Source organism: Callospermophilus lateralis, chromosome 16, assembly GCF_048772815.1.
Source record: "Callospermophilus lateralis isolate mCalLat2 chromosome 16, mCalLat2.hap1, whole genome shotgun sequence".
Classification (NCBI taxonomy): domain Eukaryota; kingdom Metazoa; phylum Chordata; class Mammalia; order Rodentia; family Sciuridae; genus Callospermophilus; species Callospermophilus lateralis.
Genome location: NC_135320.1, coordinates 75466895 through 75538983, shown reverse-complemented (window position 1 = coordinate 75538983; position 72089 = coordinate 75466895). Strand labels below are relative to the sequence as shown.

General features: G+C 43.9%; 1 protein-coding gene across 1 annotated transcript; it reads left to right on the top strand.

Annotated features, from left to right (window-relative positions):
• The first annotated feature begins 34101 nt into the window (after window positions 1-34101).
• Window positions 34102-66814, top strand: Fbxo32 (F-box protein 32). The gene is made up of 9 exons (XM_076835899.2): window positions 34102-34523; window positions 40568-40680; window positions 41477-41526; window positions 42648-42740; window positions 55430-55523; window positions 56315-56499; window positions 63119-63301; window positions 64207-64350; window positions 64739-66814. The coding sequence occupies exons 1-9, from the start codon at window positions 34408-34410 to the stop codon at window positions 64826-64828; spliced, it is 1068 nt and encodes a 355-aa protein (XP_076692014.2). The 5' UTR covers window positions 34102-34407; the 3' UTR covers window positions 64829-66814.
• The last annotated feature ends 5275 nt before the right edge of the window (window positions 66815-72089 follow it).

Genomic DNA, 72089 nt, shown 5'->3' with positions numbered 1-72089 from the left:
ACTTGGGGGAGAGAACAGAGATGCTGTAAAGGGGAAATGTTTTAAGTTTTTGTTGTGGGCATAATATTATTCTCCAGATTTCACTAAGGTCTGCATTTCTCACTAAGATGTTTGAAGTGCAATTTGGTTTAAGGAGGACTAGAGTAAAGTGCTGGACTTGGTCTCGAGGACACAGTAGAGAAGAGCCTGGCAACAAATCAGAGCCCCGGCTTGATGGATCACTGTGCCACATGACCTCTTGGAGGAGTGTATGGAATCCAGAATACAGTGTGTCTTTTTAGATAAACAGCATATGTTTCAGCATAGACCATCTGAGCTCTTTGTGGTTAAGATGTTTGATCTAGAATTCAGATATTCCCACGAGAGCTGGAAACCTCACGGCCCTTCTGGCAAGCGTTGCTTTGAAATGAAAATGAAAACCTTACACAAACAAGCATCCATCAGGGAGTTGGATGTTTTCTTTCTGGGGCTCCTGAATCGCTATAGAAATGCACCGTGTACCAGCTGCCTACCGTTCCATTCCACAGACTTATGAAGCATCCTTTGGGGGCTACAGTGCTGTCCTCCCCAGCCGGGGGGACAGGGCAGGGAGTAGAGTGAAAAAGCAAGACAATGCTCATCTCTGCACCAGGGGAGGGGGAGGAGGTACAGGAGAGGCAAAAAATAAATTAAATAAGTGCTGCTCAGGATGTCGTGCAGAAGTCACAAGAAACTGCACAGGCTGGTCAAGTAACTCGGCCTTGAAGGATCCCGGCAGGTCCAGGGTATTCCAGGGAGAGGAAAAAGCCCAAGCAAAGAGGCAGAGGTGACATGCTGCTGGCCAGGGACGGGCCTCTGGGCATGGTGGTGGGGAGCACAAGGCAGAGAAACCAGATGCTACTCTCACAGGGCTCTCAGCTGGCTTTGTATTATAACAATGAAACTAGGACAAATCTACAATGGCATTATGATGAAAATAGACATGACTAATCAGCTATTTTCACTTCAACAACATAAAGAACATCTTGAAATTGAAACAAAAAGTAACTATACTTCCATTAATGTTAATTAATAATAATTAACAATTAACCAGTTCACTGAGGCTAAACAGACTAAAATGATTCTGCACGAACCTGCGATGTGACCAGTTTGCCCTGGAAGACCTCTTTCCCTTTCCCCCCTCCCCCATCTCTGCTTTCCCACCCTCCCCCAGGCTCAGTTCTCAAGGGTCCTGTCCCCTCAGCTTCCCTGGAATCCATTCCAGGATGTCCTTACAAAGTGCTACTTTCCAGACAGGTAGCTTTTCTACCAAAAGTCATCTGTGTTCCGGGGCCTTGGAGCCGGGCATAAAGTGAATTGGAGCTCAGGGGCTAGTTAGGGTTCATTATGGTTCAATGGGGACATACTGGTTTCAAAACCAAAGTTCTGTAGGAGGAGAATTTCAGGCCAATGAGAGAGATTGGGACAGGGTCTTCTGGGTCCCCTCAAATCAATCCCAGTTAGAAATTCCTTATTCCACCCAGGGCTGGCACTCAGTGAACTGGTTAAAAGTTGTAGAAAATTCTCTAAGAAACCATAGGTCAAATTGTTCCAAGGAAAAGGTGGGAGGTGGCTGGCGTGTCCTGGATGCCCTCCTGCACCCCGAAGGCACAATCACAGATGCTTCCAAATATCATTCTAGCTAGCCTAGGCTATTGTTCCATTTCATCTGGCACATCTTCTAGGAGCCAGCATGAAGTGAGAGTAGGGAGGGGACAAAAGAAGGTGGTGACAAGATGAGCTTATGGAGGAAAGGCCTGAGACTGGGCCCAGCAGGTTCAACTTCTGAGTATCCGTCTGAAGGTCAAGGACACTGCCACCCACCCTGGGGGTGTCCCAGCCTTCCCTAACTGCCTTGGCCAGAGTCCACCACAACTGTCATCTCCAGGCTTCTACTGTTTGCAGAGCCCTACCCCGACAGGATGCCTTACTATGGCCCCAGGACAAGGACCACTGCTGTTAATATTCCCATTTTACAGACCAGTCGGCTGAGGCTGAGAAATGCAGGGATTGGCCCAAGTGAATGAGAGGGAGAATGGAGACTTCACTCCAGGTCTGCTCATTTCGATCCCCTGCCACCTGTCCTTCTTCCTTCCCACTACCACAGGCAAAGGACTACCCAGAAAGCTCTCTGATTCCATTTATTTGGTGTCCTCTTGGCATCCACTACCCTCAAACACCTGGTGTTAAGTAACATCGTGGGATGTTGCCCTCTGGTTACTCACAAGCTCAAGAAAGTCTGGCATCATGATACATAGCCCTCTGGCCTCTGTGCCTTCAAAAGCAAACCGAGCCCTCCAGAGCCCACCCCTCCAGAGCCCACCCTCCAGAGCCACCCTACAGTCATTCACTCAACGAGTGTGTATGGAGTTCTGTGCCTGTCCCAGTGCTAGCGTTTCAATGGGGACAGGACAGTTAAGGTCTTTGCTTTCACAAAACGTACATTTTAATGAAGGAAGACTAGAAAGCAGTAAAATAAATAAACAAGTATATGTTGAAACAAAGACAGATACAGAGCTTCTCTCAGGCAGAAACAGGCTCAGGTCCTGTCCATGGCAGGCTGAGCTTCACCCATCAGCCCCCAACCTTCCAGATACCAGGAGTTGGTTCTCTAGTTACCAGATCATAGAAAAACAACTCCCTTTAAAAACCTCTAGAAACACCACGTGAGAGCCCAAACAAAAGTCAGACTGGGAGAGACTGTGGCAAGACCTAAGGAAAGATGTTGCTAATAAACCGGAGCTGAATGGATGCAGAGCCTGAGAAAAGGGCAGATTCGCTCACACTGGAATGATCTGGAAGATGACATTCTCAGATGGCTTCAGGGTCGAATTGGAGACTCTTGTAAATCAAAATTAAATTATACTGTCAGTATCATAGGCAAAGATTCAGCTTCCAGGATGTCAATATGTGCTGGCTCACATGCAGCTGCTGTATTTCAAAAGAATAGTCTGAAGCCAACCCAGCCCACCCCACAGAGCTCATTCTCCCTTTGAACCTAATGCATTTGACAACCATTGTGCTTGTTTGGCAATTAGCCGTACACTGCCCGTGAACTTGAATTGTGTTTTTATCTTGTTCCTTATCTCTTCCAGTATTGAGCTTCTCATGCAATGGTGATTCATCCACCAACCAGTTTATAGGGATCCCATCTAACCTTGTACTCTTTTAACCTTGAACTATACTATACTATAGCCTTCTGTTAGTCCACAGTTTGTTCAATGCCTATTATGTTCTAGATATGTCATTAGACCCTGGGGTGGTAGACTTCCTGGAGAACACAGTTTAGAGGAAGGGAGAGACATTGGCCATCACTGAGATGAATCTGCTGTGACAGATTAAGACCAGAGCAATGATGGAAAGGATTCAATTCCATCAGAGGTTTCCATTAGGAAATTCAACTTGGACCGGAGGGAAGCAAAGGACTCCCTAAGAAAGCAGGATGGCAGCCGAGATGGAAAGTAGAGAGGAATGTGCAGAGGCCCTGGGCAAGAAAAAAAACATGGGTCAGTGTGTGTACCGGGCACAAGTTGCATTGCAAACCAGCACAGGGGCCGGAGCAGAGGAAGCAAGATGGGGAGTGAAGCAGCAGACTGAGGTGGGTCCTTACAGAACATTCCTTAAAAGCAAAGAGAAGGCACTGCGGGAATGCCACACAGAGCTACAGGATCAGATCTGCACACCGGACAGGCCTCCTGGCTGCAGTAGAGAAGCCACCTCTAAACATTTGATTACGCTCCCTTAGAAGGTCAAAGGTTTTCAGCACACACCTTCAATTTATGTCCATTTGTTTTCTATGTGTATACATACTGTATATCCCACGTGCATTATAAAACATACAAGTACAGAAATTTTTTTAAAGGGAGCCAGTAGGTCAGACACAGTGGTAACACCTGTAATCCCAGTGACTCAGGAGGCTGAGGCAGGAGGATCACAGTCCAAGGCCAGCCTTGGCAACTTGGGAGGACCTTGTCTCAAAGAAAAATAAAAAGGGCAGAGGGTGTAACTCAGTGGTAAAGTGCTGGACTAGCACATTTGAGGCCCTGGATTCAATCCTTAATACTGCAAAAATAAATAAGAGCAAATGATAAGTTTTCTTAAATCTTACCTTGACCAAATGCTGATTGTTATTGAAGTGAAGTGTTAGGCAAATGAGGTTTCATGGTTTTATTTTCTATTTTGTGCATTTTTTAAAATGTCCCTGATGGAAAGATCTTCTATAAGTCTTGAAAATGATGATGACTACATGCTATTCTCAGTGAATAACTCAAAGCACAGGAGACTTGGGGCAAAGTTGGTTATTAATAAACAATAGTAGATGCTTGTCCATACTTCATCCAGGATTTTTGATAATTTTGAACTTGGGACCCACTTCATGTCAGGCTTGGTTAGATCACCAGTCTCTACTCTCCAAGTGGCTGATGAAGAGCTCCTCTAAGAGGTGGGACAGCTCAGCAGTTGCTTCTAGTTCCACGAGCAGCCCTCTTGGAGGAGATAAAACCAGCAATACAGTGCAACACACTGAGAGCAAACAAAACCATGAAGGTACCCCAAGAACCCTGTCATGTTCTAGAGCCCCCAAGAAACCTCTTGAACTAAACGTTATAGGTATCTAGCTGATGTAAGGATCGGGCCAGTCACTATTGGAGCTTATATGCAAAGAGAGCATGTCTACTCAGATATTGAATTAAATGAGCATATCCACCTAAAATTGAAGCTTATTTGTGCTATTTAAATGCATTGTTCATACTAATTATGCTTTGGTTTTTAATCATTCTACTTTAAGAAAGTGCAAAGGGTTTTCACTCAGCTATCCCACCTGTGGGAAGCTCTTGATTTTGAAACCTGAGCCCAGGCAGAGTCAGCCCATGAGAGTCCAGCCGCATCCCACACACTTAGGCTACTTCAGCTTCCTACGCCAAGAACCCACAGGTCTGGGCAGTAAGTCCTCGGTGGGAGGGCAGATGGCTCACCAGGATGGTGCAGGGTGGTGGGGAGCAGGGGAGCCCTAGCTGTGGACCTAGCAGGTGATCACCTCTTGTAGTTGACTGGGAGGCTCCCCGAAGACCCAAGCTCCCGCTCCTCTCCGCCTGGCGTCGTCACCTGAGAGTCCAACCTCCCCTGGCAAAGACTTACTCAGCACCGAGTATCATCACTGTCTTAGTGGGCTTTCTCGCTGTTGTGACCGAAAGGACCTGACAAGAACAATCAAAGGAAGGTAAGATTATCTGAGAGCTGCCGGTTTCAGAGATCCCAGCCATAGATAGCTGGTGAGGCAGAACATCATGGCAGAAGAGTCTGGCAGAGAGAAGCAGCTCATAAGATGATCAGAAAGCAGAGAGAGAGAGACTCCACGTGATAGATACCAAATATATACCCCAAATCCACATCCCCAATGACCCCCCACCTGCCTACAGTCATCACCCAGTTAATCCCATCAGGGGGTCAATTCACCAGTTGGGTTAAGGCTCTCCAACCCAGTCAATCCACCTCTAAACCTTCTTGCGTTGTCTCACATGTGAGCTTTTGGAGGATACCTCTCAGCTAAACCATAACAATCGCCCAGGCACCCCAAGAGGAATGAAATGTCACTACTGTCACCTTTAATGTGAGTGGATTTGACAGATTACCTTTCTCAGATTCGAGAAAAGCCTAGGGTCTCACTGAACACAGGGCGGGGTAAACATGAAAACCAGCATGCAGGGTGCAAGTACGTGCTCTTCCAGCACGTCCAAGGTGCGTGGGGACACACACGGTGGTGCTCCTTCCTTCTCACAAAACCGATGAGGGAGAGCATGCTGTTCTAGACTGTCAAGGGACAATGACAGTACTGTGCAGAATTTTCAAAACTCTGATTTACTGAGGAATTGTGTGCACCTGGCAGTGGAGAAAGCTATTCCCAGGCAAAATCTCATTATTCCCTACTGTGACTCCATGAGGTAGATTAGCATTCCCTGCACCTCCTGATGAGCCACTTACAGAGGGGCCAAGATAATAAACTTTTGCTTCTAGTCACACTATGAGTGACAGAGCCGTGACTGCTTTCAGGATGGCAGTGTTGGAGGTTGAAGAAACTGCATCATGAGTCCAGAGACTTGATCTGGAAGCCTGGTTTTTACCAGCCAATGGCTGTATGACCTGGGTGACCTCAGAGCCTCACTTTCCTCCGCTGTAGGATAAGGGAAGAGATGATCTCAGGACGCCTCCCAGCTCTAACATCTTAGGAATCTATTGAGATGTAATCTTTCCATCTGACCAGATACAATCTCTCAAAGTGCAATTAGCAGTTAGCACAAAGGAGTGGATACTGTTTCCAGGGGACAACAGGACATCAGAATGTCTGTCTTTTTTTAATTCTTGAACTGGAAAAAAGGGTTACTGTCGTACTAATTAGATGGATGCCTGGGCATTCAAAAGCTTCAGTGGAAAAAGAAATATCAGCCTGCTGAGTGGCCAGGGCAGTCTGAAGTCACCGTTGTGTTATGGCACCGTGCTGCCGTTACCAAGACCCTGGAGGCTTAGCACCTGGCTATTCTGTCAGCTGGGACTATCCATGTCTCTCAGTTTTCTTCTGTGCCTTAAGCAGAACTACTTTCAACAAAGACACATGACAGGTGGCCTAGGATCTCCATTGAGTGCCCAGGACAACCATAAGACCCAGTCCTTACTCCAAACGAGTTTCAGGAAAAGGAAATGCTTTCTTTATAACTTGGAGGAGACCCCACCTGGGACCTGCTTCTTGATTCATCCAAAGTTTGCTCTCACACAACTATTATCCCAGACCAGCTCTATTAACTAGCTACTCTGATTCTGGCCATGGGGACATAATTCTCAGTCTTGCCTCTTAAGATCACCACTTTGGTTAAGTCACTGAACTCCAAGGCTCAGCCAAGATCACAGGACTTTACAGGGCCAATGACAAGATTAAATAAGAGATGATTTCTATGGGGATATGTCTACCACGGAGCTCATGTGCCTTAAGCATTCAACAAATATTTGTTAAATCTGAATTGTATGTTATAAGTCAGTCTAGAAGGAAAAGATTTTATGTCACTCAGAGGAAAGTGATTTGGGAACTCTGTAACCCCCAAACATCATTGGAAATTGAATTGCATTTATTCAGCAAGTCTTTATTGAGTGCTAACCGCGTACCAGGTGCTAGTCTAGGCCCTGAGGACAAAGGGATGAATGAGACATGCAAAAACTTGCTCTCGTGGAATTTATTCAATGTAAGGTGCTTGGAATTTTTTAAGTTTAAATATACTTGGGGACGACAGCATCAGCTAGAGCTATCAGGCCATTAAGGAAAACCTAGTGTCCAGTCTCCAAACTCAGCCCCAGCAAAGGGTAGCCACCTGCTGTGACAACACTTTTATTGGCAGACCCATCCGACAGCATGTTCCTGGACTAAGACAGTGACTCTGACCCAATGTGGCATTTCTTATGTCCTCAGGTATCCTTTCTGGCTTAAGAGAACAAGCGGTGTGGGGTGCCACAGTCTCGCTTTCCCCAAGTACGTGCCTCAAGACACATCTAGACCATGAATAGGAAAAGCTTCCTTGTCCACATACATTCAAGAAATAATGGATCCAACCAAGTTCACTGGTTCTTTCCTGCAGGCCTTCCCGGACCTCAGTAAGCTGAGGAGCTGGGACTCTCCAAGAGAGCAATATAGTGTGCCGCCTTCCCACCCTGCTCGGACCACAGAACACCGTTCCAGAACATGTGGTAGGACTGGCCTTCCACAGCACACGTGTGCAGACATGCTGGGTTCCTGGAAAGAGGTCAGAAGCCCGATTCCACTCCCAGAACTCCACTGACGCCCTGTGTGACCTCAAGTCGTCCAGTCGAGTCCCCGGGGCTGTGTCCCTGCTGTCAAGGTGGGACAGGAGCGAAGTGAAGAGGAGGGGAGGCAGAACTGTGCCCCCTCCCAGGCCTCTGTGTGAGAGGAACGTGCCCTGACCCCATGCACCAGCAAGCCCACGACTTTGGCAGGCCCATGTGACCCGCCAGCCGTGATACGCTGTCCACCCCAAGCATCACTAACACTCCTTGCCTGAGAGCCTATTAACAGCCTCTCCATCCTAAGGCCTGCTGGCTCTTCAAGAGTCGCCAGGACTGCGTCGGCAGCCAGGTGGAGCCCCTCAGATGCTGAGATAGCGAGGGGCAGCATGACACGTGAGAGTCCTCTCTAGACAACTGGGTGAAAACTGTGCAGGGTACTAATGACATCAGCAAGCTCAACCCCTGCTCACAGTGCATTCATCTAGAGAGAACAAGAGCTAGACGAGCAATTGACAGATATGTAGATCTCTGGACAGAGGGTACACACATGGTCAATTTATAGAAATGGACAGAGAGGAATCTATTTTCACTGATCAAAACATAGAGGGAGACATCTGCCTATCTCTGTACATACTTAGCTATGTTATATAGGTATAGAGACAGGTGAAATATACCTCAAAATTTATGTCTAGGTATGTGTAGTCAGATGAAAGAGAGTGAGAGAAAACCTGGAGAAAATATAAAAAATATTAGCAGCAGTTTTCTCTGGGTCATGGGACAACAAGTATTTTCTTTTTTAAACCTTTCTATATTTTCTAAGCAACCTTCAATAAGCATGTATTATGTTTGTGATATAAAAGTCAAAACTAGGGCTGGGACTATAGCTTAGTGGCAGAGCAGTTACCTAGCACGTGTGAGGCACTAGGTTCAATTCTCAGCACCACATAAAAATAAGTGAGGAAGGCATGCTGTCCATCTACAACTACAAAAAAAAAAAAAAAAGAAAGAAAGAAAAATTTAAAGTCGAAACTAACCCCTCTCTCTTTCAAAGTGTCATCTAGTGCAGGTCTAAGCAGGGAAGAAACCACCCGTAGGCTTTGTCAGATTGCCCCTGCAAGAGTCCTCTGTGTCCCTGTCTCCTGTTACCTTGGCTTATTTCCCTGATTCCTAATTTTCAACGCCAACTCCCAATCACAGTTTTTTAATAGCTCTCCCCTGAGCCCCTGACATTTCCATGTGGTCTGTGCAATCTGATTATACAGACTCCAAGATCTCCGAGTGGCCACATAGAGTTGTGTATACTGTACACTGCACAACTCCAGGGTTTACATTTAACACAGATGACAATGTATATGGTACCTCCTGAGTTGTGCAGTGCACAGTCCACCCAGCCACCCATGGCAGCCTGACCTGCTGACCTGATTGTCTGCTTTTGTTGAGATAAGTGCTACCCGGATGAGAATATCTGGGCTTGAAAGTTCGCACACCTAACGTATCTCAGCATGGGCTTTGGAGTCAGACTGCCTGGCTTATACATTGGCTCTGCCACTTAGCAGCTGAGTGACCTTAGATAACTTCTCTGCTAATACAGCTTCAGGTACCTGGAAAGGGAGATAACCCTAGCTCCTACCACCAACTGTTCTGAAAATTAAACGAAGTTAAAACATAATGCACTTAATTTTCTGCCCCAAGATATTCAATAACTATGATAATTACAAATTCCTCTGAAATCACACACAGAGACCTTAGACAGGGTCTTCCTTGCTAGTTATATTTTACATCTGTACCTTTCTCTGAGTGAGATACTGAGGGAGGTCAGCCAGGGTGGGGGTGAGATCCAGGGGACCAGAACCGGGTCAGGGCAACCCCCCAAAGCCAGGCAGAGTCCAGAAAACCAGGAGGTCAAGATGATTCAGGAGGATGAGAGTCGCTGACTAAGAACAGATAGCAGCAGCTGAGGCAAGAGAGGTTATGAGATGAGGGTTGTGAGGTGCAGACTGCCACATCCCACAGAAAGATATCGACGGGGAGCAGGGGCCTCTAGGCAGACACCCATCTGTTGGGCCTCCTTGAACATCAGTATTAAAGTCTTTTGTTTCTACAGTCTTAGGATCGGCTCCAGCTGTGAGTTTTGAACACACCCAAAATAACAGTGGCTTAGATGAGATACAAGTTTATTTCTTGCTCAAACATAGGAGTTTCAAGGCTGTCTGCGGCTCTGTGTCGTAGTCAGCTTTTTCTTCGCTGGGACCAGAAGACCTGACAAGAGCAATGTAGAGAAGGAAAAGTTTATTTGAGCCTCAGGGTCACAGAGGTCTCAGTCCATAGATGGCCTGTTTCTTTGCTCTGCGCCCAAGTGAAGGAGAACACCAGGGCAGAAGTGTGTGGAGGAGGAAACAGCTCAGGACAGGACAATCAGAAAGAGAGCTCTGCTCCTTAGGTTACAAAATGAACACCCCAAAGGCACAACCCCAGGGACCCACCTCCTGTAGTCACACCCTACCTGTCTACAGTTATCATCTCTATTCAAGTGGATTAATGCACTGATTAGGTGAAGGCTCTCAAACCCTCTCCTTTCACCTCTACTACTTTCTTGCATCGTCTCACACAGGAGCTTTTGGGGGACACCTCATATCTAAACCATAATACTCTGCAACTTCCAGTCCAGGCCTCCCCCCTCTGTAGGGTGTGGTTGATCCTGATGTCCAAGTGGCATCTGTGTGTTGACAGCAGGATGGAAGAGAGATGAAGTGAAGGTGGCAGGGGCCCTAAGATCCCAAGAGCTGCCACCCAAGTGTCACACCGATACCCAGAACCTAGGTCTCAGGTTTCACCTAGGTACCAGGAAGCCTGAACGATCTCCTTTTTATTTTAGGAAGTGTGTTATTTTCCTGTTGCTGGATAATGCATCACCCCAAACTTAGTAACTTAAGCAGCACAAGTCTATCACCTTACAGTTGCAGAGGTCAGAAGTCTAGAATGGTCTCACTGGACAAAAATCAAGGTGAGGCTCCCGGAGAATCCACTGTCTTCCCTTTTCCACCTTCTAGAGTTTGCCTGCGTTCCTCATGTCATAGCCCTTCCATCCTCAAAGCCAGCAATGGCCAGGCGTGTCTTTTCCCAGTGTGGTCTCTCTGATTTATACTGTTCTGCCTCCCACTTCCCCATTTAAAGACTCTTGCAATTACATTGAGCCTACCTGCATAATCTAGGATAATCTGTAGGCATCCTTTGTTCAATTTCTAACCCTAATTCCCCCCTCGCCATGGAATATAACACATCCACAGATTCTGGGAGTCAGGATGTGAATATCTTTGGGGCTTGAGGGGAAGGGGGGCATTATTCTACCTGCCGTAGGCAACTGTGGTACCCACTCTGCCATTCCAAAAGATGGGCAGAAGGACGTTCTCCAGAAGATGGGGTGGAAGGACGTCCCACCAAGGCTATGATCTCTGAGATGGTGCCAATCAGAATTGTCCTGGATGGAGCAGCTGCTCCAGGCAATGGGTGTGTGACCCAAACGGGGTCCATCCTGTCACTGCTGGTACTCCAGCTAGAGCTGTGATCCATGTCTTTTCTAGGAACAGCAACTCTGAGGACAGTGACAACCGGGAAGCACCATAGCTATCTCTGTCACCACTGAGAAAGCCTCCTGTATGGAAGCCAGTGCAGAGGTGAACAAGGGCACCAACAGGAAGAGACAGACCCAGGACCTCCTGCCTGCCCACAGCCCAGGTCACCCTGGGTCCAGAATTCCCTCTGCTCTTCTGTTTCTCCTGAAACTAATTTCACCTGCAGCCAAATGCCTGCATTAACATATTCAAGAAAGACCTGTCAGGGCAAGTCACAGCTTCCAAGAGCCCTGAAGTGTCTCCTAAACCCAAGATCTAAAATGCTCTGATTCTAAATCAAGGTAAGGCTCAAGGAGAATACACTATCTTCCCTTTTCCATGAGCCCCTCCAGTGTGTGTGTATGTGTGTGTGTGTGTGTGTGTGTGTGTGTGTGTGTGTGTGTTGAGACAGGTTTCACTATGTTGTCCAGGCTGACTTTGAACTTGTGATCCTCCCGAGTAGCTGGGACTATAGGTGTGTGCCACCACACCCGGCTCCCTTCCAGACTTTATATGCCCTCATAGATATCAGAACATCCTTTTGGCCCAGGCATCCACAGTTTCTCCAAGTCTGTTTATTCTGCAGGGGAAATGCCTCACGTAACCAGAGGACCCCCAGCCTCTTCCCCAGCCACTCAACTCTTCCTTTCCATATTCATCTGCTTGGGGGGCTAACAAACCCTCCTGAGATAACTGCAGACCTCCATGGTTGTTGTGGGACATCCATATGGAAATTTGTGGCAGCAGAAGGAAAGGATCCAGAAAAAAAGGAACAGCTTGCTCTCTCTGAGCCCAGCTGAAGAGAGTGAAGGTGTTTCCTCCTCAACCCTTCTGTTACACAGGTTTTCCTGGTCCAGGTCCCTCTTGGGGTGCAGGTCTTGACTGTTCCAAGGGAAAGACACGTCTTGATAAGTAGCCTGAGGCAGGAATACCACCTTCAGAGAATTTAGCAATTTAGAAAGAAATTTAAGGTCAGGCAGGTGAGGATGAGACAGGAGGATCACAAGTTCAAAGCCAGTCTCAGCAACTTAGCAAGACCCTCTCTCAAAAAAAAAAAAAGGGGGGGGGCTGGGGATGTGGCTAAGTGGTTAAGCACCTCTGGATTCGATTCCAGTATCAAAAAAGAAATTTGAGAAATAATAATTTTCTGCCAGGCACGGTGGTACCTTCCTGTAATCCCAGCAGCTTGGGAGGCTGAGGTAGGAGGATTGCAAGTCCAAAGCCAGCCTCAGCAACTCAGTGAGACCCTGTCTTTAAATAAAATACAAAATAGGGCTGGGGATGTGGCTTAGTGTTCAAGTGCTTCTGAATTCAATCCCCAGTACCAAAAAGAAAGAAAAAAAAATAAAAAGAAAGAATAATTTTCTAGCCTGCTGTCCAGGGTAATATCAGAATCAGAACCCTTCTGGAATTTCCAGAAGGGCCCTGGAACTAAAGAATTTTACCAAGTACCAGGAAGCCACTTCACTAATGGAAGTGACATTTCAAAATTCTTGCTGCTAGGGTGCCTGGCTCTGGAGAGCAGAGACACACATCTTTCCCCCGGTTTACGTGTATCTAGCACCCTTTATGCCCTCCTGGATGAAGGGGCCTTCTCTGCTGTGCAGGGCTGGAGAGCCTGTAAGACCCATGTGGATCCTGACTCACTTAGGTCATTCATCAAATGAGAAGCTAATCCCCGTGGTCTTGGCATAGCAACTAAAACTGAGTGTGAAATCATAGTCATACCTGCCATTCGCATAGTGCCTCCCATGTACTCTCTACCATGACCTCCTGTAAACCTACCAAGGAGGCTTTGTTATCCCCGTTTTGCAAAAACAAAGTTAGTTGCACACAACTTGCTTACAACAAGAAATGTGCTCAAAAACGACTCCATCCCACTGAATTAATGAATAAATAAAAAGTTACCTAGCCGTTAACTGAAAATGGATGACTCACTGTAAGCATGTGATAAAAGTGCCCATCCCAGAGTTCCACCTTTATTTATCTTCTATATGACTCTATTCTGAGAGAAGTCCATTGGCCACCCACGTTTGAAGACCCCTGGGATTTTAGAAAGATCCCCAGTCTTAGAGAGGGAGAGGATCTGGGATTAAATTCTGTCTCTACTGCTAACTAGCCATGCAACTCTGAACAAATCCAGTGCTATGGTGTGGATGTTTGTATCTCCTCCAAAAGTCATGTTGAAACTTAATCCCCAAAGGCATAGGTCAAGAGGTGGGGCCTTCTGGAGGTGATTAGGCCAAGAGAGCTCCACCCTCATGGATGGAATTAGTGTGGTGAGAGGGAGCAAGTTTGTTTCTTCACCCCCTTCCCTGATGTGAGTGCACAGCAACAAGGAGCCATCTTGGAAGCCCCTCTCTAGACACCAAAGCTGCCAGCATCTGGATCTTAGACTTCCCTGACCCCAGAACAGTGAGAAATAAATTTCCATGCTTTTAAATCTCCTAATCTATGGTATTTTTTTATAGTAGCACAAATGGACTAAGAGATCAAATAACAAAACTAAGCTTTAATCTTTCCCTATGGAAAAAAAATGAGCTACAAATGCCCATCTCTGGGCTTTTGGAAGGATTTTAGATAATTTTTATAAGTACCTAGCAATGAGCAAGTGCTCAGCACATGGCATTATTAGTAACTATAACTGGCTGACAGAGGAGTGTCGGGCTCAAGAATGCAAGAGAACCCACTGAAAGAAGGCCTGGAGAAGGTGCCCTGGGGAATTAGATGGTCAGCAAGGGCAGAGGTCACCAGACAGCAGGATTTGAGGGTGGGAAAGACCTGAGGCTGTGGAAAGATAACTGAGCCATAGAAGACAAATGGTTTCATGTCCAGCATGTCAAGGACTCCCTACCTGAAACCTAAGAGTTGGCCTAACACCTCTCTTTCAGAAGGAACTCTTGTCCAGATGATCACACCAGGACACCTGGACCACTGAGTTAACTTCCTAGGCAAAGGGGCTAAGATCCTTGAACAAGTTCACTAGCATACTTCCTCTCCTATCACCAAACAGGCCTTCAGCATCCTCCCAGGCCCTCTCCACATCACTTTCCGGGAGGCCAAGTAGAAATAGTCTCTGGATCTGCCTTCTCTTTGAAAAGCCATGGGAAGCAGGCTCTTAAAAAGCACATATTGAGCCTCATAAACATATCATAAATCCATAACCAAGTTCTCCACATTCTTTGTGTTTTTATGTGATACATTTAATATTACTGTCCCCGTGACTTTGAACCCACATCTTCTATATCCAGATTATTAAAAAGTGGCTGTTCACAAGAGATTTTATTACTATTTATTACTTTTGTGTGGATGGGAGGATGCTTCTTTGTTATTCATCTCCAGGAAAAAAAATATATTCCCTGATGCATTCAGACAAAACATGATATCAGCTCTATTTTTTCTTTTTCTACTTCTGGTCGGATTTTGTCTGACCTGGATCAGACCATTTTGCCTTAATAGTTTGAAAGTGGAGACCACTGCCTGGGAAACCACATCTGCTTCCTTCCCTCAGAATGAATGTGGCTTGAGACAAGTGCCATCTGATGTCCAGCAGGCTCCATACAAATTCTGTCCATAAACAGACACAAACAGCAAAGGGAGAGAGAGGAGCCAACTCTTGATTAACCAGCATTCAGCCCACCAGAAATGGCAGTTATCCAAAACTTTGTACTTGACTTCAAAGGAAAAGACAAAGAACTTGGAAGAAAGAAGCTGATATTGGTGGACTTGCTTTAGAAGCAAAATCTTTCCTGTGGTTGTTATCATGAGAGCCAGTCACGACTAGGAGCTTATGGGGTTCCAGTCACAGCACTAAGTAGCTTGTGTCCATTATCTAATTGAATCCTCCCATCAACCCACTTTGCAGATGACAAAATTTAGGCCCAGAATGGTTAAAGAACTTGCCCAAGGTCACACAAATCTGCCTCTGAACCGGCTTGACTTATGCTCCTCAACTCAAGTTGGGGTTACTTCATAATAAACATATCATAAGTTGAAATACTCTGAGCTGAAAATGCCTTTAAGATACTTAACCTGCTGATCATCCCAGCTTAGCCCAGCCTACCTGGAATGAGCTCAGAACACTCACATTCACCTCCAGTTGGGCAAAATCATCTCACACAAAGCCTATTTTATAGGAGTGCTGTTGCCTTGGTTAACTTATTGAATTCTGTACTGAAGCTGGAAATCAGAGTGGTTGCATAGGTAGGATTTTACCCCATCTTAAAGTCGAACCATTAGAAGCTGAGGACCAGTGTGCACGCTGTTCTAGGAAATCAATGAAAGGAGGTCTACTGCCTCCAACTTCCCCAGAGACATCCAGAACTGGCTGGAAGGGGCCTATTTACTTCCTTTCCACAGCTGCGTGAGTTCCCAAAGAGAGGAAGGGGTCGGCCTGTGGATGCCTGGCCCCAGCCCTAGAGCTAGGATTTCCAGCAAGTTCACACCGGAGGGGCAGCATCTCGGGGCTGCATGTTCAGAAAGGTGACAACATGCGGAAACACTCTCATGGACTTCTCTACTGTTCCCGGCCCATTAAAAATAGCACACTGAGGGGGCTGGGGTTGTTGCTCAGTGGTAGAGTTCTCGCCTAGCATGTGTGAGGCACTGGGTTTGATAATCAGCACCATATATAAATAAATAAAATATGGGTCCACCAACAACTAAAAAAACATTTTTTAAAAAATAGCACTGGCTCAAATTCTGCTAAATTTACCTAGTGTTTACACAATAGTATTTCCACATATATTTTCTTATTTGATGTCATCACAAGCATGTGACTCACAGGATATATTTCCTATTTTTAACACCTCCATTTCAGAAATGAAGAAGCAAAGCTTTGGTTCTCAGCTATGGAACCCCACGCATCTTACCTATGCCCCAATTTCTTCCTCGATAAAGTGGGAGGATTGGAATTGGATTCTCTTTAAGGTTTCTCCAGCTCCAATACCCACAATAATAAAGAGAGATGGCCTTGTTCTCTGGAATGTCCTTCCTATGGTCTGGAAAACTTGAAGTTTCTTGGCTTCAATACAGGTAGATTGGTATCTCCTTAGTGGTTGAGAATAATTGTGTAGTTTAATTATCTATGTGCCCAATGGCCAAGGAGTGGGTGCATTTTTTATGCAGATTTAATCAGATGTCCAGAGACTGCTTAGTTCAGGAGGGAACTGCTCCCGTGGTACCACATCTTTGTTTCCACAAGCATCAAATGGCTGGCTGGAGCAGGCTTCCCTCGGGGGGACGTGGGAGTTCCTGCCTGAGGAGTCTCAGAGCCCTAACCAGGAAAAGCCACAGGATCCCCCACCCTCCCCTTGCTGGGTGGGAGGATGGACGATGGAAAGGGCCATCAGGCCACAGCTCCCCAGGTCTGAAGCAACCGAGAAACTTAGTTCCACGGGCCTGGCACCTTCTGAGGATGGAGTCCCGGGGTTTTTGCTTTGGTTTCTTTTTTGTGCTTTAAGGCAATCAATCTTTTTTTTTAATGTTTGACAGGTCACTGTATTAGGGCAGGCTCTGCTTTAAAAACAGAAAGTGGGGGCTAGGTAAGAATTGAAAAGGCCTCTTGTGCAGATGATGGCCTGTCATAGCCTTGACACCTGGCTTGTGGAGAGTGGGCAGTACGTGGAAAGTAACAAGACTTTCTTCACCGGGGATTGAACCCAGGGGCACTTTACCACTCAACCACATCCCCAGCCCTTTTTTATATTTTATTTAGAGACAGGATTTCACTAAGTTGCTTTAGGGTCTCACTAAATTGCTGAAGCTGTCTTTGAACTTGCAATCCTCCTGCCTCAGCCTCCTGAGCCACTGGAATTACAGGCATGCACCACCATGCCTGGCTGAATATAAGGCTTTCACTTCATCAAAAGGTTCAGAGAACTGGGCATTTTATTGAAAGCTATCAAACAACTATAATGTATTTGATTTGGAGGGACCTTATTTCCCATCTATTACTAGAGTGAGAAAAAAATTTTTTCTAATCCACATTAAGTCTCTGTGTTCTAGAGAATCCCCCACAATGAGTCGTAGGGTAAGATGAGCCCAAAATTGCCAGATACTCACTTCCAGCTTCTCTGGCAACTAAGTCACAGCCAAATAGATGGACAGGCAGATGAATCTGATGCTGATGAAGCCAACAAGAAGGCAGCTCACCCCTGGAAGCCTTTCCTGTCCGTGGAGCAACTGTCTACTCCTTAAAGACTCTCCAGCTGTTGAGTATCACAAGCACAATAAATACCACTTAATGCCCAGTGTTCCAGCCCTCTTCTCACATAAAAATTACAAGCAGCTATTTTAATAGTCCTTGCTTTCATCTAGGTAAAAGTGTGCTCAGGGTTGATAAGATCAGCTGGAGCCCAGGGCTTGCATCTTAGAACACTGTGCACAGCAATCTTATTTTTCTTTTGAGTTCCCCCCGCACCCCCCCGACACACACACACACTTTCTTTCTTTCTTTTTTATGGCAAAAGGAGAGAGGGGAGTTTTCAAGGCTGGGCCAGTACAGATACATAGACTTTATGGGACTGGAAGAGAACATTTGAAAATTATTCAGCGGCTCATCTTAAAGATCAGAAAATCAAGAACTGGTTGGAAGATTTGTTGACTTGGTCACAAGCCATAGGGATGCTCCTATTCCTGAACTGTCCATTTCTGGGTTACTGGGGACCCATTTGGTTGCAAGGAACAGACACCAGGGAAAAGTTCACAGGCAGGGCTGGATCTAGGGGTGCAAATGTTGTCATCAGGACACACTCTCCCTTTCTAGTTGAGGTTATCAGGTGTCCTCATCAGCCCAGGACTGAGGAGTTCTTGGGATGTGTGGGACTTCAACTTCTAAAAGCAGGATGGTCCCAGGCAAACTGGGACCAGTCATTCACCCTGATCGACATCTTCAGCCTGCTGACCCCTGGGCTAGCCCCACTTCCTATCAGGTTCTCCCCTCACAGAGGTAAGAAGGCTACCAAAAGCTGCAAGGCTTTGTCCCACCCTCTCAGCAACTCATACTGCATGGGAATTCCTAGTTTCGCCAGCAGGGGCCTGCAGTTGGTATGAGTGGCCTGATTTGGGTCACATGCCCTGAAGACTTCACTATATTGGAGAAGATGATAGGTCAGGCTTATGCTCACCCTCTCCTATGACTTCTAGAAAAATGATTACAGAAACCCATACACTGGTTGACCATCACCCTTCATTCCATCACTGAAATATGATGCCAGTGTGTGAAGTCTGGACCCATAGTTATTTTATACACACACACACACACACACACACACACACACACACATAACCACACAGCAAGATGGCACTACTGGCCCAATAAGAAATTGTTCCTATACCTAGGTCCAGATGACGTAGCTTGACAGAGGCACTTTTTGCAGTCACATAAAATGATGCTACAGTGGTCGCAACAGAACAGCCTCACCCTGGACAGGCAGAATCCCATCCCCCCAAATCCAAATATGTCTTCTGCGAGGACATGCAGCGGCTAAAGACGCGGTCTAACAACACCCTCCAGCCTCAAGACTTCCAGTGCCCTTTGCTGAAGAGGGACTCACATGTTTGCCACAGGAAGTTGAGACATCTATAAGAGTCTGGGTCGGTTTTGCCAAACCTTGAAGGCTGCTCTCTGGGGAACTGTGAGAGTGTGACCCAAACCCACCCTGTGTCCTGCAGGTGAGGCTCATGTGCAAAGTACCAGGAAGGGGGTTCTTCACCAAGGGAAATGGGGGTGGTGCTGCCAAAACCCAGGGGGAGATGGATGTCAGGGTAGCCAAAATAGCACAGGTGCCCTCCACCACACCTGCTGCTTAACCCTGCAGACTTTTTTTTTTCATGTTTTCATCCAGGGAATTGTGCATACTTGTTAGTGCTGAAGAGCTGCTACTTCAAAATTCTTAGTAGCCAACTTACGGAACCCACTCAGATGCCTGTCGACAGATGAATGGATTAAGAAACAGTGGTACAACTATACAATGGAGTTTCACTTGGCCATAAAGAAAAATGCAATTATGGCATTTGCTGGTGAATGGATAGAAAAGGAGAACATCATGCCAAGTGAAATAAGTCAGACTCAGAAAATCAAGGATCGAATGTCTTCTCTCCCAGGTGGAAGCTAGAGCAAAATAAAGGGGGGGAAGATCCATAGAGGAAGGAGAAGATGGAGAGGGAGAGAGGAGTAATAGGCAAGGGGAGAAAATACTGAATGAATATTTTAAAAATGATGGTATGTGCTATTTATAAACATACCACAGGAAACTTCACCTTTATGTATTAGTAGAAAGAACTAATCAAAAATAAACAGATGAGGGGCTGGAGTCGTGGCTCAGTGGTAGAGCTCTTCCTGGCATGTGTGAGGCCCTGGGTTCAATCCCCAGCACCACATATTAAATATATAAATAAATAAATGCAAGAGATTCATTGACAACTAAAAAATATATATATTAAAAATAAATAAATAGAAGAGTGAAAGGAAGACCAGTAGAGGAAGGAGACTCGGGGAGGGAAGTGGGAAGGGAAAGGTGGGGAACAGGAGCTAAGACTTAATTCCATACATGCACGATTTTGTTGGGATGAACCCAACTACTATGATGCTCTAACAAAAAAATGGAAAAAATTAAGAGCTGCTACTTGAAGACCCAGAGTAGACAAGGCAAGGAACAGGAATCAGGAGAAGTCCAAGGGTTCCACTCTTTTTCCCTTTCTGGCTGGGCTGGCTACTTTGCATCTGCCTTTCCAGACCCCACACTTTGCCCTTCTCTGCCTCCATCTTTGCCCCAGGACCTGACCCATGGGGCTGCCAATGGGCTCCCTCGACTTCTGGCTTCTGGTTGGCTTTACTGCTGGAAGCACCGCAAGAGACTGAAGAGCACAAGGAGAGGGACAGCAGGATATCTGTTCCCCTCCGCTCCTTTCTCCTGAGTCACTGGGACTTGGCTGCCTCCCAAAAGGCCACAGTCCTACCTGAGGTCTGCCCTGCATCCTAGCCCCTCTCTCTGGGGCCCTGTAACTGCTTCCTCCTCTTGTCCCTTTAGCCCCAGGGGTGGAATACCCCTGCCCACTACTATCCCTGGGTGCTCCACAGTCTGTGTTGGATCCCTTATTCATGGGAGCTGTCCTGTCATGAATTGTTCTCAAGTACCCACTTCTGAGTGTGCCATCTGTTTCCTGTAGAGACCCTGATAGAACTCCAGCTACGAAACCTTGACAAATAACCAACTTCTGGGAACCTTGGTCCTCACATCTAGGAATGAGCATAACTGTATTTGTACTTCTCAAAGCCATTAGCAGGCAACATCTGTGGAGCCCAACACCTTGCCTGACACACAGCAGATACTCTGCCATGGACACAGTGGTGTCTGACCAGCCTGTGAGCTTTTTTTATTCATCTGTGATTCTACAGCACCTGCAGCTGGTGATGAGCACAGTACATTCTGTGTACTCAGGAAATGTGAATTTGTGTTCATCAATCTCTCCTTGACCTTTCTTCCTTCCCTTTGGTTCTGGAAAACAGATAAGACAAATAAAGCAGCTCTAGACATTGGTCCCCCCATGTCCACCAACCCCAGAAGCTTATAGTCAGTGGTCCATGGTTTCCTACCTTATATTTTTGACACCATGCAGGAAGAAGGACAGATTTTTGTTGTTGTTGTTGTTGTTGTTGTTGTTTGGTTTAGGCTTGTTTGTTTGTTTGTTTGGTTGGTTGGTTTTGAGACAGGGTCTCCCTAAGTTGCCCAGGTTGGCCTTCAACTTTGGCCTCTACCTCAGCCTCCTGAGCAGCTGGGATTACAGGCACCACCATGCCCACCTGAAGATACCAGTTCAACAAGGTAGTACTACAGTAGTATTTGGAGACTTTGTGCTTCAAAAAAAAAAAAAATAGCACTCTAGATCCACTGATTTCCCCTGGCTTAGAAGCTCCTATTGCAGCATCAGCCTTCAACACTGTTTAAGCCCAAGAAATGAAGCACTAACTGCAGAGATGGCCACACACAGATCTCAACATGCATCCGGGTGTTCTGGGGCAGAATACTGTGGAAGAGGCAAGCCTTGGCCTCCAGGGCTTTCTGCTCCTGCCCTCAGCAAAGACTTCCCACGGCCAAGGAGAGTCTTCACAATAGGCCTTACTTGCCTGCCGGCTCGTCCCACATCTGCTTCCATACAGCCTCTGCCCAGCCAAACTGTGTTCAGCACCTGCTCCCAGACATGAAGCTCTTTCTTCACCCTCTCTACCATTTGCACACCATGTGCTACATTTTATTGCAACGGGTCTGTCTCCCCAATAGATGATCCTAATCTCTAGCCTTGGTGGAGCATTTACTATGTGCCTGCTGCTTCACAAACATCTCAGTTAGTTCTCACAGCAACTCTGGGAAGCAGATCTCTAGATCCACAATTGCGTGGCTGCAGAAGTCGACTGGTAATTGGGGGTTTTGTTTGTTTGGCACACGGCGAGCATTCAGAATAAGTCAATGATAGCTAATATCATTTTGACATATGAGAACACTCAAAAGCAGAGACTTATTGAACTTGCACATGGTCACACAGCTAATCAGTGACAGCTGGGAGTCACATGTAGGCCTTTACACAGCACCCATTTGTGCCTGGTGGGCCAGGGCCACATCACATGCCACTCAACGACAGGGACTTTGGCCTCAGTAGAACCCTAGAGAAGGAAAAAAATGGATGCTTCATTTCTGTATAGCCCAAAGGATTATAATTTGATGACAATCATTTGCAAAAACTGGAGTAAGCTGAATTCTCCAGTATCTGTAGAGATCAATCTTCTCGTTTATGACAAAGATGTTTTTGCCACAAGTGTGCTAGGGGGAAAGCACATTTGCACAAGCCTCTTATGTAAAATAGGCTTTTAAAATAATCTCCTTATTTTATAGTACTCCTGGCATGACTTCCTCTTGGAAGTCTGTATGCAAATCAGATGTTTGTAGAGCAGATTGATTTACATATCATAGGGACTCTCACTTTAAAATAAAAAAAAAAAAAAAACACTACTATACATTCCTTGGGGAAAGGAAAACTGCTTCAATAAAATGAAATCAGTTCCCAGTTTCTCTCATACAGGGGCCCAACAGGTTATTCTGCTCGGATGGCTTAATTAAGAGGTTTTAGTGAAAGGGCCAGTTGCAGAGGTGTAAATAGGGTGAAGGGACCTAGAGAGACTGAAGCTGCAAGAAGCCGCTGTTGCCTCTGGGTCTTAAGGGACAAGAGGAGGAAGCAACCTCACAGACCCACGAGGGCTGCTGTCAAGGCAGAGGAGCTGGACTGGAGCAATGAGGAGTCGGTGCATCTGTGGTGCTTCAGCAAAGATTGAGAGAGAGAAAGGAAGACCTGACATCTCTCCTCCCACCTCTGATCTGCCAGTAACCTTTAGTGACCAAACACTGGAAGCCAGAGGGCTAGGATCCCATTGTAGGGCTCGGCTCCCTGGAGAAGGACAGAGCCTGCAAAAGGAAGAAGGATAGTGAGGGATGCAGAGAATAATCTGTGTGGTCCACCCTCTGGCAGCTACTCAACATCCACCTTGCCCCTCACCCAGAAGAAAAGACTCTCATCCCAACATCACTGAGACACCAAGTCCCATAAACTGTGCATCATTGAAAAACTAAGGAATTGCCAACCCAGTCACACTCTCATCTGGAACATGCCCATGAGGTGGAAGAAAGGCAAGAGGAAAAAGAAAGTGCCCAGTGGTCCCTGACTTACGATGGTTCAATTTAATGATTTTTGGACTTCACAACAGTGCAAAAGCAGTGTACTCTCAGCAGAAATGACTTCAAATTTTGAGTTTTGATTTTTCCCCCACATTAACCATGGACCATCCTCTCTCACTCACCATACTGGACACTGGCAGCCAGAGCAGTTTCCAGCCAGTCACTTTATCACAAGTGGAAACAACTGATACTCCACCGTGCACTAACTCAGTAAATAACGTGACATACTTAGCACTTTATTACAGAATAGTCTTTGTATTAGATGATTTGTCCACCAATAGGCTAATAAGTGTGCTAAACGTGCTTAATAAGATAGACTGGGCTAAGCTATGGTGTTCTGTGGGTTACATGTTATAAGTGCATTTTTGACTTTCTGATAATTTCAACGTGCAATAAACCCATAACCCATGAGAGCATCTTTATCATAATTAGATGAGGCAAGTATAACACACCTCCATAGCTGCTCCTGGAATCCAGATCCAGTATCATAGCTTCCTTCTTTCCCAGTCCGCCCTACCTTCTCCTCACCCTTAGCACCTCAGATGGTTAGTTTTTACCTGATAGAATGAGAGAAAATTGCCAAGAGGGATGGTGCACACTTGTAATCCCATCTACTCAGGAGGCTGAGGCAGGAGGATCATAAGTTTCAGGCCAACCAGAGAAACTTAGTGAGACCCTGCCTCAAAATAAAATAAAGAGAGCTGGGGGTCTAGCTCAGTGAGAGAGTGCTTGCCTAGCACATGCAAGGCCCTAAGTTCAATTCCTGGTGCTGCAAAAAAGAAAAAATGAAAGAGTGAGATCTTTATTTCCACAGGATCTGAGCCCTAGTGATCCCACTTTACTGGAATGTCATGGTTTTGCATTAACCGTTATGATTGTATATGAGAGGCTGAGAAGTGACCCAGTGAGTCTCCAGTCTCTGGATGGTTTTTGTTTATCGTTGGGTAGCACTAACCTAACTTTCCTATGTGATTATGATCAGTCACTCCTGTCAACACGGTACCCCTCCTGCTGATGCAGTGGTATGAGGAGCTTAAAATACTAAAGGACAGCATGAGCTTCCAATTTAAGGGAACTATCTCTGCATTCCCTGGTAGAAACCAGGACCCCCAAGTGCACCGACCCAAGGTTGGGAGGACAGGAACCCAAGATGGAGGTAGATTGTTGGGTGTAATGGTTTAGAAGTGAGACTGGGCTGCTCCTCTCTTGCCCTGGTTCTGAGATTAGGTATTCTGGATACACAGAAAATCACACTATGTTTTTAGCACATCCTGTAGGACAGTACCCCCAACTTTCAGAATATTTCCCAGTTCTTTTAGGAGCTTTATAAGGTCATTCCAGGTTCTATAAAGCTTCTGAATGATGGTTGCATGGTAAACGGTTAAGTTTGACAGCAAGAACCAAGAGTTATACTTCTCTTGGTGAGTTTCTTGGTGATTTAGAGGCAATATCATGTAGGAAAGCAAGACAAGGAGGCCCCTCCAGACTGCATAATAATGGAAGCTACTAAAACACAGTCAGTGGCTTCTCCAGGCCCAATTCTCATTTACATGGAAGGAGAGCTTGCTTTCAAGGGCCCTAAATTCTCTCTGTCTTTCCTTTGTCTTTCTCATCTGTTGCTCTCCTGCGACCTTCCAGGGGCAGAATGGCATCACTGGAAGAGCATGAGCTTTGGAGTGAAAAGTCCTGGGCTCAAATCCCAGCTCTGCAAACTGTGATTCTGAGCAAGTCATCTAATTGGCAATTTTCTAGGGGCTAAAATAAGGCTATCATGCCTATCTCATAAGGGTTTGGGAGCTTTAGAAGTTAAAGAAACCAAGGTAGAAAAAACTCAGTCACACAAAAGGCACCTGATAAATGTCATTCCCTTCCTCCTGCCTGAATGCTGTACTTCACACCTGAAGCATCGATTTTAGAAATTGTTTATGACAAAATACACGCCTTAGGTGAATTTATAAAATATCGCCAGACGAACTTTCTCTGGGCTCCACCTTGCTGCCCACAGGTTTATCAGCTCTGGGCTTTTCGACTCCTTGTCTTTGACTTTGACACAGGGACAGTTCAACATTCTTCTCTGTCTCAATATGTCTAAATCTGCCATTTTTGGTGCAAGGCAAAATCCCTCCTCTGGGCTCAGCAGATGACTTCTTTTGCTAAGTTCTAGCGCTTACAAATCATCTTCTGGTTGAATTCAACCCTTGGCCCCAGTATACACATGTGTGTGAGACCAGAGAGGCTTAGGGGAACGATGTTTGTGTGTAGCCTGCTCTGAATCTCTCTCCTACGTGGAAATTCTGTGCTGTCAGGATTATGGCTTGCAAGCGACACAAATCAACCCTGGCTTTCTTAAGCCCCAATATTTTATTATAAGACTATCAGGATCCATAGAATAAAGAAGAGGCTAAAAAAACAGGCTTAAAAAACAGGTGAAACTGACAGAGACTCAAAGAACAAGGCAATAGGGACAACAGCAAAGCTACCATGGCAGGAGCCACATTTCCCTCCCTCTGGAAAGTGCTTAATGGGTCAAATCTAAGTCACCTGCCTGGCCCTGGCTGGACCACAGTAGTAGGAACATTGGGTCCCTTTAGGTCCTGTATTTGCAAATGAGCTTAGCCTCCCACCAAATCAGGGAGCTACATAAAAGGGGTCCTAACCAGGCAATAAAAAAATAATGGAAGACATGTTTACATTGCATGTTCATTTACTTGTTGATTTTAGGCATTTTCATTCTTTACTTTTTTGGAGGGGAGGGGGTACTAGGGATTGAACCCAGGGGCATTTAACCACTGAGCCACATCCTGACCCTTTTTATTTTTTTATAGTGAGAAGTGCCTAGCTAAGTTGCTCAGGGGTTCACTAAGTAGCTGAGGCTGGCTTTGAACTTGTAATCCTCCTGCCTCAGCCTCCCCAGTGGCTGGAATTACAAGCGTGTGCTATCGCGCCCAGCTTTGCTTACTTTTTTTAAAAAAAAAAGAAAGCTCGTTATAAATTATATAACATATATATTGATGACACTTTCAAGTCATCTGAAAATGGAACATGTACTAGACAGGGTCTCAGAGGGTTGTGGATCAGATAGAGGGCAAGAAGAAAAGACCCCACCAAGTGTTATTCCTAGCAGAGTTTCTGCCTCAGGGCAGGCCCGGGCAGTTGGGAAGAAGTCCTTCCAGCAACACAGGCAATCTTCATGAAGCACAGGAAGCACCACATTTGTTCTGTTGCTGGCCCCAAACAGGGTGAGAATGAGGTCTCACTCAGAATGAGACTTTAGTCCTCAGCCCTGGATTCAACCATTCATTTCTTCTTTCACCCACCTCAGAATCTTGGCACCTCCATCTCCTCACCCCTTGCATTCATTCATCCCTGATTCCTATAGTGTTTGTCTTCTACACAGGTCTCATGGCCAATCCAGCAATCCATGGCTGCCCTGCCTCTGGTGCTCATCAGCTGCTGCCTGAAAACAGTAAAAACCTAACTTGTCTCCTGCCTCCTATCTAGAACATTCTATGCACCCCTCCAGCCTCCGAGAGCTATCTACCTACTGTGCTATACATCTACCACCCTTCACAGTTCTCTTCAGATAAAGCCCAAGCTTTTTCTGAAAGCCCACAGAGCCCTCTGCAAACTTGGCCTTGCCTGCCTCCCAGTTCCCAGCTGTCCTTGTCCCCTTCACATTCTCCCCTTCACCATGGTCCATGCTGTTCCTGTTCTGCACGCCATGTCCCTGCTGGCTCCTCCACCTGGAATGCCTACCCACCCTCTCCCCTGTACCTCTGGACACCTGATGGTTCCTCCTGAGCTTAAGGACCTAGCTCGAGAGCAACTGCAGGAAGCCTCTCATGACTATTCCCAGCTGGGTTGGGTGCTTTGTCCCCATGGGTGTCTCATAACACCCATCCCTATGTCTCACACTGTCACATGGTTTTAGCTCTCATGGCCTAACCACTCCCTGCAGGTCTGTGCTCATTTCTGTGTTAAAGGCTACTGTAGAAGATCCCCAGGAATACAGCAAGGGCGTGCCACATCCCTATTGAGACAATGTGTGAATAGTATTCTAGAATAAATTTTACTACCTGTAAAACTGCCAAAAATGGAATAAAAGATTAGCACTTCTTTTGCTTAGTTGACAGAGGAGGGGGAAATTTTAGGCTATGTACCATCTCTTCAATAAATACATAATTTTGAGACATTTAGCAAAGATTTTTATAGCAGACCATTTTTAGAAAAGCAGATGTTTAAAAGACTAAATTATTTTTTCAATTACTATCAATAGTAAAGCCTGGTTGAAAATATTATGTCCCTTAAGGGACTGAATTTCTCAGGCTGTAATCAAGATGGAAAGGAAGATGAACATTCTGTGCTTCTTTTTAAATGATTTTCTTCCTCCTGAAATGAACATACTGTTGTTTAAAAGAAATTATGGGCTAATTTTATTTTTATTTTTATTGAATCATCTGAGAGAAGCAATAAAATGGTTTGCAGTTCAGAGCCCACAATTGCTAGAGATTTTAATCCCACACACAGAGACCTCATTTGTGCCAGGTGCTGGGTACAGAGCAGGGAGCAGAACATATTTACAGCTCTGGCTTTTGTCAGATGAAATGACAAGAACAACAGGCAGAAAATTAGAAAACACCCAGGAAAAAGGACAGGAGAGAACCAAGTTCTATTTCCCAATGAAAAATTATGATTATTGTTAATGAAATGTGAAAGATACAATCAGCTCTATAACATGTGTGAGTACAAATATGAAGATAAACACCCAACAAGCTAAGTGACCTCTCCAGGATCAGACAAATGGGGAGCTGACTCACACAGGAAACACACCTCACCTGACTCACAAAGGGCGTCTAGTGATCCCCAGGGCAACCAGTCAAAACATGCAGTGGTGACAACAATTTGTCAAAAAATAACACACAGGGCTGGGGTTGTAGCTCAGTGATAGAGCACTTGTCTGGCACATGTGAGACTCTAGATTTGATCCTCAGCACCACATAAAAATAAACAAATAAAAACAAAGGTATTGTGTCCATCTACAACTAATATATATATATATATATATATATATATAAAACACAGCAGATCTGCACTTAATCTGATGGTCAGAAAGGGACTTGAGGGCACCTAAGTCTTTAAATCTGTAGTTTCTCTAAGACTCTGGTGGCCTTTGTAAAGTAACTTCTTTTTTGTTTTAAATATTAATTTTTTTAGTTCGACACATACCTTTATTCCATTCATTTATTTTTATGTGGTACTGAGGATCGAACCCAGGGCCCTGCATGTGCTAGGCGAGCACTCTACCGCTGAGCCACAATCCTAGTCCCTAAAGTAACTTCTTAAGGAGCTCAAATACTTGATATCATTTCTCCTGTACTCTTGGATCAAACTTATTTGATGTAAAGTCCAGATAAAATCCCATCACTACAAATGTGTAAATCAGAGAATTTGAATTTTACTACAAAATTTGCATTTCTCAGGGACATTGGTCTATACAACTAGGTTAATGGCACATTCTAACCCTGCTGGTTTGTCTCATGGTACCCACTTCCCAGGACTGTCTTAATATCTGTGTTCCTCAGTGGGCATCCCTTCTTGGGCCTTTTCCCTCCTTGCAGGTAAAGTCACCTTCAGGTGTGTTCTGATTTTTAAGCTGAATTGCACGGATATATATATTAGTTGTAGTTGGACACAATACCTTTATTTCACTTACTCATTTTTATGTGGTGCTGAGGATCGAACCCAGAGTCTCACACATGCCAGGCGAGCGCTCTACCGCTGAGCCACAACCCCAGCCCTGAACTGCACATTTTTGCCACACCTGAGCCTCCGTCTCTTCATCTGTAAAACGGCAATAACAATCCCTACCTTGCAAAGTTATGTGAACATTACTGATATTAAGTAAGTAAGCCAACAAACACAATACCTAGATGAATTTCAGCCCAATCTATATTTGCATATGTAAAGTCCCAGAACTAAAATTTGCTACTCAGCCTTTCAAGATACCATTTGAAGGATTATACATACTCTGGTTTGAACTAATTTCAGGCACTAGTTTTGTATTGAAAGCTATACATCCATAACACATTCAACATCTTATTTTAAAACATATGTTCTCTTTTTAAAGCCACTAGAGGTTTGGCCTTCCCTTGGTGTGAATGTCACAATAACATTCATTTCCTATGCTACACAAAAGTCAGCAGTGTGTCTCCAAACTTTTTTTTCTATTTACTAAAGAAGAAAAGAATTTCCACTCAAACTGAGCCAGTGGTCTACAAAAGAAGGAGGATTATAGTAAAATGCCCTTGACCCTCTCTCCAAAGCAGAACCAGGCCCACACTTGAGGAATGCCAAATGATTCTCATTAAAGTAATGAGCATATTTTCAGTGACATGTGTCTGACCGACTTCAGTTTAGTTGGCAGGACTTGTGGCAGCCAGAGACCCAAAAATAACTCACAGCTGGCAGTTCCTGCTCGAACACACCTCACAGACACAGTTCACACTGTTTCAAGGAAGCCCAGCCCTGAGCAGATGGGGTATAAGGTCATATGCAAATTGTTGTGTCATTATACATGCATTCCTATGACAACGGTCAAATTTAATACCCTGAGTTTCTCTATCTCCTCTTCTATTAAAATTCATTCTAACTTGAACAGATTTTGGTTTATTCTTGCCTCTGCCCCACCCAATAAGCAAAAGTTATTTTTAACTTACAACTACTGCTAAATATTTTTCACACACACACACACACACACAAAATCCCTTTCAGAAAAAAGAAACTATGAAAAAAAAATACCATTGCATTTTAGTGAGGAGTAGTCTGTCCCTCAGTCAAAACAATAAGCAAATGTCATTTTGGTTTAAAAGCAACAAAGCACTTCATATTTATCAAGTTTTTCACAGTATTTTCTAGAGACAATGCCTCTGAACACTCCCAGGAGGAAATGAACAGGCTACATCTATGCCTTTGAAAATTAGTCATCTATGTTTTGTAAAGAATAAGGACATTTACAAGCTCAATAAAATATAATTAATAATGGACTAGCTATCTTTTCACTATACTTTTCCTCTAACAAATGCTTTCTGTATTTGGAAGCTAGCTGAGTGAGCCATGCTCCATGCCCTCCAAACCTGCCATTTGATGTGAAGATGGGTGTGGACTTAACCAAATAAAAGACGGAGGTAAAGATCTTGCACAAAGATAATAGCAAAAACTACTTTCCGAGCTGGCCATGTTATAAACACATCATACATATTGTCACAATAAATCCTGACAACAGCCCTTGAGGTAGATGTTATAGTTATTCTTATTTTACAAATGAAGAAAGTATAGTATAGAGAGGTTAAATAACTTGCCAAAGATTGCACAGGTTTATAAGTAGGGAACCCTGACTTGAACCCAGTCAATCTGGCTCTGGTCAAAGTTAAAGACAGACCTGGGTGCCTGTTTGAGTTCCACTACATACTTACCAGGTGATCTCAGGCAGACTGTGACTCAACTTTTCTGAAGCTGTTTCCTCATCTGCAAAATGGGAACGGCAACTACTAGCTTCCAGATTGGTGACCGGTATTAGAAAGGATTGTGTTCACAAGGTACTCAGCAAAGTGTCGTCAGCATGGTCAGCATCTGCCACCAGGGCAAATTTCTAAGATGCTACCTCTTGACGACCTTCCCTATTTGCCTCACCAACAGGTAAGTCACTAGTGTTAGAGAATGCACAGGGTCGGGAGTTGGGAGTTGGGGGTGCTGTCTTCCTCCTCCTCACCCTGCTATGCCTATAGAAGTAATAAGATATCAATAGGTGAGGTCTTGGAATAACAGCTTCCAGGTCAGACAAAAACATTTGGTGAATAATTGGTCGCCTGCCATGTACCATATGCCATATAAGGTATTGAGGTAACTAAACTGCTAAGGCTCGTCCCTACCAGCAAGGAGCTTACGGTTCCATAGAGGAGAAGCACAAGTGAAACATCAAATACCCTGCATGCAATCTGAGCAACTGTTTCAGGGAACTGCGTAGGACTGGTTAGGTATCCGTGCAATGGAATACGTGGCCACAGCATCATTCACATCATCAGGCCCTGTCACTCTGTGCCTTGTGAAGTCCTCTGAGTATCCACGGCAATCTCTTCAGCCTGAAGCTATAACACTGATAGTGTTGCCTTTTGTGATTCTCAAATGCTCAAAAATACAGCCTTTAATTACAGAATCTTGGCACAGTCAAACCAACATCTGATGTGAAAGTCACTGAGTTTAATCCTGACACAGCCCAACACATTCTTTATCTTGAGTGGTCCAGCATTATAAGTCTTTCTAGTTGAAACCATATGTTTAAAATATACCAAGTTAGATTTCTGGTAGTAGAGGAAATCTAAGGCAGTGAATCATACTTCAGAAGAAGCCTGAGTTAAGATATGAGAGTTACTATTTTTTTAAGTAGGAGAAAGCTGAAGAACTCTCAACAAACATGATCTTCCTGAGATTAGCTCTTAGACCAAAAAAAAAAATAGGGCAAATTTTGTGATTTCCTACTTGTGCTTGAATTTTATATGTTTAAAAAAAAAACTTTTATCAACTTTCAACTACTCAACCTTTTGTAGCATTCAGCTAAAGACACAATAATGCTGTGTAACAAAAGTTCACAAAAATATCAATGGCATTCAACAAGAAACATTTATTTCTTGCTAACACAATGATGTCATTCAAGCAAATCAAAGAATGGTGGCTAGCCAGGGTATGCTTTTTTCACTGAACTAGAAACATAAAAGGTCAACCAGCAAGCACACACACCATATCCTCTTCTCAGATGACATCCACTAGCATCCCACTGGCCAAAGCAAGTCCCAAGACCAAGCCCAATGTCAAGAAGTGGAAAAATACACATCACCCACTAAGAGGACATGGCAAGGGTATGGGTGCATAACAATACTACAAAGGTAGGAAGAATTGGTACTAGTAATGCAATCACAACACTTCCTAAAAATCCTGAAGCATAGACATTAATGGTGCCAATTGTTCTTGACAGTTGAGAAAATGAAGTCCTAGGAGTTTATTAAGATAGAGCCAGCAGTATATTGCTACTCTAACAAAATTCAAATTGAATCTTTAATATTCTGGCCCTCTATGGTTTCTATAAGGATATTGCTTACTTACTAGTAACTAGCATGCATCTTTAATAATCACATCCTTTAATTATTCTTCCTTGCAAATAATCTGTTCTCCCCAATAAAAACCAAACCCAGCACTGTCTCATCTCTTAGCATGTTTACCATTTGTTTGGGACCTTCTGCAGTGTTTTTACAAGCTATTTTTTACTATTACTACACTAATAAATTATTTATGGTGGGAAACCTAAATTGGAAAACCCTGACTTCTTGGAAACAGACTTTATTAAAAACATTTCCTTCCCTCTCCAGCACTAGCCCCATAGGGTACAGTCAGTTTCTCTGCTTACTCTCAGTCTTCCAGATTGCACTGGGCAGTGGAAGAGAAGCTCAGGATGGCTGTAGAGACAGGACTAAGAATCAAGTCTAAAGCCATTCCAAAGCATGCTACTGCCCTGTGCCATCCAATCACCAAATGAATCCAGCTGTCCTGCGAACTAGAGGTGATAAAGAGCCAGAAGTCACCTCATGCCACAGACTCCCGTGTCTATTCACTTATTCATACAAGAAATGGTTACTGAAGATCAACTCTGCACCTGGCAGGGTGCTGGGCTGGATGCGTGCCAAAAGAGGACTACCAGCTCTCACGGAGTTGACATTCTGCAGAGAGGGGCAGATTGTTACCAAAAACAAAAAGTAAAAGCAAACAGCCATAGTTTCAGATTGTATTAAGTGTTATTGAAAAACTAGTCTTGTGGCTCTGGGAAGGTTACTGGTTTGACCACCTCTCCGGGCCCTCAGTCCCTTCAATCGGGATAAGTCCCATACTAGACCCTTCGCCCGTTAGCAGGGGGCTTCCGCACCGGCGCTGGGCACCTCCACGCACTGCAGTCCACGGGTGGACGTTCCCGGGCCTCTCTCTCTTTATTCTCTCCAAAATGAAAACAAAACTCGAGACCTGATACTCCCCCCAGAGGATTCAATGGCTGAGGCCGAGAGGAGGACTAACCGTGGAAAAGGAAGGAGAGGGCAGTGGTTCCTTGGAACAGAAGCACAGCCCCTGCGCCCTAGGCGGGGATTGGGACAGTGACCCGGGCTAAGAGGCCCTAACCCTGCCCCCCAGCTGCTCGGTGCCGAGCCAGGAGCCCAGCGCTGCTCGGTTAGGGTCCTCGGGGTGGGATGGGGTTCTGTTCCGATTCTCCAATCCCATCCTTCGGTCACCAGACGCCTACTGGGCCTCCTTCTTCCCCGTTCCTTGCCATCCGGGGAATCAGGCCTGACAGCGGGCTTGTTAATGACAGCTTGGGGGTGGGGAGGGGTGGAATTTGTCCCCTCCTCCCGACTCTCCGACCCGGGATCCTTACGGGGGGCGGAGGGGGGGAATCCTAGCCAGGAGAGAGGACTGGAGGCTTCGGCCCCTGCTCTGCCCCTGGTTGCACTGAGCCTGGCCCCCGAGAACTGATCTCCCTGAAGGGCTCGATCTTGATGCTCTGGGAGGGAGGTGACCGGTCCTCCTCCCCACACCTGTCCTGCAGTGTGACCTAGGCGCTGTGCCGGCCTCCGCCAGCTCTCCGCCAGCCCGGGAGCCGCAGGAGGACGGTCGCGGCATCCCGAGCGCCAGGCCTCGCTGGGGCTGCGGCAGCTACGCCCTGGGGGCTGGGAGGGGGCGCGAAGGTGCCAGGGGACTGAGGGGTGGTGGAAGATCTGGCCTGGCAAGGCAGCCTCAAGTTTTCACGGGCGCGCGGTTGTGCAACGGCGAGTGGAGCGGGAGCCGCGGGCGCTTCAGAAAACTAGCCGAGCCCATAAACAAAGCCACGTGGCCTCGGGGAGGGGGGCCGGGCTAAGAGCAGGCGCTCTTCCGGCAACAAAGAGCCGGGGCCAGCGGCCCAGGATAAATACTGTGGCCCCGACAGCCGCGCAGCACTCCCGGAGCTTGACGCGCCGCGCGACCCTCCCCAGAGACAGCGCCCTCTGAGAGCGCAGGGGACCGGCTCCGCACCCCCAAACCCTCAACCCTCCACGCCAGTGCCCTGCACTTCCAGACATCGCGGGCCTTGCACCCGGAGCATCCGCCCGGGGAGGCTGGTCTCCGACACCGCCAGGCCGGTCCAGTCTATCAGTTCGTCCAGTCAGTGGGTGGCGTCCGCTCTCGGTGCCATGCCATTCCTTGGGCAAGACTGGCGATCCCCCGGGCAGAGCTGGGTGAAGACAGCCGATGGCTGGAAGCGTTTCCTGGATGAGAAGAGCGGCAGTTTCGTAAGCGACCTCAGCAGGTGAGGGGACCCTCCACCTTCTAGCCAGGCAAACCTGACCTGGGCTGACCTGGGGCGCACAGGGCAGATGAATGAGGATAGGTTGGGCTGGGACAGGATGAGGAGGTGGGCCCTGTCCGAGGGTGTGGGAGTGGGTTGCCCGGACTTCTGCAGAAATCGCCAGAGCACTGGAGACCCGGGATTTGGGTTCTCTCACTACTGAAGTCAGCTTCTCCGTGTGGACATGACTTCTTACAGAACCCTGGATCCCTCTGGAACCTGACAATTGCAGATCTTGTCCCCAAACATGCACGCAACTCAGGCACCTTCTGCCTTTGGACACCATAGACCAAAGGCATTTGCGCTTATGCAGGCGCGGGCGAGTGGGCTGTGCGCCTTTGATCGCCGGGGTGGAGGGGCTCGAAGTGTCCAGTCGCGTTAGTCATAAGTCTGGTGACGATTGGACGTGGGTCCCATCGTGAGCGCCCCCACGCTCTTCCCACGCACAGGCGACGGCGGAGCGGGCAGAGAAAATGAGTAATCTGGAGGGGCGGCCAGATGGTCCCTGGGGCAGCAGCCTTGCTGGGCGGACTTCCTCGGTGATGGTAATGTCTAGAGGCTGCTCAGAGGCAGACGATGAAACCCACAAACCCCGTTTTGGGGGCAGACAAAGCACTAGCCACCTGTTTTCTAAGTGGCCCTTTCATCAGTCTTGGTACAGTGAGCACACTCCCATTTCTAGGGATGCCTGCCAGCTGCAGAAAGACCCCTGGGGACTTGAGGTCTCCCCTGAGTTCTGCCAGGCTAGCGGAAAATCTGAGGTCCTCTGAGTTCCATGCTCAGCTTCGTTAACACAAATACAAAGAATAACTTATGTGGCCCTGAATCAAATGGTCGTGGGACCACTTGAATGTTTGAGAACAGGATACGGGATTGTCGATTTCTCAGAGGGATCCTGGGTTCTGAAAAGAGTCATGTTCACTTGGAGAGGCTGACCTTGACCAATAAGAGAAATCATTTGACTAGTGAAGAAGGTGATGAAAGCTGATGGGGGTGGGGAGGGGCTGCTGCAGCTGAGTCACCCTTGGGTGTCTTTTCCCATTGCCTTTGGTTAAACCACTGGCCCCTACACCCTTAAATTGACTTCAGTGGAGAGTTCTGTAACTGGGCCAGGTTCCTGCTGACTGAGATTTACCAGTGGTTGTTTGGATAAAGGCTGAGCAATAAATTGTAAGAAAACTATCAAGAAAATGTGATTGTTTTGGCAGCTTGACCTCCAGAGCCTCCCATTTGTTCGTGATTTGTAATGCATCAAATTCCCTTTGTCCATGAATGAAGAGAAACAAATTATTTAATGCTGAGATCTGTCAGTAGAGACAAGAGCATATTAACCTTTATGTTAGAGATGCTTTGAGGCAGTCCCAGGGGAGTTGGAGAGCACAATACAGAAATCTTATTCACAGAAAACTTTGTTTGCAGAAAAATAAAGGCAACTGCTGTCACCAGACTATGCCTAAATTATTCTCCCTCCACTAAGTGGGAAGGGGATAGAGTGGAAACTTTCTTCCTCCCTCCTTATCCCTGAGGAATAATGATCTAATATTCTGGGACTTTCTGCATAAAAGTTGAGATTCTTTCTAGGACGGTGCAGTAGGGGTGCAACCAGCTTTGTATCACTTTGTCTCACCCAAATACAGTTGTAGGGTGGTGGTTGATTCTGTTCAGCAGGAAGTGTTAAAAAATGGGGAGCCTGCAATTCAATAACTGCTCCTTGAGATAAACTGGTGTGCTCTCCTCAAGAAATAGTGACACCTCCCCTCTCCACAGTATGGAGAACTTGAAGCTGTTTTAAACTCCCAGATGTTTAGACTAAGCTGGGATCAGGTAGCTTCCAGGCCCCTTTGTCCCTTTGAGGAACCTCCTCCCAGTTTACACCTTCTGAGCTCCAGCTGTCACACTCAGCACTCATGGTTACTGATAGGAGCAATTGATACAGTGCCCACCTGTGCTCCTCTGATGAGTCAAAGTTTGGGAATCTTTGTGTAGTCTCCCAGCAAAACAGCTGGCTGTTTGTTTGCAGGGTATTTTTTTTCCAACAATTGTAAACAACCCCTTCCTTACTTAGCAGAAGAAGTCTACCAACTTCTTAAAAGCAGTTGGCCTTCTGAGGTCTCAGTTGGTAATCTCAAATATCTCCACTGTTTTCCGTCTTGGTTTCTCTGTGATGTCAGGTTTGGGCCCAGTGCCTGGCTATGCAGGTGAGGTTGAATGCCTTCTCCTGTTCTGAGAAAACAAAAGGAAGGCCCTCAAAGAAAAGGTGGGGGACCATAAACAGGACTACAGAGGTATGGGATCCTTTTTCCATTCTCAAATTCCAAGTACCAGTCTGTGAGCTGCCCAATAAGAGCAAGGAATGAAGGGTGCATTTGATGGTTCTTGGCCTGGGGTTATTTTTCAATGTTGACCATTCTTGTAAGCACAGCACTCCTGTTCTGGACTCCATTGGCTGCTCTGTGGTCCAGGCCCCTGTCTTCCTCCAAAAAAAGAATGTTACAAATCCTAGGGCAGCCAGGTGCCTCCCAAGACCATGAAAGGCTCTGAAAAATTTAAAGCAGAGCCCCTTCTCAAAAAGTTGAAAGTATGTAAGACATAAGAAGAATGGCAAGTGTTAAATTTGGTGGCAGTTTAAAATTTCAAGGCAAGAGCTGAGCATGAAGTGGTCTGAGCCAAGAATGCTTCAAGGAAATGGGGTTGAGGGGACCATACTGCCCTCCTCACCACCATCACCACCACCAACATCCACCCCCAGGATGAGTAATGTTGGTTCTATTTTCCAAGCCCGCACTTCTGCAGCTGAAAACTCACTTGACTGTTGCTTTACTGTGTAGCTAAGTCTAGACCAGGAAGTCGGAAGTTTGCCTTGGTGCTCTGGATAAAAATAATAGTTAAGATTTTATGATGCTTACTATGTGCAAGACACTATACTAAGAGCTTCATACACAAGGCTGTTTGTCTCACAGAGTAATCTGGGACTAGCTTTTGGTCATCTGGATATGTCTTACAGAAAATTAGCATCGAAATCTCACTGGCCTTAATCAAGGCTATGTAACTACTTTGGGGCAGGACATGACTTTATTATTTGGTTTTTATTGCAAATGAAATAAGAAATGGGGTTCTATTTTTTTCCAATACCCCCTTTATCTGTTGCTAATGTGGTCTTATTTATAGTATTATTTTGACATCTTTCCACCTTTTCTAAAGTTGTCTTAGAGTATCTTGGTCTATGTTTGATGATGATGTGGGGCTGCACAGGGGAGATACTTCTTATTCTAGGCCTGGGTCTATAAAAATCAAGATAGTAAGAACTGACTACAAAATAGCAATATCCCGGCTATTATTATTGAATTTAGTAAAGAAAGCAATCTCCTTAAGATGGTTTTGTTAATTTTTTTTTAAATAAATGCTGTGATTCCTAAGTGGTGGGATTTGTGTGTGTGTGTGTGTGTGTGTGTGTGTGTGTGTGTGTGTTAAAACTTTCAGTTGTAATTTTCCATTGGCTTTGCATTTCCTTGAAATTCGACATAATTGAATCCTCAAAATAGCCTCTAACTGAATATATTATTGCTTAAAAGAAAACATATAAGCAGGCAATGTAAACAAATACCATGACCCTTCCTTCCAGGCCTACCTCCGGAATTCAAAACCTAATACCAAAGGAGAAGTATAGCGTTTCCCTTTGGTTAAAACTTTTCTACATCCTACAGTGAGAGAGCATCATCAATTATGCAAAATTCCTTTTAATTCCCTTTTGAAATGAGTCACTCAGGCTTAAAGCAGGCTCTTAGTGCTTCTGTGAGGGCAGCAAATGCTTGAATTCCCTGGAAGAATGTTTTCAATTAGAGAAGAATGAGATGAAATATAAGTATTTACAGTTTCTAAGGAATGGTCACAACCTGTGGCCCAAGATCTGCAAAGTTTCTGCTGAACCTTAATTGAATGATGGAGACTAAGATAGCTTCATTATATGGTTCCCCATACACGGAATTTCTAATGTAGGTTTTTGTTGTTTGGAAGGGGTATGTATGTGCACATATACGCAAGCAAACTGTCTTTAAAAATGAGCCTTCATGTGGTATTTTTGCACACAGAATGTTCTAGTCTTGCTTTGGTACATCACGGACCCCTTCAGCTTCCTTCTTTTTCTCTTTTCCCTAGCTTTGAGTAAAATTTCCTAAGTTAGCCTCAGGGACTCAGAGTTCTGTTGTCGTTGTTCTACCCCTTTCTTCCTGCTGACCTTGGAGGAGATAATCCACTGGCCAATGATTTGTACCCCTTCTAGTAATGCAAGTGGACAAACACACGCTCACATGTTACACAAAGCCTGGCCCAAAACATCCACCCTTGGCTTGCTTAAGAAAGTGCCTCTGACAGAGGACATTACCCTATCTGAAACCTAAAAATATCCTGTTTCCCTGAATGAAAAGGAGAAGGCTAAGACATTAGGAAACTCAATAAATGGTATTAAGTATGCTTTTGAAAAGGAAGATTAACAAATTATTGATGATCCACCACATCTTGGGTCTGGAAAAGTTATGTGTCATATATTACTAGGCATTGCGGTGTAAGCCTGTAAGATACTTATTATATTAATTGAAGTGGGACTTAAGAGACTGTCACAGCAAAGACACTGAAAACCATTTCAAACCCTCTCTCCTACTACCTTCACAAAGCATGGCGTGGAGTACAGGTGGGCCTCATTTGACCCAACAGATGCAAGTCTAACATGATATAAATCAAAGCACATTTTAAATCAGCAGATAAATTTGAAAAACTGAAGGACTCTAACATATTGATGATGTCAAAAAAAAAAAAAAACCCTAATTGATGTTTTACTGTGATTGAAAATCGTACCTTGTGTACTTCATGTGCGTTGAGGGAGTTATAGAACCTATCTTTTCACTGTAGCTCAATATTTCATCCTTTCTGAGGAAACTATTTAGAGATTCACTTTGAGGTCACCTAGCCAGGTGGAATAGAACCTGTCACCCCTACCACAGCCTGCTGCAGGAAATGTACACCTGGCCCCAAGTTGAACCTGCCCATCCTTTGATGACATGTGAATTGGATAGGTACACCTCTGTATCTTTTCAGACCTTCTAAATTTATGAATTAAGGCTTTACCTTGTTTTAGTTAGAACCCAAGGTCTTCACCTTGTAGCAGGATGCTTAGTTTTGGTCAAGGAAACTAAACAGCTAACACTGTACCCTAGAAGTGGAATTCATATGTCATATTTTTGTAAATGCAGTCATTTCTTAAAGATATGATGGGACTAGGGGTATGGCTCAGTGGTAGAGCCTGGACAAGACCTTGGGCTTGATCCTCAGGCCTGCAAGAGTAAAGACATGACAGGCTCATAATAGAAAAATGGGCTTGGGTATGCCTTAAGTGGTGGATTCCATGGTAGATGAATTATATCTCAATAAAGTTGTTTTAAAAGAAGAAAAAGCAGGTCTGGAGTTGTGGGTCAGTGGTAAAGCACTTGTCTTGCACATGTGAGGCACTGGGTTCGTTCCTCAGCACCACATAAAAACATAAAATAAAGGTATTGTGTCCATCTACAACTAAAATATATATTTCAAATAAAAGAAGAAAAAGCAGCAACTTGGAGGAGCTGCCTTTGGAAAATGTAGGCACTGTACAGTACAGTGATACCAGTAATGACCCTTCCCCCATTTGTGGCTTTTGTTTAAAGTGACATTGTAGTACCCTGCACTGCCCTTAGAGAGGGAAGTACTGTGTATCAAATGACAATGGCAGGCCTTGTTAGAGGATTCAAAAGAATTAGAAGCCCCCATCCCTGCCTTCCACACAGAGGTGACAGTATTTCATCCTAAAAAAGAGAAGTCTATGCCTGTGTGGACTTCTTTTGAGTAATTATTTTATTGTTTTCTCTTGTTTGAGAAGCCTGTATGATTGTGTTTTATGACCCCATGTGTTATTTATAGAAACAACTCATGTTAAAGTATAGCTGTCACAGCTCATCCTCTTGTCTTGTTACCCATAGTTACTGCAACAAGGAAGTATACAACAAGGAGAATCTTTTCAACAGCCTGAACTATGATGTTGCAGCCAAGAAGAGAAAGAAGGACATACTGAATAGCAAAACCAAAACTCAATGTAAGCCATTTGTTTTTAACTTAAGAGGAAAGTTGTTTGAACAGAGTTATCATTGGTTCTTGGGGGAGAAAATTTCCACATCGAACATCAGACATCACAGAAGTTGCACCCAGAAATCTGACTGTGCATTTTGCAAGCAAGATCAACTTATTCTTTATACTCTTCTTTATAAGTTATTTGCTATTTAGGGTGTTTTTCCCTGTGTGTCACTTGTATTTGACATAGGCCATATAGTTATTATACCGTGATGCTGTCAGCTAAATCAATTCCAGCAACTACTTTTATTTGGAACTGTGTTTTGAAGCTTTGAAAATAGATTTTTTTCTCTTTCCTTGTATAATTAATATTTCTAGATGCTCTAGTTATTAGCAGAGGGTATAAAACTCTATTAATAAACATGAATTATTTTAGTTTATTCCATTTCAACTGCATGTTATCTGTTGTACTTTTATGGATTTATGTAAGTTTTAGGTATAACATTTAAAACAAACTTATACTTGGATATTAGATTTTCTTTTAATTTGGGGGTTTGTATACTAAAACTGACTATTGACGATTTTAAATGCTTTAGACAAAGAAAATTATAGCTACAGTATTTGTATGCTGCAAAAAACTCAGCATTTGTATCCTCTTAGATTGTCATTAGAATCGTCGTCGTCTTCTTTTTTTTTTTTTTTTTTTCTTTTTTGAAACTTTTTAAGCTTTGGAATAAATGGGGAAAAAAAAAGAGTCAGTTTAAAATCTTGAGCACGTGACCAATTTTAAACAAGCTGTGTTTTGTTTTTTGTTTCTGCAGATTTCCATCAAGAAAAATGGATCTATGTTCACAAAGGAAGTACAAAAGAGGTGAGCACTGACCTGTTTATTAAACCTCATGCCTAGCTTTACACCTCCCTGAAGGGGCAGAGAGAATCAGGCAGCAGCTTTACCTCCAATCCTGCCATCTTTGGTGCATATGGTGAAGGCCAGCAGCCTGTGGCCCAGCCAACCATCAGAGTTTGGGACCACAGGGAGACAGAAGCAAAAGCCATTAAGTGGACTCCCCAGTAGTCCAGTGAAATAACATATGTAAAAATGTGTTATAAAGATGAATGTATCCGTCTCTCAACTGTTTTATGAAGCAGCTCTGGATTTTTCCTGAGGATGGTACCTCCTGTTATTCTAAGATCTCTCCAGACATTGTTATGGGTTAGTCCTGCAAGGGCTAATCACTAAATCTAATAGAAGTTTCCAGAGCCTGCTCAGCATGATGTCAGAGGAGACAAGACAGTGCATTCACGACATCTGTATGGCACTTGACAAACCATTTTGTACCGTTTCTCTCTGCACAGGCACTTGCTCAGACAACTAGGACACAAGGCAATATGGCAGGATGATGGGATTTCTATCGCTATTGGGGATCTTGGAAAACTTCTAGTTCACTCAGTGTTTGAGGCCCAGAGAGGGTCAGAACAGACCACCCAGATATGCAGAGCAGAGCTGGGACTGTGAGCCAGAGCTCTCGACTCCCAATGCCTTGTGGATTCATAGGCAAAAGATCAAAACTTCCTTTTACTTCCCCTCAAAGCCTTTTTTAAAAGGTGCTATTAGTGTGAGCAGATTGGTGCCACAGTTGACACAGGTGCATCTAGTTCTCTGGGGAATGTATCACAGTCACTTGCCATTGTCATCTCCCCATCATATATTCAGCTTCCAGAAATATTTTCCCAGACTTGTATGCAGAGAAAAAGAGCCCATATGGTTTAAGTCATGAAAGGGACATTTCTCATGGTAGTCCCCAACAAAAGCAACTGCCAAACACATCACCCTTCTTAGTGGCCCCTCCAGGGACTCATGGTGCAGGAAATACCAATGCCCATGTTCCCTAAGACAGGCATCAAGCTTGTTTGGTAGAGTCCAGTTGGATTGTTCCAGAGAACAACCTCTGCATGGCAGGAATAACTTCTGGGTCTTTGTTTTACATTCAGCGCCATGGATACTGCACCTTGGGGGAAGCTTTCAACAGACTGGACTTCTCAACTGCCATTCTGGATTCCAGAAGATTCAACTACGTAGTACGGGTAAGTCTCAAGAGCCCAAAGCTTATCCAGATTCTCATGTTGAATTGTCTGTTTGGGTTTCCTGAAGTAGTTTCCTCAGAAGACAGCAGTTCAGGACCCTGAGTGTTTCAAGGCAAGCAGAAAAAAGGTTCCCAACCTCCCTCTTCAAGGTCTTAGATGAGGATGTCCTTGAGATCGACCCTGACATACAGGGACTGCCATACTCCTTCAGTAAGTCAGTCTGTTCATGAGCCGGTCCCCTCAACTGAAAATTCACTGCAGTCCCTTGAGCCCACCCAATGGACAAATGGGAATGTGTTGCAAGTAGCAACATGAGCAAGAGCAGGAACCAAGCCCTAATATACTTTGGCTTGTTTTAAAACCTTCTGCATCTGATTGTCCCTTTCCTATTCTGCTTTGGCTGACTCTGAGTGACCCTAAGAAATTCTTACTTGAGGACACAAAACTGGATAGGTTTACAGCATCTCAATGTGGCCTTCCATGACTCACTTCCACCCCCATGCCCATGTGACAATGGCACTTAGTCCCCTGTCTACCTAAATCCTAAAACTGCCTGTTGACATCTATTGATTTCCATTTTAAACTTTATTTTAGAAAAAAAATAAGTGAGTTTTCACAATTAATTAATGAATACTACTGGGATTAAAGCAAATAAGCTGACCATGACTTCCAAGCCATCGATTCTTTCCATTTGGGTGACTGTTGTTGTTATTCCCCCTGAAGGTCCCTTGCCCATTTTTGTTGGTGGCTCACCAGGGGAGATAGCAGCTGTTTGGGTTTCAGGCTTTGAAGTAGGAGGGAAATTTCCCCCTGTGGGTGTTGCTTGGTTTGGTTTTTATTTTCTTTTTCTGAGTTGTTGGGCTTCTCAGTGCTGTGTCACAGAGTCAGATGATTGCAGAAGCTCAGCCAGAGTGATGACATTCAAGCCTCTTGAGGCCTGATCATTCACCTGTCATCTGGGCAGATGCAAGCTTGGCCGTGCAAACTGACCTGGTCAAAACCCAGCCTGCAGGTTAGAAGCGCTGAGTGGAGCCCCTGAGGCATGTGCAGATCAGTACACTCCCAGCTAAGCCCTGTTTCCAATCTGTGAAAATAAGAACCTTTCTTGGGTGAGATGTTTGTGTCATTCAGCATGACTCTGCCAGTTTAAGGAGGTCACCTAGTCCTCCTAGTGCCTGCAAACTAGTCCAGGCTGGTTGGAAACAGGCCCAGGGAGATCTTGAAACTTCTGTTGCTAAGAATACGAATAGTTTCCATCTTCTGTGTTAGAGGAAGACACCTAGATCTGATATCTTGCTACAGACTGATCATCAAAACCTTTTTAGATGGTTTTTCTTCCTACCTTTATTTTCTTTCATAAAAATAAAATAAAGTGAAGGAATATGGACCATAATAGTGGAAATATAATTTCAGGCAACTGTGTGCAGTCTCAATTTTTATCCTTGCAGAAACCCAATGAAGCGTAGGCACTTCTGCAAGCTTCATTTAAACAAATGGCAGGCAGGTTAGCAAAGTAAATGACTTGTCCAAGGTCACAAAGCTACAAAAGAGACAATATCAGGATTTGAAACCTGGGCAGTGTTAGGGTCCATAAAGTGTTATGATAAATTCCATATAAGCCAAGGATTTAAAGTAAAATGTCCTGAAGTCAGGTCCTAAATCCTCTGATTTTCACCTGAAGACTCATTCTCCTCCACTGTAAGAGGGACTAGCCCCAATTTTATAGGGTAGCTGTGGAAACACTGGGATATATTATACATGCAGACCACAATCCACCAAAGTCAGCTTCTAATATTTAATATTACCTGCTTATCAAAATTATTATTGATTCCCTATAAAATGCCTTTTCAATGTGGTTGATAAAGATGTATTTCTCCTTTAAAAAAATAGTAATTGGGTAATCTGGCACTTGATTAAAATTTGGCACACAGAACTTGTGTCTGATAGTCTGGTTGTTAGATACATCATGAGTGCATGCCTTTAAGTAATCTTAAAGACAGAAATTACTGAATGCTTTCAAAGTTAAACAGGTTCAGAAATAGTAGAAAAACATTTCTGTTTTGGAAAGAAAAATATTTTTTTCCCCTTCACTGTTAGAGGCCTCTGTAATTTGAGAAATAATATGTTATTTTTATAGAGAACTTAAAACATTTTAATGATAGGCACTATGTTTTGAGGTTTTTTCTTCTTAGGAACTCAATATACTTCTCATATATTTTTCTTATCCTTAAACCAACTCTGCAGAGTTACTTGCCAACATATTATCCCTGTCTTACTACTTGGACCTAATGGTGGTTTGATGCCACGATGATTGTTTGGTTCCATTAAAGAGCTAAGCCAGTTTTCAGGGCCACTTGGGGGAAAAAAGGTTTAAAGTTTTTAAAGCCAAAGTACATCTTTAAATTTTCCTATATTCAGCTGGCATGACGACACATGCCTGTAAACCCGGCTTCTTGACAGACTGAAGCAGGAGGATCTAAAAGTTCAAGGCCAACCTGACAACTTAGGGAGACCCTGTCTCAAAAATTAAAAAAAAAAAAAAAAAAGCTGGGACTGTAACTGACTGGTAGAGTGCTTGCTTGTCATGTGCAAGGCCCCAGGTTCACTCCCCAGGACACACACAGTTTTTTTATTTTATTTTTTAACTTTTTTTAAATTTTTATTTATTTATTCATGTATGTATTTATTTAGGTACTGGGAATTTAACCCAGAGGCACTAGACCACAAAGCCACATCCCAGCCCTATTTTGTATTTTATTTAGAGACAGGGTCTTACTGAGTTGTTTAGTGCCTCGCCATTGCTGAGGCTGGCTTTGAACTTGTGATCCTCCTGCCTCAGCCTCCCAAGCCACCGGTATTACAGGCATGCACCACCGCATCTGGCTTTGTTTTATTTTTTTAATGTTCATGCTGGCTGTCATCTTCCAAAAAAGAGACATGCAGTGATAATTAAAGAGATGGTCAACACTGCTGCTTCAAAATGCTAACATCTCTATCAGCATGAAAATTTCATGGAATTTTGGGGATCTGAAAAAAGTTTGTTATAAATTTTTAAAAATTTTTAAATGACATCTGCTTGTCATTTTAATTGGCTTCAAACTATGCACAGTGTCCCTGCTGCATCACCTATACTCCCCCAATGAATTAAACACAAGTTGAGCTATTATTGAATATAATTAGAAGTAGCAACTTACCTATTTGTGGAAGTCCATTTACAAAAGTAGCTTATCTTCTTCCTCAAGACCAGAGGCTTCTGGTGGCTGAGACAGTCATGGGGTTGACAGTTGGTGACCAAGAGAAAATGGGTGCTAACTAACCAGGTACAGAGAGGTCAGAGAATTAAGTGGATTTCAGCCCTGATTGCACATTAGAGTCAACTACGAGGCTTGATAGACTTCAGAGGCCTGCCTCCAGAACTTCAGACTTAATTAGTTGAAGACAGTACTCGGGTATTGCCCCCTTTAAAATGTTAGCCAGGTGATCCCAATGAGTTTTCAAGTTTGCACATCAGCTCAGAAATGACTTTGGAGCCCAAATGTTATATTTTGCATAATGGAGTTTTAAACAACAGACCCTGAAGAATTAAATTTTGGATATGACTTCTGGGGTATATACTGTGGTCCATTAGGAATGAATGCAGTAATGGACAGGGAACAGCCCCTTCGACATCCCACTTTGAATTCAAAGTTTATTAGCTGGGACACCATCTGCAAATCCGCCACTGTACCTCTCCAAACTATAACACTGGAGTAATCATATCTGTATTAAAACATTTTTGTGAGAATGGAAAATACAGTAGGAAAATAAAGATAACGGATATGAAAATGTTATATAAGTTTCAAAATGCATTGTAATTTATTTTTCAGGAAGGAGGTAGGATCTAAACATATGCAGTCATCTTTCCTCGGCAATTAATCCAATAAGTCCCAAGTTTTCAATTCTGTGAACATAATAATTATTTCAAAGTTAATATAAGTGGTATATTACTCAATGTAAGTTTTTACAGGTGTTCTACATCTGGGCTGATGGAACAAGGAAGTCTCAATTTGCAGAACAGATACAGTGTGGGGTTGGAGGACATTTGCCTATTTGCTTAGAATGGGTGCTTAGAACTTGTGTACATTTTTTAAATCCCTATGCTCTCGATAGTGAGGCTCAACAACAGAAAACATCAACATTTATCCAAGTGCCTATCCCTGTTTTCCACGGAGTCAGTTGAGAAAACTGCATTACTGGGATAAGATAAATGAAGACAAAAACTAAACCATACCAATAAAAAGCATAGCTTAAAAAGGGCAGGAACCAACAGCTAAGTAACTGTGATTGCTGAGTAGAACTGGAACCTGAACTCAGATTTGTGACCAAGAGAAAATGGGTGCTAACTAACCAGGTACAGAGAGGTCAGAGAATTAAGTGGATTTCAGCCCTGAATCTGTGCTCCTGTCACTTGGCCCTGCCACTATCCAGTGAGGGAAATAGGAAGATAAAATAGATACAACCCTGCATTAAGGTCTAGTGCAAGTATCAGCAAACTGCTGGCCCTTAGGCTTATACAGCCTACTACCTATGTTTGCATGGACTACAAGCTAAGAATGATTTGTATATTTTTTAATATCTTACAAATAAAAACTATACTATTTTATAACATAAAAATTATATGCAACTCAAATTTCAGTATCCATAATATTTTATTGTAACATAGCTATGTTCATTCATTAAATATTGTTAATACTCTTTCTGTGCTAAATGCATAGTTGGGTTCAGAGTTGAGCAACAGAGTTATTATGGCCTGTAAGTCTAAAACATTCATGATCTGGCCTTTACATAAAAAGTTGTTGACCACTGCTTTACCATCGAACTGGTTATTTGAGGGATATGCATTAAAGGAAGTTACCTGAGCCATCAACCTAAGAGAGTTTGACAGTACCAAGATGTAGCAGAGCCAGATGGCCTATCAACTTCCAGAGGTAGGATCATGTGGGCAGGGGAGCTGAAAAAGTCTTCAAGGAGAAGGTGGGGTTTGAACTGGTCTTGAGTAGGGATAGACTGAATGGAGACAGGCAGGACTCAGGTCTGTTCAGAGACCAGTAAGCAGAATATTCCATTTGGACAAAAGTAGCAGTGTACTTTATGATTCAGGATCAGCTAAGAGAATGGCCACAGGCTGGTTGAGCATATCCTGGACAGGCCTCACTCATTCACCTGCAACATGGGAATGATGATCATAGTACTCCTCCCAGAGCTGTGACTGACACTGAATGAGATAAGCAGGTTACAGTGCCTGTGTGATAAGAAGCCCATGAGCTCTGCTGATGACTAGTCATTTAAATTTGACTAGGAGGAGATTGCACAGGTTTGAGAAGAGGCTTTGAAGGTGAAGCTACTTCATGCACCATCATCTGGCAAGCAGGAGGGAGCTGCAGGGTGGGAAATAAACAAGGAACAGGGCACCTTGAAAAAGCAGTATTTCAGAAAGTCATGATTTTGAAATGGCTTCTGACATTTCCAGATGCTATCAATTATCACATGATAAGTCTGTTACTGTACAGTTTGCTGATCACATCCCTATACTTTTATTTTGTTGATGAGCATCATCAGGTGGTTCAGAAGGCAGTTGTTGTTACCCATTTTAGAGATGAGGAAGCAGAAGCCATGGAACTGAGTGATTTGCACAAGCCACCTAGCCAGAAAGGGATGCAGAGGCAAAATAGGACCTGAATCTGGTCCTGACTCATGCTCCAGTGTGTTCTCCCCTCCGCCACATATCTTGGATGGAGAAGTTCAGAATGGAGCCTGCCCTCTTCTATAATCAGTAAATTATTTGCACACACTGTCTTACAGGAGAAATCATGTCAGGATGACCTTGATCATCACTTCCAGCTCTCTCTATGGGATGAGAATGAGGGCAACTATATGATAACTGTAGCTGTCATTATCAGCCCCAGAAGGTCATGCAGAACTTGAGTACTAATTTCCCTGACTAGAGTATATTAACTCATATGTGTTACTCGATCAGGAAGGACAAGTAAAATTTGCAACCCACCCTCCTGCAGCAAAAAAGAACATCACAACCTAAACCAATGCACATTCTTTTTTTCCCCCACATTACCACCCTAAGTCTATTTGAATATTTCCAGAAAGTTTCTGCATTCCTACCACCCCTGAAGTGCATTTTCCAAAAACATGTTTTAGTTTAAGTTGACTGGTGGTTTGGCAAACAAAAGGTTGAATATGGCCCAATGACTCAAATTTAAACCCAGTGCCTTAAATTGAGAGCATGCTGTTGCCAAGCCCCTGCGGGTCATGATTAGCATGAGCAGCCTGGCCCTGCACATAGGTTCCTCTGCTTCAATGACCTTGGGGATTAACTTGGTGCTACACACACTTGGTGGCCTTTCTGTGATGGAGGGTGGCCCTGCCACCTGGGCCATAAAACTGGTGGTATCTGGAATAGAGGGAAGGTGGTCAGCTGCCACACAGCAACAAAGTCAACAGAGAAGGGCTGTGACTCCATCTGAAAGGGACTCTCAGAAATGATCATGAGTGATGATGACTTTGTATTTTCCTATCTGATTTTATTTTGGAAACCACTGGATCAAAAGCATGCCAGTTTGTATAATGCTTTTCTTGAGGACTCAGAATCTAAACACATAGCACAAAAGGCTCAGAAACATATTTTATGTTGAAATTGACTTAGATCTCTAAGCTGAGTTGGTGCTTATTATACAGAGGAACATGCCAAATTGGATAGGTAAGCTAAGTTTTTAAGTGTCAGTTCAGCAGACTTTTGCTCATCCAAGGAGGAATGTTCCTGAGGGTATCTGACACTGTGCTCTAGTATCTGAAGGTCTCTTGATTCCATTAAAGAAGGAGATCGACAGTGTCCAGGAGCAAATTCCCATTATCCTCCTTCTAGGTCTCCACAGGGTGCACAGTGCTTCAAGAGAAAGCCTTTGAGTCCATGAACTTCTGTTTTGAGGCCACAAACTCACAGTGCCTTAGCCATTTGAGAATCACGGGGGATCTGGCCCCTGCTTGTCAGGTACTTCCAGCCTACTTTGGGTGACAAGACACAACATTTAATGAACAAGTTGAATTTGGTACTGGCTAGGAGCAAGTGGTTTCTTGGGAGAGGTAGAACCTGAGAATCTGCTTCTTTGAAGGATGACCAGGATTTGGCAGATGGAGAGGCAGGGGGAAGGCTTTGAAGGGACAAATGACATGAGCAGAAACCTGGATATGAGAAAGAATGGAAGTGAAGGGGAGTGATCATGGGTGAGGGCTGAGGACAGTGTGACGTTCAGCATCATAAAATCAGAATAGAGGTGGGGATATCAGTTAAGAAAGATCACTGAGCTAACCATTGTTGCTCAGAACAGGGCACCGATGTAACATCAAAATTAATTGGGATCAGTGAAAGATGGAGAGGCAAGTTCCTCTCAGCTGAGGATACGATTAATTCATGTAAACTTGGCCCTCGCTATTTTAACTCCCTCAGTTAGAAAGATGTTTCACTTGCAAATAATATTTACCCAATCTTGACATGCCTGAAGATTATTAATGCTGCTGAAATTTTTCCTCTTCCAACCTGTCAGTGTTCAAGCTCAAAGTCAGGACAAAACTTTCCAGGCTCATGCTCTGTGTTATCCATTGAGTAAATAAGGGTCTTGGAAGTGCACAGCACTGAGTGCAGGCAGAGGCCCTGCCTAATATAACCAAGAGTTTATTGCAAAAGACATCACCTTCTGGTGGGCACCCAGCTTGGGTACTGAGCGTGAGACATGGCTGGGGCTTCTTGAGGCTGGTCCTCTTTCCTGCCTTTGATAACAGTGGCAAACTTTCCAGTCAAGCTTCAGAGCACTGTTGCCATGGGAGATGGAAGAGTTGGAGTATAACTTCTGTTCTTAACAATCTCCCATGAGATAGAGTATGCTTGGGCAACAGCCTCATGGTTAACCTCCATGTGGTTTTGACCTTCTAAACTAACAGGCAAGGGAAGCTGCTATTTTTGTTACTTTTTTTTTTTTAAGTTGTAGATGGACAGAATACCTTTATTTTATTTATTTATTTTATGTGGTGCTAAAGATCAAACCCATTGCCTCACATGTGCTAGGCAAGAGCTCTACCACTGAGCTACAACCCCAGCCCCATTTGAAGATTTTAAGCATGGAAGTGATATGCGCTGATGTATTTTTACAAATAAGAGTGCGATGTTAGGATGCACTGAGGGAAGAGAAGGAGCTTGCTTTTATGTGAGTAATGTAGGAGGGAACTCTCTCCTGCCTGTGTGTCTTCCAAATGTCACTTCAGTTGTGGTTGATGTGCATTCTGAGATTTGCTCTTCCGCATTGCCTGCAACTAGATTTTTCTCCAACTCATCATCTCCAAACTAGCAAGAGCTAAAGCTGAAGAGCAGGATGTGGTTTGGGCAAGTGGTGACCACCACCCCTTCCTCTAGTAGCACAGCCTCATTCCTATTACTGCTCAACCAGTCACTACAGATCAGGCCTAATCACCACACTGGCCACACCACAATGACACGGTGGAATTCAGGAGGAGCCCAGAGCCCTCCTCCTTTCCCCCCCTCCCCCTCTTGCCTCTCAAACACAGCCACAAATTACTGGCACCTGGGCTAAATTTGCCCACTAGAAAACAAACAACCACTTCCAAATAAGCCATTTTCCTCTGCTCTCTTTTTTCTCTTGTGGCTAAGGACAAAGAATCCAGTTGGCTCAGTCATTTTGGTAAACAAATTGCTAGATACAAACCTACTGCCCCAGGGGCATACAACTCAATGAACACTGAAGTCAAATTAACAAATTCTGTCCTCTTTACTACTAGTCCCAAACAACACTGCTACTGTTTCTGGACCTGCGTAGAAAATAAACTGAATGTTTAACCCAAAGCAATTGCCTCCTCCTAAATGTGCTATTACAAACAAGCTGCATATTGTTTCTCCCTTAACATGAAAAGCTGATCACCAGTCACAGAATAATACTGACGGGAATTTCCAAGCTCTGTGTCCCCAGAACATAACAATACATAGTACTGCTATTATTAAGAGTAAAATTTGGCTCCACATTTGCTTTTGCTGGTACGTCTTTAGGTGAGTTATTTAACTTCTCCGAGCCTCAGTGTCTTCATTTTAGCAAACTACCTCATTGAGTTGTTGTTGAAGATTAAACAAGATCATGCATGCAAAGCCCTTGGCACATTCTCTGTCACATGGTAAATACTCATTATTGTTAGCAAAATAAGATTTCATGGTAAATGTATCTATGCAAGTCTAAAAGATGTGTCAACATTAGCTTTTACCAACAGACAGGGAGTTATTAAAGGCATCACAAACATAATACAAATGACAGAAAAAAGGAACATTTAAATTTGAAAGCATTTAATTGACAACACAACTAGAATATAGAGTCTTTAAATGGGCTATACTTTGTCCTATTAATTCACTATTTTCTGCAATGGCAATAATTTTATCTAGCAGTATTCTCTGTATTATGATAAAAGCCAATGATAATAATGTATTTGGTATACCAAGCACAGTTGTAAGTGCTATATGAATTTGTTTAATCTTCACAGTAACTTGAAGTGGATGCTACTATTATGCATATTTTATAGATGGGAAAACTGAGGCAAGCAGTTGGACTCCGGAACTTCCACTCTTAACCTCTAGGCTATAAATCAGAAGTTGGCAAACTATGGCCCAAGAACCTGGCCCTCTTCCTGTTTTTGTAAATAAAGATTTATTAGAACACACCTATATACATCATTTACATATTGTCCAAAGCTGTTTTTGCACTACCACCATAAACCTGAGTGTTACAGAGGAGACCATGAAATCCACAAACCCTAAACATTTACTAAACTGGCCCTTTTCAGAAGTTTGCCAACCCCAGATATCAACTTCAAACTTCACTAGCAGACTGGGATTTCAAAGAAGAAAACTATCTTATAATAATAATAATGCCTTATTTGGGGCATGGATTTTTACGTATTTATTTCACCTAATTCTCATAATAATCCTGTGAAGTGGGTAGTTTTTTTATTGCCATTTTAGAAATAAAGAAACTGGGGCTATGAGAGATTAAATGACTAGACAGTAAACTCCATGAGACTAAGGATCGTGTGTCTTTACCGTCATACCCGATGGGCATGACCTACCACAATGCTAGGACAGAGTGGACACTCAGAAACACTTGCCAAATGAATGACAGTTGTAAAGGTCACCAAGCTGAAGAATTCAGGTCTCCTATTCCAGAGTTCCACAGCTGCCTAGCAGTAAAAAAAGAGACTTTCCCTTGAGATCGGATGAAACACAGAGTAGTTGACATGTCATTCTGCTGTCTGTTGACAAATCCTTGCTGATATATTCTTCCCTGGCCTAGTCAAAGAAGATAATCTCAGCCAGTCCAAAGGGCTTTTTGTTTCCCGTTAAATGCACAGTCAGAGCCTTCAGAGTTTTCTTGTCCTTGTGATTGGTGCACTTTTAGACGAGATTAAAACTGACACCCTCCATGAGATGGTAATCACATGGAATCTGGGTTTTGGACAGATTTCAGGCCAAGCGCTGCCTTCACTCCTCCTGCCCCCTCGACCCACCTCCCACCCAGTGGTGAGTCACAGTGAGCCGGCTGCCTCCAGAGCAGACTCCCGGCTTTTGTTTTCTTTCATCTTGCTCTGTGCTGATCATGTGAGGCTCAGGGTATTAATAAACCACTGCCTGGGCCTTCTGGATCTTGCTGTGGGTCAGGGAGATAAATGAAAGGTTTGGCTAGCCCCTTTGTGCCACTTTCACTCATCTCTTGACTGTCACATGCTGGTTGGTGGCAGAAGTAAATCAGATAGGCAGAGAGCATTCAGTGTGGTCACTGCCCATAGCCATGTCCTCTACCTGTGTTTTGATTTCTTGCCTTTCTTAGCAACACAGTCAGCTCCTACCTTCCAGCCTTAGGTCACCAGTTCTCACCCCGAAAACCAGTTCCTATGTGTGTGGAAGATACATATCCAGGCAGGAAAAGTGTTTTGGGTTTCTCTTTTTTCTCTTATTTTTCAACTTAAAATTTGTGTTCAGGAAATGAAGTCTTTCTGGGGGTTTGACAGGTGCCTAAAAGGCTCAGTGGGGACAAATGTTTGAACAAGTGCTTTGGAAGCAGTGGTGCTCTAAACTGCCTGGGGCTTGAGCCAAGATTTCAGTCCTCCTCTGCAACCCAGGTTTTTTAAATTTCACTTTGCTTCTTCCCTCAGCCTTGATGCTAGCATCCAACACAGCACCATAGTCAGTGTTTTGGAGTTGTGTGGGATCCTAGCCAGGGCCATCTCTTATAGAAAGTTCCTATGAACAGGAATTCCAAAAAAGAAAGGGTCTTAGTTTTCTATTTTACAAAGTCTCAATCTAGTTTGCTTTCCTGGTGACCTGGTGGGTTCTGAAACTAATTTTCACTTTGTGTCAACCCTTTCTTTTGATACCTGTTGGAAAGCATGAGGAGTGTCTCCTTATTTTCCCATTTCCAAGACACTGCTTTGTCCTCTTGCTGGCTGTGAAGTTGTTTGCTTAAGCCTCATTTTGTTCATCTGTTTAGTGTGTCCAACTAGACCATCTGTAAGACCCCTGCAAAGATTCTACTGTTGAACTTTCCTGTTTCAACAGTAGAATCTTTGGGGTTTTTAAAATCATGACATAGGAGTACAGAATTTTCCCATACAAGGAAAGAAAGACTGAACTAAGAACATACCAACTTCAGTTCTTATCTGTTTCATTTAGGTATAGCAGATTAGGAATGGGACATAGTCCTTCAACAAGCCAATCGATTTTATTTAGCACCCAATATGTTCCAGACACTGCACTAAGGGCTGTAGGTGCATTATCTCATTTAAAGCTCACAGCAACCTCAGGGACTCTGAGTATTAATAGAAACCTTGGGTTACCAAGAAAGCTAGTGACTTGCCCATAATCACAGAGCAAATGATCAATCAAATCAAGACTTGCTCAAGGCTAAGAATTATGAGGATCCTAGTTCTCAGCCACAGTGACATCACTGCCACCAGATCAAAATAGGTATTCAGACTACAAGTCCTTAAATTGCCCTCACTCTCCTCTGATTGGCCCCTTTCTATAGAAAGTTGAGTGCAGTGAGATTCTAATGAATAGGTGCATTTATTGAACACTTCATAAGCAGGAGATATCTGGAAACTAATTGCTATGTCCTTGAAAAATGCATGAAGTACTGAACATGAGCTTCCAGGTGCCTCCAAGGCAGTCGGTGCCAATGGGGGAAAAGTTCAAGTGGGAGCAGAGCAGAGCAGAGCAGTTCCGTAGTGCGGGTAGGGGGGACTGATTATGCAGAACTCAAGAGGCATCATGGGAGGTTTTGTTCTCTTCAGAGTACCCTCAGCTCTGCCCACTGAAGTAGGGAAAGTAGAATGGATTACCCACCCCCAAAGCCAAAAGTCTTTACATTTAAAAGGAAAAAAGCAATTAAATATTCAGCCTGATTCATGGGTCTTGAATTACCCCCATTTTTCTCTCATGTCAAACATCTGCTCTATTGCCTGGTAGTCCTGCCTGCCATTTATCTCTCTTCGTCAGTCTGTGTCTACATGTCATGTGACTCTAAAGTGAAGATTAGAAGAGAAAAATATCTCAGTATTCTAAGCCTGGCAACTTCTATTTTTATCCACAGCTGTTGGAACTGATAGCAAAGTCACAGCTCACATCCCTGAGTGGTATCGCCCAAAAGAACTTCATGAACATTTTGGAAAAGGTGGTACTGAAAGGTGAGCCCTCTCTCTCACCCTTTTTGTAGGCAAGGGGATGGACAGATGGATTTCTCATACAGTAGACATGTCATTAGATTTAAATTAATATCAGTGGATGAAAATGAATAACTCCAGCTGCATTTCAGGGGTACCACGTTCTGATTCAGAAAGGGTATAACTTATACCCAAGGCAAAGAATGAGACCATCATCGTCCTGTGTCTCTGGGATGATTTATTCACTCTGCTTTGCATCACAAGCTTCTCCATGGGAGCAGACATCCCACTCTTAGCTACCGAGTCTCCAAATGACGAGGAAATTGAGCTGTGTGCATCTCAATTCTTAGGTTATTTGAGCTACAGGGAACCTTAGACTTCTGGCTTAAGTAGGTCATTATACACCTAGGAGAAGGAATTTGTCCACAATCATACAGAGATCAGCCAGACAGGATTAGAACCCAAACTCCTAACCCCAGAACTGTGTTCTTTCCATTGGCGATCTAAAAGATGCCACTACTGAGCAAAGGTAGCAGCTTTCTGATCAGGTGAATCATTGGTGCTATGGAACAATGGAGAGAGAAAGGGGCTTTATAGAGAATCAGGAAGAACAAAGAGGGACCTAGATCATGGAAACTCTACCCCTTAGCCTTGAGTACAGAAGCTTGGCCAATGTAGAATCAACACTGGTGAGAAAGAAAACTGTATCCCCAGAGGCAGTGCCTGGTAACAGGAGCAGATGAGAAGAAAATCCTACTTTAAAAACACACAGTGTTCCACTATCATAACTATATTTTTTTTCTTCTCTACTCAAGTCCTTGAAGACCAGCAAAACATTAGACTCATAAGGGAACTACTGCAGACCCTCTATACATCCTTATGTACACTAGTCCAGAGAGTCGGCAAGTCTGTGCTGGTGGGCAACATTAATATGTGGGTGTACCGCATGGAGACGATTCTACACTGGCAGCAGCAGCTGAACAACATCCAGATTACCAGGGTAAGCGAGAAGCCTCCTCCAGGCAATTGGGTCCGCCACTGGGATGCCGGGCAGTCTTGCCAGGACTTCAAATCCACACCGTGATGAAGGAGTCTGATCTCCTCTGATTTCATGCTTTAGCCTGGTGCAGAGGGTGGGCTGAGGTTGAGGGGGCTTCCTGCTAAAGGGAGGGTAGGAAGAAGAACTTGGCAGTATAGGATCAAAGTATGTGAAAGAGCACAGCCAGATGAATCATCTAAGATCTTGAAACATCATGGGATCTTGGCTTTAGGGCAGATGCTAGCTGTCCCACTGAAGTACTCAGTAGGGTGCAGAGATTTCTCTTCCCATTTCTCACAAAGAATGAATTATTTGCAGCTTTGGGATGCTGCCTTGAATATAGTAGTGCTGTGGAGGCTGTGGCTTGGAGGACTGGTACCAGCCTTTTAAAATCCTGTTTCCAATTATTAGTTGTACAAAGGAAGACTGTGATTAGAGACTGTGGACATGCATGTGCAAAACCAGGCACTTCTCACTCAAAGGGCAAGGGGAAAGCCATATGTTACCAGCAAAACATGGCTACCATTATCAGTAGTTCCTTTTAACTTCAAAACATAACTCACCCTCTTAATAGTGAGCAGAAAGACTGAGGCACACAAAAAATGTACAAAAGACGCTGGAATGATCTCCTTGGCTCATTAATGGACAGACACTTAGGCACCTCACATGGCACTTTGCCTACTTATCTGACACTGACTTATCTGACCACTGACTTATCTGACTGCTGTTTAAGTGGTTTCCGGGACCCACACTGATAAAGTTAGGGCTGTACCATATCAGGAGAAGGTAGCATGCAGAGATCTCCTTTACCTTATTTTATTGTCCTAGGGATCAAACCCAGGGTCTTGCTCATGCTAGGCAAGTGCTCTTCCACTGAGCCACACCCCTAGCCCCCCAACCCCCTTTAAAGAAGTGGTTTACTATGTGAAGTGTTCGAACTGCAAGTCCTTTACTGTTAACAATTTCCCTATGCCTTGGTTTCTTAAGCTCAGGAACAGAGGGGATAATTAGAAGCCTCAGAGTTGTTTGGCTCCCTTAGAGTCATGTGGGCTACAACACCCACACCGCATGCACCCACACACGCTCATGCAGGCACACACATGCATGCACAGAGCAGAGCACAAAGGTGGGTTGTCCCACAGAAGCCATTTCAGTTATTGGATTGTTTTAAGAGAATGTGAGTGTTTATCATGAATAGTAACCTGATGCATTCTAATAATTTACCCCAGGCCCATCTCTCAAATGTAGGCATCATTTGACAGTGTGAAGTTGAAACTGAAATTTTATCTTCTCTCTCAGAGAAAACTCATTTACCCCTTCTACTCGATTTCTAGAATTCTCTGTGGCCTGGACTGAACCCAGAAGTACTTAGCTACTGAGCCACATCCCTGGCCCTTTTATTTACTTACTTACTTACTTACTTACTTATTTATTTATTTAAATTTTGAGATAGGTCCTGAGCAACTTTAATTGCTAAGGCTGGCTTTGAACTTGAGATCCTCCTGCCTTAGCCTCCCAAACCACTGGGATTGTAGGCATGCACCACCACACCCGGCTTGGATTTAATATTTCCTATCTTAAATCAGGAAAGAATTACCCAGCCAGTGATATAAAGGAGCAAGTCCTATTTCTCCCAAAGACGTCCTCCCTCCAGCAGTGTTGGAACAGCCATTAGATGGTCACACTTGCTCAGAGCTCACTGTGGTCCCCCTGCCCACACTATAGGAGCCCCCATTGGCCACATCTATTCCCAGACATACCTAGTACTTGCATGGGCTTACTCCCTCAGAGCTCTCCTTAGTTGGTCCCCAAACACTCTTGGTAGGTAACCATAATAGTTACTATTACCCTTCACGTGCTGGAGCTAGGATGGGGACCAGAGAAGCCTAGTGACTTTCCCAGCATTACACAGCAATTAGAGCTAGAGCTAAGGTCAGAACCCTGGACTGCTTATTCCTAAAATGGCAAAGCTAGCTTAACATTCGTGGTTTCCAAACATTTTTCCCCATCCAGTTTTCTTCCAACTATTTATCCAGTGATCCAATTTTTTTGATTTAAAAAAAAAAAAAAAAAGAACTTTTTAATCCAATGAAATCCTGTGCAGAAGAGACCAAACGCAGCAGCTCACCCCACTTCATTCTGCTTGAGGTGTCCCGCCAAGCCCAGCTACTCTTTGTACACTTTGATCTTCCTGGCTTGCAACCTTCCTGACCACCCCAACTATTGAAACCACAGCCTTCTTCAGAGCAGTTACTATGATCCAGAATCATCTCATGCATAGGTACTTTCCCATTTCTGACCACTGGTTTACAGATTCCACAAAGACAGGGCCTTACCCATTCCTTCACACCTGGCACAGAGGTGGCAAGCAGTTTGAGTTGAATGAATGCACGTTTGAAGGGGAGTCTCCTCCAGGACCCACTGAAGTACTTATCCAGGGTTCAACAGTGCATATTAGAAAATACTGCCATGGATCATGGAGGATAAATATGACTAACTGCAGGTTTGGGGGAAAGTTATTCGATTTCTCCATGCCTCGCTCTCCTCCCCTCGAAAATAGGAATAGGCCCTGGTGTGAGTGTTCATAAAATTAATCTATACAAAGCAGTTTCAATAGTGTCTGATGTGTAGCAAGTGTTTTAAAGGTGTTGAGTGTTATTATTATCAAGAGCTTGCTCTGTGCACTCACTCTTCTAAGACCTTCCTATGTACTAATTAGCTCATCTAGTGAATTGTAAATAGAATAATGGCCAAAATTTACTGGTCACTGTAGTAAGTACTTCTGTGCATGATCCCATCTGCTCCACCCAGCAGCACTGTAAGATATGCATTGCCTCATTTTATCAATGAGAAAAATTAGAGTAGTCATCTTCAATAAGCCCCCCAGGGATTGATTCCAGAACCGTCTGAGCATACCAAAACCCATGGATGCTCAAGTCCTTTAGATTAGATGACATAGTATTTGCATTTAACCTATGCAGAACCTCCTGTCTCTAAATCACTTATAATACAATTTAACTGCTATGTAAATAGTTGTCATGATATAGTGTTTAAGGAATAATGATCAAGAAAAGATGCCTATACAAGTTTAACACAAATGTGATATTTTTAAAATAATTTCTATCAGTGGCTGGTTAAATCCAAGGATGCAGGTCTCAGGATATGGGGGGCTGGGTGTAGTTTGACTGGAGTCTCAGTGTTGGTAGGATCTGGCACAGGGATTGAATCCAGGCCTGTCTTCAAGGGCTATGCTCCCTCCTCCATCATGTCCTATGCCCCAACCCTCCTGGGCTTTGAGCTCTATTATCTTCAGAGCCCTGCTGGAACCCACCAGCCCTGAAGAGCTTTCCATGTGAATGCCCAACTCTGCAGGGGTCGGGGGAGAGGGAGAGGGACAGGGACAGGGGGAGAGAGGGAGGGGGAGAGAGGGAGAGAGAGAGAGAGAGAAGGGACTTAATTACTGCAGTCTGGACTGTATTTTAAAACATACTTTTTAACAGTTTGGCCCAAAAGAGAGGTATGTTGTTGCATGAAAATAGGAAGGTGATTTGGGGAGTAAATGCTTTTTATTTGCCAAAGTTCTATCAGTATCTTCCCTACACATAATCTTGTTTTCCTTCGAAATTTTCATATCTAATTATTTTGAACCAATTTTTTATTGGCAAGTATAATTCACATAATGAAAGATGAAGAAAAATTAAAAGAACTGGTTTGTAGAGGAGAGAAATCAAATCTAATGACCTTGCTGTGGACCAGGCAGTATTGTGAAACAAGGGGGCAGGGTAGACAGAAATGGATTCTAGCCAATGCTTGATTGGAGGAACGAGAGTGACGTATTTTTCTTTTATATGTTTATATTCGGGCAGAAGAAGGCATGCAAGCAGTTAACCATTTATCAGGAGTAAGGGCTTGGCATGGGGTCTGGGCAAGGAATTAGGAAAAGTTCAGGTTTGAAAATTTGACAGAGTGAACTCTGCCCAAGTAGACTTGCCTTTAATAGGAGTTAATGTAATAATTGGCCTGGGAGTTTTAACCAAAAAAGTAGAGGCTTTGAAGTGCTGGAAACAGAAAGAAAATCTCATGGCAGTTTTATTAGCTCATATGATCAGCAGCAGATGATAAACGACAAATAGGTCCAGGGCCTTCTGCGGTCCCGTGAAGTCCTGAACGTTGCAAATAATTGAAAGTTCAGCCCAGCAGCCTGGGGTGGAACTGAGCAATAAAAATTGCCAAGTCATAGACACTTCTGATGAACCAGGAGGCTGAAGTCACTCCAAGTGTGAGATTGTTAGAGCTGGAGGGATCTTCAGTCTTTAAAACCTGGCCACTTTGGACCCTGTACCCAAGGGTACCTGGATCCAGATCTGCTGCTTATCACCTGAGGGCCCTGCCCCATGCTGCCATCTGTTCTTTTTGTTAGTCCCCTTCTCAAGTCCACCTTCCCACTACATGCCTGTCCTGCCTTGAAGGGGACATGGGAGCAATAACTGAGGCTGCATGACCCTCAGGGTCCTCTGTATGTTTGGGCTTTGATGTGCTTCCTACAGAAGTTCTCTCTCTAAAAACTTGAGGAAGAGGGCTGGGGTTGTGACTCGGTGGTGGAGTGCCTGCCTAGCATGAGCAAGGCGCTGAGTTTGCTGAGTTTGACCTCCCCAGCACCACATTAAAAAAAAACTGAATAAACAAAATAAAGGTATCATGTCCATCTATAACTAAAAATATTTAAAAAAAAACTTGAGGAAGAAAAATAATACCCATTCTCAAAGGTATTTTCCCTGAGCGAGGGAAAAAGATTCCACGCTTGCTTTTGTTTTGTCTACTGTGACTTTTCGGAGGTGACAGAACATTGAACTAAAAATGAGTAGTCCAAAATTGAGAGTTCACCCCAAAGTAGTAGGCAGAGACAAGGAACAAGTCCCAAGGGGCTGTCACCTTCTTTTCCAAATGGCAGCATCCTGAAGTATCAGGGCACTGCCAAGGACCTGCTCTGTGCAGATTGTTCCTTTGGAACTTTGAGTTTCCCTCTGTCATGGCATCTAATGTATTGCTCCAGAATAGTTTGCTTATGAGTCTCACTGGCCTCTGGAGCTCATCACAGCAACACCAGGACCAGGCCACAGTAGGCACCAAAAGGGCTTGTTTGTGCTGGGCCAGTCTGCAAAGAGTATAAAATTAGTCCCTGCCTTCAGGGATATAGGCCTGTATGGCGTATCTTGAGCTCATCCAAACTTGAAACAGTAAAAGGCTCCTCATTAACTGCCAGTGTACTATCCACAGAACAGAAGTTTTCAATATATTCAATGGAACCCCAGGTTTGAATAGAACTGCTTCAGTAGATGATGGAGCTTAGGCGAAAGGGTTCTACACCAGCCATTTCCAAAATGTGTGGGCGCACACACATATACATACAAACACCCATGCATATACACATTTAACACGCATTCACAAATGTACACACATGCATTCACATATGTACATGCATGTAAACAAATATACACAAATAAGCACATACACACAGATACATTCATACATACATACATGTACACATGTGTGCACTTGCACACACAGAGACCAGTACAGGCTTCTTTTATTGTTGTTTTTTGTCTGTCTAGCTCTTTGGATTTCATTGATCCCACTGATGTTTACTGAGTGCCTACTAAGCACCAAGCACTCTTCCAAACAGTAGAGACACAACAATGAAACTAGGTAAAAATCCTTGCCTTTGTGGAGGTTAAGCTCTAGCAGAATGTACCATTTAGGATTATTTTAGAAGAGTTGTGTTAGCCAGCCTCAGCAACTAAGGAGACCCTAAGCAACTTCATGAGACCCTGTCTCAAAATAAAAAATAAAATAGGCTGGGGATGTGGCTCAGTGTTTAAGTGCCATTGGGTTTAATCTCTGGTACCAAAAAAAAGCGGGGGGTGTCACATAACAAATAGGATATGTTGCAAAAAAGATCTGAAAGATCTGAAAGAGATCATGGGCACTCTGGGAGGTGCAATAAATGAGGCCAGAGGGAATCACAAAAGCAGGAAAAGCCGTTCAGAGGAAATGGGTTTGAAGTGCACCTAAAGGACAGGAGAGGACCATGGAGGGGGGGGGCATTGTGCAGAAGTGGGCAAGATGTGTCAGGTGCCTGTGAGTAAACCTGTATAGAGGCTCCAAGGTCATGAGGCAGGGGGCAGTGAGATAAGAGGCCAGCGGGCAGGTTGGGGCTCTCCCTCCAGGCCCATAAGGCCTTCAGGAAGGTAGCAAACATGATGACTGAGCCCTGAATTGAAAGAAGCTCTAGAATTCAACCTGTGCTATTTGGAGAATCTTTTACAGTAAAATCACAGAGCTTCGTGAAACTTAGGAGACTCCCCCTGGTACCATCAGCACAAGCCACTCTAGGCTGTTCTTCGTGTGTCTCGGCCATGGGTCCCATTTTGTATGTAGGATGGGGACAATTACTTTTTGACCTCTGACCAGTAAGCCAGCTTGAGGGTGGCAGAGGAGGGGACAGTCACATCCTTAATGTGTGTCACCTGGAGAATGGCTGCTCTCTGACCCCAGGCTTATTGTCACCTTCCCTCTGCAGCCTGCCTTCAAAGGCCTCACCTTCACCGACCTGCCCTTATGCTTACAACTGAACATCATGCAGAGGCTGAGCGACGGGCGCGACCTCGTCAGCCTGGGCCAGGCGGCCCCCGACCTCCACGTGCTCAGTGAGGACCGGCTGCTGTGGAAGAAGCTCTGCCAGTACCACTTCTCCGAGAGGCAGGTCAGTGGGGCCCCCGGGCTGCCTCACAGATGACCCTCCTTTGCCCCACCCTCCTCTCCCTTGTCCTCCTCTAACATAAAGCATGGCTGCCCCACTCAGGGCTGCCAGGTTTGACTGGAAAACTCCAATCGAAGGTGTCTGTAGTGGGTAAAGTTTCTTCCCCCACCACCCCAGGTAGTTTTTCTTTTTTTGTTAGTTCTAATCAATTATACAAGGCAATAGAAAGCTTTTGATTCATTGTACACAAATGGAACAGAATTTTTCACTTCTCTGGTTGTGCATGAAGTAGAGTCACACCACTCATGCAATCACACATGTACCTAGGGTAATGATGTCCCTCTCATTCCATCTTTCTTACCCCTTTGCCCCTCCCCTCTCTTCCCCAGGTAATTTTTTTAATATCTTTATTTTGTTTATTTGTTTTTATGTGGTGTTGAGGATTGAACCTAGTGCCTCATATATGTGAGGCAAGCACTCTGCCACCAAGCCACAACCCCAGCACCCCCAGGTAGTTTTGATGGGAAACACACACACAAACACAGCCAAGAATTACTGCACCTCCCTGAAAATAATCACTCAAGTCTATAGCAGAGAAAAATGTTGAAGTGGATTATGAATGTGACCTAACTTTAAGTATTAACAGACTAAATGCAATTTAGTAGAGGTCATTAGTAAGTTGTCACCAACCACCTATATTTTTCAAAGACTGGTTCAAAGCTACTGTGTAACTGAGGAGAGATTTGAAGGCACTTCTTTATATCTTGGCAGTCTTTCCCTTCTGACTATTGTAGGATAGAGAGGGAAAGGGGAAGGAGGGTAGGAGTAGAACTTTTAAGAACCAGTAAACCACAAACCATGCTCTTGACTAACTCTCCTGCAATTATTTTTATTCATTTGATTTTTAGATCCGCAAGCGATTAATTTTGTCAGACAAAGGGCAGCTGGATTGGAAGAAGATGTATTTTAAGCTTGTTCGATGTTACCCAAGGAAAGAGCAGTACGGGGACACCCTGCAGCTTTGCAAACACTGTCACATTCTTTCCTGGAAGGTATGTGTTTCAGAGGCGCTACCACAGCCTAGTCCCCAGAGCCAGCAGCTCCAGGCCATTTCCTGATCTTTCCTATCTCAGGCCCCAAATCAAAGGGAAGGTAAAACTGATCCAGCACCTGGGAAGGGAGGAGAAACTTTCCTTCATTTTCCCTCATTTCCTTCACCTTCTTATGTTTATTTTTCTCTGGAACCCACTCACCTCCAAATTCTCCCACCTCTGTGTGCACAGGTGCATACATAGGCAAACACACAGCTCTATCGCTTTTGCAGTGCTGTGACATTCTTGAGAGAGAATTGTTGTTTTGAGGTTGGGCAGTACCTCAAGGTGCCAAAACTCAATGCAACACCTCTAGGAACTCCAAACTTACCACCATGTGTCTTTCCAGGGCACTGACCATCCTTGCACAGCTAACAATCCAGAGAGCTGCTCCGTTCCACTTTCACCCCAGGACTTTATCAACTTGTTCAAGTTCTGAATCCCAGCACATGACAACACTTCAGAGGGCCCCCTGCTGACTGGATGGCTATGAATACAGAATTTGGACGCTCCATTTGTAAATAGTGTACATTTTAAACATTGGCCTGAACTTCTCAGATAAGTCCTTGAGAGGACCTTGGAGGGGAGAGATACAATTGCTGATGGGAATTTAAGAATGTGAACTCCACATTAGAATTGGTATGGAAAAGCAGAAGTATTGTAAATAGACTTTTTTCTAACAATTTGCCAGCAAGACTCTAAAGGCAAGAATTCTCTGTCAGCCGTGAAGATGGAATTCTCTTGATGTTCATGGAAACTCCTTTATAGTTCCCTAGGAAGAAAAAGGCAAGACTCAAATGCAGACAGAATGCTCTTTGTTTACAATGTGAAAATCTGTTTAGACAAAAAAAAAAAAAAAAGGAAGAAAGAAGAAAAAATACATATAAGAAATCCTGGAGCTTTGGTTTTGATTGAGTTTGTTTTGGAAAGGCAAAGAAGCACCAACCCCGAAACCTGAGTGGGCATAGGCCTTATCCTATGAGACACCACACAATGGTCTACCTCTAAAAGCATAAAGCGTGATCTCTGACAACGTGCATTATCCAGTAGGCAGTGTCTGTGTTTCTTGTGTTTTCATCACTATAAAAAGTGATTTAAAATGGAAAGGATGTTGGAAGCAACCCTCATCTTGTTTCACACTTCCTTTTTAGGTAAACGGGGCCTTCTTTGGAGTCCCCTCCTTCCTAGAACAATCTCAAAGTACATGTGCCTTTTCTCCTTCCATACTGTAGTTCACTGGGGAAAGAGAAGGCCAATTAAGAACAGTCCCAGCAGAAATCATACCCTGGAAAAGATAGAATCAGGTACCCCATAGCTATAAAGACTTCTTTCTTCCCGTTTAATTTCTGGGCATGTCTGGGCTTCCTTGGGTGCATTTGTGGAAAAGTGTACATCTGCAAACTGATTTCAGCCCAAGTGCTGGGGCTTGAGAGACAGGTTTTACCTATCAGCCAATTAAGCATTTTGCCACTTGCTCTTCCTGTCGTCAGGGTGATAAATTGAGCTTTATTAAGTCCTTGGGACAACCTGAACTAGGGCTTTTTGTAAGGGTGATTAAAAATAAAGCCTGAAGTTCCAGCCAAATCGGGAGATGAGTTCATCTTAAACTGACTTCAGGGCTGGAGAGTTAAAATGAAGATAGTTAAAACAAAGATCCCATGGGATTTTGCAAGGCAAGTATCAGCAGGTCACTGTGGAAGAAAGGAAATCTCAGGACTTCATGAGTTAATTGTCAGATATTCCTGGAAGAGGGTGGGGAATGTTTTTGTTTTTTACTTTTTATAGAAAGTTGCTTTTCTACAACAGTGTACATATATTTGCAGTTGTATTTGCTTCCTCCCCCACCCCCAAATAAAGTCGCCACCTTGCATGCCCTCGGCAAATAATTGAAACGAAAATAGGAACTTAACTCACATTCATATTGAGGGACAGTGTACCTTTAAGGGTTATACCTTGGGGTGACCCTTGAAGGAGGGAAAAGGTAGCTAAGCCAGTACACAAACAAGGCAAGGGACAGTAGTGATTCAGTACCTCTCCATGCCCTTCCTTCAACCACTCAGTCTGCACGTCAGCATTCTGCAGTAAACTCTCCAATGGTCCTCACTTTGTAATGCTTATACTTACACCAGGATTTCTCCATATTTCTTTCATTATCATCTCCCCAAAAAAGAAAAATAAATGAATTGAATTGAAATTTTCCATAATGAGAACTGAATTTAATGAAATAAGATGAATTTAAATTTTCCCTAATGAAAAAAATCGGACATGAATGAATAAGATTGTGTTGTGGTAGGCTGAGCTTTGGAGGGCCACAAACCATTGTAATAACTAAGAGGGTGTTTTTGGTTTGTTTTTCTCTCCCATATCAGTTGGACATCGAGAATACAGAACCTGACTGTTAAATAAAAAGCTACTTCTTCCATAATTTTCAGGTTCTGTCAAATATCTTACTTTCCTTAAAGGAATAGAGTGGGTTAGGTGTGCCACTGCTGTGGAAAGCTCTGGTTTGTCAGCTTCAGATTTAGGGGTTCATGGTCTTCCACATCCTCTCAACTCATGACCTCTGCTCCATCATGCTGATTGAAGAAAGGGAAAGTTCTTGGCACTTTCAGGTTTGCAATCCTAGGAACAGTGGCTGCTTTGGATGATTAGCACAAAACTAGTCAGCCAGGCTCATTGGACATCACACCCCAGGCAACAACCTGCATTTGTGCAAAAACCACCCCCACCCCAACAGGTAGAGTCGGTGTTTATAATATTTACCAAGATAGTGTCTGTGGACCCTGCCCATGTAGTTTGGTGTTATTGGATGTGGTACGTGACAGTTGGACATTTTTTTAAGGATGAAAAACAAGAAACCAACATTTTATGGGTCTTTTTCGTTGGAAGGGGAGAATAAGGAAAGAAACGGCAGGTAGAGAGGGAGGGGGAAGGGATAGAAATGGTGTATCTTCGATGCTTTGGTTTGTGTGGGGACAGTGGAAGGAGCAGAGCAGGCAGACTATGTTAGACCACATGGTTTCTGTTAGGCATGGCCAGAGCACTACATGTAAGTACAGTGAGTTTAAAAGAAAATTCTTGTTCCCAGGACACTAATAGGCTCCCTATTGACAAACGCACCCAGGACAACCTAACCCAAAAAGCAAACACAAAGAATCCCTGTCTCAGAACTGCTGGGGTAATAGCAAGAAAGGGCATGGAGATGGAAACTGCTGAGAGAGATAGAATACTCTACCCTCTTTAGTGTGCCTACCTGCCTCCCACACACACAATACACACTTTATAAAGCAGAACTGGAAATTGATGTTCATTTTGAAGAAATTCAGACTTACAGCAAAGGAAAGCATTCTGAGCACATCCATATGGATACAATGATTTTGTCCAACTCAGAGGTTCACAGGCAGCAAATCTAGAGTCTCCCAAGAGGAAGGGCCAACATTTATGGAAAAGAGAAAATGTGAAGTTGAGGAGTGCTCATTTTAAGGCAAGATCCAGAAAAAGAAAGTCTAATGACATTTTAAACTAGATTACATACTTATGCAACACTATTACTTTGATTACATGAATCAGTTGAATGGGAGGGCAGGTAGCAGAAAAGAACAAAAGTTATAAGGTAAAAACATCCCCCCCCCCGGGGTATCAGTCCTGAGATGATCCTTGGTTAGTCATGATCAATTTCATATTGGAGTGGCTTGGAGGAGATAATTTCAGATGGACAGGGTTTACACTGCAAAATTCTCAATGTAAGAGTGGGTTCTACTTGTAACTGTGAAGTAAGGTAATAGGTGTGTATTATGTTATTGCCAGTTCTCATCTTTCTGAGCTTGCAGAGCTTGCTGTTAACATAGGCTCCTTGTTTCTGTTGTTTTTATATGGGAGAAGAGAAAGCTTGGAATTTCATTTTTCTAAGCAAGTGGTGTGATTTACAAGATATATCATTACAAGTGATGTTCAACAGTGTATCATTCTTAGCATTCAACACAAAGTTTATTATAAAATATGCACCTGAGTTTATATTTTTTCTGCCAGGCAATAATGTCTTGATTTGCAAACACTCTATATTTTATGTGTGAATTTTTTTAACTGTAATTTTTTTTGTGTGTGTTTTTTAACTAAACTCTATCATGCTTTTCTATGTTGACATCTGTTGTTGTTGTTTTTTAATCTCTTTCCAACTATCTGAGTCTGTGAACCATCTCTTCTGACTGGATGCTGGCCTGCAACCCTATTAATGCTTTAACAGACCTCAGAAACACCCTGAACCTCTAGGCAAATGCAAAAACATTGCTCCTTGATAAACCCGGGGTCCTCACTAGCTTCAACAAACAAGGTCATAATTCCTTTAAAACTCAATGTTTTCTTATGGAGGGTAAAATCTTTGTGGTTTCCAGATGAAGGAAACTCCTTCCTGAGACTTTAGACCTGAAGGGGTTGTCAGGGTGGAATCTGAAGGCCTTCAAGATGAGGAAGCAAGTCCAGGATATTTAGGGAATGGGCCTCAGCTGGATGGAAACCTGGGGCCTGACCTGTGTCCCCATCTCTGGTCCCAGTCACCTGGTGGTATGGCTGGAGACACATAACACTTAATGTCATTCTTCTCAAAACCTGAACTGTGGAAGGTACTGGAGACTGCTGCACAATGGGCAGCTGGACATTAAGTCTTCCAAACCTTTTACATCCCTGATTCTTATTGGAGAAGTTAAGGAGCCACTTGATATTTATGCAGACCTCCAGTGTGAGTACAGAGTCCTAGTGAGGACAACCTACTTGCTATAAAGTATGTGGCATGTTTTGACAAATTCATTTTTCCCTTGGGTACTTATATTTTGATTACAAAGATGACCCTTATAAAAACACAAGGATGAGCAGCAGCTAGTTTTCTGAACACTGAGGTTCTGATGGTAACCAAGCAGCTCTTTCCTCTCCCCTTACACTAAGGAGTACATTTAACCCATCCAGTTATCTCCTCTTCCTCTAGCACCAGCTGCAAGTTACATGGAGTCTGTAGCCCAGAGGAAGTTCTTTCTCTATTAAACCTCCTCTTCACTTAGCAAATAGAATATTCCATGAGGCAACAAGGGAGGAGCAAGGGACCATGATATTTGTGACTTTGTATGCTAGGCCTTTTCCAAATGTCTTTGAACTTGGCAAACAAAGCTTCCTGGAAAAATCTCTCAAAACTTGAGTCCTGCTCCATTTGGCTCACAATGGATGGCCGCTCCAAAACTAAGAACTTCTTGAAACTCCATTTGCTCCATTACTTCTAGAATTTGAACATGACTTTTCTATCTTTGAATATAGACAACTTCGTTTCATTTACAATGCACACGTCTGTTAAACAGAAGGCTCCAAACCCTGCTGTACGCTTGGGAGCCTTTGGCGCCATCTTTGGTCTACTGTGTGCCAATCACCCTGGCTGAAGAGGGTGTATGTGATAGTCCATGTCCTAAGCCTAGAAGCTTTAATGTACTTTTTTAGTGAAAAATAGTAGAGTGGGTTGAATTTAAAGTGTAAATTAGACCGATTACTTGCAAACATGCAAAGATGTTTATTTAATATTGCGTGAGCTGAGTCCTTCTGTATAAATTATTTGCACTTTTCTTGCATGATGAACTGATTTTTTTATAGTTGTTTGTACCAGACAGTGGCATATTTTTGTAAAAATTTTTGACACTCTATTGCAATAAATGTTTTCCAAAAACACACACTGGTGTATTTTTGGAGTGTGTCAATTCAAGTTGGATTTTTATCATAACAAAAATATTTATATTTTGCCTATTGAGACTTATACTCCTTCTCCCAGAAACTTGGTACCATTGTTGTAAAATTTCTGGGAATACATGAAAAATAAGCCTGTTGCTGAATACTGACCAGAGACCATAATACAGCCTGTGCTTAAAATAGTATATTTCCATTCACTGTTTGTATAGTGGAATGACTTGTGAATAGTGAATTTTGAAGTCAATGTCACCAATGGACATTTATGAAACAGCAACTATATGCTAGACCTGTGCAAAGCACCACGAGTGTGGAGGGGGACACTAGCCAAGGAATACAAGCAGAAAGGTACAGAAAGGGATTCTCCCTGGAGTCTGCAGAAGGGAACAGTCCTACTGACATCCTAACATGGGCCCAGTGAGACCATGTCAGATCCAACTTTCTAAACTACAAAATGATTTTGTGCTATTTTAAAATGTGTGGTGATTTGTTCCAGAAGTGACAGGAAACTAACAGCTTCTCTGGCAGATTCCCTACTACATGTCCACACCTAGAAAGCTTTTCCCTATCAGCTCTCCCCAGTGTGGGTCCCTCCCACTCCCACAGGAAAATTCTCACTCTTCAGCTGCATGGCCCTCTCCCAAAGGTGGCCAAGGCTCTGCCAGAAAACACAGAGTACAACCATCTTCACAGCCTAATTCCAGCAACAAGGTTTTTTTAAAAATTATTTTTGTTTGTTTATTGTTATTGTTGTTTTGTTTTTTGACCCCTAGAGTATAGAACTGAAAGGCTAAACAGGGATCAGCCTCTGTCCGTGGTAGATGTCCTGTTCTTCTTCCTGTTTTACATAGGTGTCATTGAGGATGACGCCAATCCTGCTCCTGCTCAAGAAACACCACAGAGAAGTAGCTTTGCAGATTCTCTCCAGTGAGCGATATTCATGACGACGCAGTACTGTGGGCACCAGAGTGTGAGCTCAGCCCTAGCCCTCAAGGGACTCACCCACATGGTGGGAAGTGGGGGCAAGAAAATGTACGTCAGCTACAACACAAGATCCAAAGTTTCAAGTGTCCAGTACAAAGTACTAGAGGAAGCCAGACACAATGACACACGCCTGTAATCCCAGTGGCTCAGGAGGCTGAGGCAGGAGGATCTCAAGTTCAAAGATAGCCATAGCAACTTAGCAAGGTCCTAAGCAACTCAGTGAGAACCTATCTCTAAATAAAATACAAAAAAAGGGCTGGGTTGTGGCTCAGTGGTTAAGTGACCCCGAGTTCAGTCCCAGTACCAAAGAAAAAAGAAAGTACTAGAGGAGCTCCAATAGGAACAACAGGAAGAACTGAATCCATGCTTCTGGAAAAGGAGAGCAGTGTGGGATGAGAACATAAGCCCAGAACACACTCTTCCTGAATCCTTGTAAGTAAAGTTTCTTCTTTGGAAACTGGAAGCTAGAGGCAGAGCCTGAGAGTTACCACTCAAGCCCATCCGGTGATGTTAACAGATGTCTTGGGAGCACTCTGAAGTTTGGACAGATTTCCCTTCTGGAGGGAACTGTATCTCTCTATGTCCCCTGGGGTCTCAGTGCCAGAGCCTTGCCAGTGTTGTAGAAAATTAACACAAGCCCAAACTCTCTTCTAGCAGTTCTGTAATAGTTTGGGGTCAACTTGGCTAAGCCAAAGTACCCAGTTGTTTGATCAAACATCAGTTTAGATGTGGCTATGAAGGATTTTTTTTAAATGTGGTTACCATTTAAATAAGTAGACCTTGAGTAAAGCAGATCACCCTCTAAAATGTGACTGGGCCTCATCCAAGCAGTCAAAGGCCTTAAGAGAAAAAAGCTGGGGCCCCTCAAAGAAGAAAGAATTTTGTCTCTACACCACCTTTATACTTGAAACTGTGACATTAGCTCTTTTTTGGGTCTTCAGACTGTCAGCCTACATGCAGATTTTGGACTTGCCAGCCCCACAACTGCATTAGCCATT

Bases quoted from the DNA above. Each gene is read 5' to 3' on its own strand.
- Fbxo32 (XM_076835899.2), top strand. From the start codon at position 34,408: ATGCCATTCCTTGGGCAAGACTGGCGATCCCCCGGGCAGAGCTGGGTG. The intron at 63,302-64,206 runs GTCAGTGGGGCC...TTTGATTTTTAG, and splicing joins ACCACTTCTCCGAGAGGCAG to ATCCGCAAGCGATTAATTTT. The intron at 64,351-64,738 runs GTATGTGTTTCA...GTGTCTTTCCAG, and splicing joins GTCACATTCTTTCCTGGAAG to GGCACTGACCATCCTTGCAC.